This window comes from Theropithecus gelada, chromosome 7b, assembly GCF_003255815.1.
Source record: "Theropithecus gelada isolate Dixy chromosome 7b, Tgel_1.0, whole genome shotgun sequence".
Taxonomy (NCBI): Eukaryota; Metazoa; Chordata; class Mammalia; order Primates; family Cercopithecidae; genus Theropithecus; species Theropithecus gelada.
Window position 1 is genome coordinate 97664617 of NC_037675.1, and position 70205 is coordinate 97734821.

The window sequence follows — 70205 nt, forward strand, 5'->3', positions numbered from 1 at the left end:
CTTCCGGTGGCTCAGAGCCAAAATCCACTACTCAACCGTTCCAACCCAAGTTATTCTTAAGCCACCGCACCACGCCATGCCAGCCTGGAGGTAAAATCAGGATCACAAATATAAAACAGGATTCTTCTCCCTCTTTCCTTAACTGCAATTGTAGAAGTAGACTCAGCTGTCCTCAGTGGGTCTCTCCCACACACTCACACATATATGCACACTCACACATACACACACACTCACACATATATGCACACTCACACATACACACACACTCACACATATATGCACACTCACACATACACACACAGTCACACATACACACACACACACACATTCACGTCACATTTTTGTTTCAGGCAGGGTGTTTTGATTATAAGCAACAGAAACCAATTCTGGCATATCTAAGGAGGAGGGAGAGAGGAAGCAGAGAAGGACCATGAAGAAGAGAACAAGAAAGAGGAAGAGGAGAAATTGGAAAGTCTCCCAGAATCAAAGGAGCCTGAACGGCGAGGTCTTGGGAAGAACAAGGAGCAGCAGAGTCAGAGATCCAGGAACAGGATCAGCGGCCTCTTCAGAGCTGGACAAGCAGGATCACCAGCCACCGCAGCATCCTCGTTTTTGTTGTCAAATTATGTCATACATATAAGAGATTATATTGAGAACATATCAGTATCATTTCAAAAATATACAAATAAACTGGCCTCCATGGATCCAACAACCAGGTCAAGAAACAGAACATCACTAATAGGTCTGAAGCCCCCTGTTTAGCCTGCAATGCCTTGGCTCGTGTCCTCCACGCACTCAAGGGTCAAGCTGCTCTTCCAGGAACTTGATTGGCACAACTCAGTCATACGCCGACCACTTGATTTTAAGTCTCAATGAAACTTCGTGCATGGGGGAACCAGAAGTCTACCAAAAGGCAATTGGGGGGCTACTATCAGAAATGTGGACCTGAGTACTAGGCGGCACAGCAAGTGTCCCCGGTAGGCTACCCCTTGGAAGACTTGCCCCAAAAGATGCTTCCTTCACCTGTGTTTGAGGATTCTTTTTGGTTTTGACTTGCTTTTCCTGATACCTCCTCTTTGACTTAGATGTGGGTCTGTGGGACTGAGACAGAACAATGCTTAAGTGGCAGACAACAGGCTGTGCCCAGAACCTCTTCTCTCCTATTTTGGCCATTTTTGTCTTGAACTTCGCAAAAATGGATTTTTCCTTAGAAGGAGTTATTTCTCAAGAAATCCCTGGTTTCTTTATACAAAGATGCCACTGATGGTGCTGGCCTGTGGCTTGAATCCTAAGGCGTACCCAGCACCCCCATCTCAATAAAGAAAGTTGAGATAAGTTGAAGCCAAAGTGATGGTTTCTCCTGTTGCACTGTGTGATCAGGATTGCTAGCTGTCCGCCAAAACCCATTCCCCTGATTTCTTAGTAACAGGTGTGCAGCCAAGGATGGGCTGCCCAGTTAGATAACACTCCCCAGGCTGTCTTGGATGTGATATGTGCTATTTGGGGGCCTAGAATTTAAGCCTTCAGGGCACGCTTCCTTCTCACCCTCTTTTTCCTTTTCCCATAAGCTGAAACCTGGACATGGCAGTGACCCAACTCTAATCACAGAAATGACCAAGGTGACCTAGAAAATAATGGAATGCCACCACCCTGACAAGCTGAATGGCTCACTGCAGGACTGTTACGTGAGAGCCAGAGATTGCAAACCAGTCCTCACTTAAACGAATACACCTACAATCAAAAAGTCCTTTATCTCAGTACCTAGAGGAGGCATCCCATGATGTGGAACCAGGAAAAGCCTTCTGGTCAACAGATACCAACCCAGCTTCTAGCCATTTGCTGTAGGACCTTGGCCTTTTGGTAAAAACATTGTCACCCCAGGACACCAACCAAGAAAGTGCACATGAATCCTGAAGAGAGTAACACATTTCTCTATATTTCGTTAGCCAAGATTAGGGGATCTGAAAGAATGATACACAGTACCAACAGAATTTTGGAAGGGAGTACAATAAAAAAAAAGAACGCTGAGACTAAATTATAGTCTGATGAAGATTGACGAGATAGGGCACTGGGGACACCAGAGATTAATTTGTAAGAACTGCCAGGCACAGTGGCTCATGCCTGCAATCCCAGCACTTCGGGAGGCTGAGGCAGGCAGATCACCTGAGGTCAGGAGTTCGAGACCAGCCTGGCCAACATGGTGAAACCCCGTCTCTACTAAAAATACAAAATTTAGCCACGCGTGGTGGCGGGCGCCTGTAATCTCAGCTACTCAGGAGGCTGAGACAGGAGAATCATTTGAACCCAGGAGGCGGAGGTTGCAGTCAGCCAAGATTGTGCCACAGCACTCCAGCCTGGACAGCAAGAGTGAAACTCCATGTCAAAAAAGAAAAACAAAACAAAACAAAACAAAAAAAACTTTGTAGGAACCATGAGGGGAAAATGAGAAGCCAAAGAAAAGGACACAGAAGAAAACAATGAGAAGCACAGACAAAAAAACAGATGCGAAATCTGCTTGCAAAGTAAACCTTAGATTCAGAGGGAGAACTCTCACCAACAAGGACAGAGGGGATGGAGATGGAGACCGAAAGGGAAAGAGACAGAGCTAGAGACAGAGAGAGACAGAGAGAGAGAGAATAAGGAGGCTGGTGTTAACGATCGCATTTATCCACATCAAAGCCTAGGACTTCCATCTGCTTTCTGGTGCCCGAGTTCCAAGATGGAAACCATCTGGCTCTATGCACGTGGCCCTCCCACAACACTGGTGTTTTTCGAGCTTCCCAACCTTGTGGGGAATTTCATGCCTGAGTCAGAGGCACGATGTCAGCCAGGCCTCAATCCTCTCCCGCACTGGTCTCTCATTGCCAGCGGAAGCCATTGCCCAGTGTGTTGGCCCCGCGCACATTCACTGAGCCAGTCTCCCTCTGAGCCCCTCACTCGGCTGGTTTCTTACAGTGCCATCTGCCCAGAGCATAACCAGAGACCCAGGCGTTGTCCCAGGTCAGGGGAGGAGGTAATGTGAAGAGCCTGGTGGGTGCTGAGATAGGGGACCTGCCTGCAAGAGGTGACCCTTCTGTCTCTCAGTTGTGTAACCTGAGGCAAGTCACTGCTCCTCTCTGACCCTCAGTTTCCCCATATGTAAAATGGGACTGGTAATATCTATTTCACAGGTGTGTTTGAGGATTAAATAACTATTATAGGAAGCCTTAAGCCAAGTTCTATGGAATAGGAGAGGCTGAATCATAGCTGATAATCATGTATTATTATTGGTAGGCAGGTGAGGAGGTAAAATCTTCCTGACTGGCTCTATGGTTTTTTAGAACACGCCCCTAGACTATATCTTTGTGTGGGTCCCGGTCCAGGTAAAAGCCTCCCCAGTCAGTGGCCAAGCCCCAGGGCCAGGGGTGAACTCCCATGACCCGGAGTCACAGAGAACAAAACGCCTTGAGCTGCCCTGATGTTGTCGCACTCATGAGTAATGAGGATGTACTAAATGAGCATAAAATTAAGGAAGTGGGGACCCAGAGTGACCTTGGGGAGGCGGGGACAGGGAAGGCGGGGGCAGGGAAGGGAGCAACATCCCTGTAGTGCCAGGATCTGGACATTACACAGGGCAGATAGCTGCCTCCATTTGCAGCCTTTACTAACCTGACTCAAGTATGCCACATTCTCCTCCAAGGATGCAGGAAGGCGGTTCTGGAAGCTTCCCGCTACCCACGGTCGTGGATCAATTGCCTAGGACCCAGAATAATAGTTCCAGAGAGATGCATGCAGGCACTGTGCATGCATTAGCTTGTTGAATCCTGGCACAAGCCTAGTAGATAGGTTCTGTTGCAGCTGCATTGAACAGATGAAAAAGCAAACTAAGTGCCTTGAGATTTGCAGCAGAGGCAGAGGCAGAATTTGAACCAGGCAGTCCACCTCCCTGGCTGCTGCCCTGCCTGCCATTCGGGGGCCACAGGGGGCCTCTCTTCACTGTGCTTCAGAGGGCTTGGGTATCAGGACCCCATGTTCTGGGGGTTTGACTGACATGGACCCCAGAAAGCTTCCAGGACAGAGAGAGCCCATCCAAGTTCAGTCAGCCCCTCCTCAGGGTCGCACGGGCTATGCCCTGGGCTAGCAGCCTCTGGGCCAGATGAGATAGATACACAGCACATCTGAGACCCCACAACATCTGATCTTAGCACCACGGTGTCTGAGAGTGGATTTGAGAATGCCACAAGCACCCAAGAGGCTGTTTCTTAACCTCTCAGAAGCTTCATGTGCAATTTAAGGCTTTTATTTCTGTGCTGAGAATGGACTACTTTGTCTGTTGTAATAGAGCTTAGAGCAGCAGTGAGCATAGTGGTGATGCGTGGCAAGCCAGGGGCCACCGAAAGTCCATACTCATTCTAGGCGATAGCCCACTGTATCTACTATACACCAGGCACTGTTCGAAGGGCTCAGAGTCCACTGGTGAACAAGACAGGCAAGGTCCTTGATGTCTTGGCGTTTACATTCTAGTAAAGGAGCACCTCCAGTGAGCAAGTAAACCCACAGCACTCAAAAGCAGGACGGTGATCGGGCTACGAAGAAGATAAACAATGGTAATGAGATGGAGGTCAAAGGCTCTGTGCATGTGTGTGTCTGTGTGTGTAGCATCCATGGGGTGTGTGTGTGTGTGTGCGTGATGTGTGTGTTGGTGGAGTTTGCATTGGTGTGCACATTGTGTGTGGTTTATCTGTGTGTTGTGTATGTATGTGTGTTGTGTGTGGTCTGTGTTGGTGTGTGTGCACTGGCATGTGTGATGTGTGTTTCTGTGTGTGTGTGCATATGTGTATGTGTTGTGGGCTACCTCAGATTGGGCGGTCAGGCAGGCTTCTCTGGGAGAAGTGACACTTGAGCCAAAGTAGCCAGGGGACCTGGCTATGGAAGATGAGACAATCAGGGTGACTATTGGAACTGGCCGCCCCCAGGATTGGGAGGCTCCCAGCTGTGGCGTGTGGTGCCCCATCAGCCCTTCTGTTATGTGGGGTCGCTTCTGGTGAAAGAACATGAAAGGTGTCCTCCCTTCCAGGGTCCACAGAAGGGCAGAATGCAAACCCAGGCCTGAGCTTCCCAAATCTTTTGAACCACTGGCAAGATAACAGCTGTGCTGGCTGAGCTTCCCAAACACCCGGAGGAAGCCCACGCCCCAGTGGGGCCTTTCTCCAAACAAGTCATTGCTCTTAACTGCCTCTTGTAGGAACCCTGCCCAGCAGACACAGCCCTCAAGCATCCACTAGCTGTCTTAGAGAGCCCGGATTCCCTGGGGGACTTTCCAGGTTTCTGTGGCCTGCCCAAGGTCACTCATCTGCATGGAGCTCATTCATTTCTTCTCACTCTGGAGTGCAAGAGGCCAGACTTTTTTAGCACAGCGAAACTCCAAAGACAAAACCACCAAAGTCCTGTAACTGCTGATCTATGCGTTCCACTCCATCTATCAGAGTGAAAAACCAAGCAAGGTTTTCATATGCCTGATACTGGCTGACTGGGTAACCACACACACATAAAATCATTTTTTCACTCATCTGCCTTTCTCAAGTGGCCACAGCATTGGAGACAGTGATGTATAGATGAGGTAGCTGCCTCCAGGAGTCCATGGGAGGGAGCAAAGACATCCATCCAAATAATCACTGAGCACCTGCTCAGCTCCGGGTGCCCAGGGGAGGGGAGTAATCTCTTGGCAGACACAAAGTAAGACAGGGAGGCACAGGTACAGTGGATATGCTTGGCAGGGAAACAAGCCCCTGCAGGCTGGGCTTCCAGAGAAGGCTCTGCGGGGCACTGACAGTTAAGCTGGGGCCTGAATGACAAATGGGTGTTGCCGGATGCAGGGAAGAGTGATGAAGCGGGGGGATTACTTGAGGCCAGGAGTTCAAGACCAGCCTGGCCAACATGGTAAAACCCTGTCTCTACTAAAAATACAAAAATTAGCTGGGCATGGTGGTGGGTGCCTGTAATCCCAGCTACTTGGGAGGCTGAGGCAGGAGAATTGCTTGAACCCAGGAAGTGGAGGTTGCAGTGAGCCAAGATCACACCACTGCACTCCAGCCTGGGTGATAAAGCAAGACTCCATCTTAAAAAAGAAAAAAAAAAAGTGATGGGGAGAGTTCCAGGACTGGCAGAGGCAAGATTTAGCCAGTATGCACTGGATATTAAAATACTAACATACTTCTTTATGGATGAATAGACACCTTCCCACATCCCATCCCAACACTCGGCTCACCCCAACCCTTGCTCCTGGAACCCCCTTTTATGGGGTGAATTGTGTCCGCCAAAAAGGAGTTGAAGTCATAACCCCCAGTAGCTGTGGACATGACCTTATTTGGAAATAGAGTGTTTGCAGACAATCAGGTTAAAAGGAGGTCATTGAGGTGGCCCTAATCCAATGTGTTCTTATATAAAAGGGAGAAACTTGGACACGGATGCGCACACACAGGGAGAATGTGATGTGTAGATGGGAGCTCTGCTGCCACAGCTAAGGAGTTACCAGAAGCTACAGAGAGGCCTGGAACAGATTCCCCCGGAGTCTTCACAGGGTTCCCCACCTTGCCCGCACCTTAATGTCAGACTGCTAGTCTCCAACACTGTGAGACAATAAATTCCTGTCATTTAAGCTGCTCCATTTATGGTACTTTGTTATGGCAGCCATGGGTAACTGACACACTCCCTATGATCCAAACATTAAAGAGGAAACTGGTAGACCAAGAGGTCTCCAAGAGGCTGTTCCATCGTATCGCCATTGGTAAAGATTTTAAACATCACTCCTGGAGAAAGCAAATGTAAAAGTCCTGAGTCCAAGATCTCTCTGAAACTGAAAGAAAGCTCCAGGGGACAGGAGAGAGAGGGCGAAAGTGGGAAGGAGAGATAGCAGGAGCCAGGCACCACTGGAGACTTGGTCCTTACTCTAAGAGCAAGAGAAGTGCTGTAGGGTTTTAAGTGACAAAGGCTGACTTAGGCTTTCGGAAGGGCCCTGGGGCTGCCAGGAGGGGAAGGGGCAAATGTGGCCATGAAGACACTTCGTAGGAAGCAGAGCCTTATCCAGGCCAGAGAGGTGGGTGGCAGCTCTGGGCTGGGGTTGGGAACGGCTAGGGGAATCCTCACTTCTGTTTTGTCTGTAAAGTAGCAAGAAAGGTTATTTGCGTGGGGTGATGGGGAACTAGAAGGTGTCAGGCTGTGAAGCAAAGAAAGCAGGACAAGCAGATGGGAACCCTGGGAAGCTCTGGGCAGCCCGTGGGGCGCTGCCGAAGCTGGTGATTCTGAGTCGGCAGTGGCATCGGGGCACCGAGCCGGGGGAGGCCCATCCGCAGTGCCTAGTGGATGTGGAAGTGCTCAAGGGACAGGGAGGGGCCGACGGCCATCGTGCCGGTGAGGAGGAAGGCAGACACAGTGGGAGCAGTCGAGTAACTTATCTGGAAGGCAGGAGGGTTATAGGCAGAAAATAAAATGACAATATTGGCTAAAAGTGGCAGATTCATCACACGTCGGTGTGCTCCCTCTCCCAAAACCCCTTTAAGAAAATTAGTAAAGGTGTTGCGATTTTTCAAAAGGTGTTTCTGTACAAGAATGCAGCACACAGAAGACACTGCAGTAGCAGCTGAGAGTCAATAAACTGTTAGCTGACTGAAAGCAAGCCAGGGATCTAGCAGAGCGGAGATAGTGTCCACCTAAGGGCCTGAGGAGAGGGTGCCGTCAACAAGTCACTTGACCACAGAATCTAGGAGCTCAGTGTCTTGAAACACTGAGTGTCACAAAAGGAGGGTGTTAGATTTGAGACTCAAGAAAAAGGAGATTGGATAAAAATTTGTCTGCAAAATGGTTGGGTTCTCAGTCCCCTCCTTCTAGCCTCTGTTACGCTCCCTATGACCCAAACATTAAAGAGTAGACCAAGCGGTCTGACTCCAGCAATAGCTTCTTCTCCCTTCCCCTGCTACCTCCAGCCCCTACGCTAGCTTTACTCTCCGGGAAAATTGAATGGGAGAGATTAGAGGTGAGGCATGAGGCTGAACAGCTTAGGGTTCCATGGAAATCTGTGTGTGGAGCTCGGGCACCCCAGGCTCCTTCTGGGTCCTGTTCCCAGAAGGCCGATGCCAGGCATATGCTTGTCAGGCACGAACTTTGGGGCTCTAGAGGGAACACCTGCAGAGCTGACATTGGAATTCTCAACAAAAAGAGTCAAACTCTGTAAAATATTTGAAGAGATTTGTTCTGAGCCAAATATGAGCAACTATGGCCCGTGACATAGCCCTCAGAAGATCCTGAGAGCATGTGCCCAAGGTGGTCGGGCTACAGCTTGGTTTTATACATTTTAGGGAGGCATAAGACTTCAATCAAATACATTTAAGAAATACATTGATTTGGTCCAGAAAAGTGGGACAACGCAAAGTGTGTGTCGGGGAAGGGTGTTTCAGGCTATAGGTACGTTTAAACATTTTCTGGTTGACAATTGGTTGAGTTTCTCTTTATTTATTTATTTATTTTTTGGCGATCCTCCTTTTTTAATTTTTTAATTTTTATTTTTTTATTTTAGTTTAAGTTATGGGATACATGTGCAGAAGTTGCAGGTTTGTTACATAGATATACATGTGCCATGGTGGTTTGCTGTACCTAGCAAGGCATCATCTAGGTTTTAAGCCCCATATGCATTAGGTATTTTTCCTAATGCTCTCCCTCCTCTTGCCCCTGGTGTGTGTTGTTCCCTCTCCCTCTGCCTGTGTGTTCTTATTGTTCTACTCCCACTTATGAGTGAGAACATGTGGCATTTGGTTTTCTGTTCCTGTGTTAGTTTGCTGAGAATGATGACTTCCGGCTTCATCCATGTCCCTGCAAAGGACATGAACTCATTCCTTTTTAAGGCTGCCTACTATTCCATGGTGTATATGTGCCACATTTTCTTTATGCAGTCTATCATTGATGGGCATTTGGGTTGGTTCCATGTCTTTGCTATTGTAGATAGTGCTGCAGTAAACATACCTGTGCATGTGTCTTTACAGTAGAATGATTTATAATCCTTTGGGTATATATCCAGTAATGGGATTGCTGGGTCAAATGGTCTAAAGACCTGGGATCAATAGAAAGGAAATGTTCAGGTTAAGATGAAAGATTGTGGAGACCAAGGTTCTTTTGAAGTCTTATATTGGCTGCCCCTAGAGACAGTAGATGACAAATGTTTCCTATTCAGATCTTTAAAAGGTGCTAGACTCTTAGTTAATCTCTTTAGGATTGGGAGGGCCTGGAAGAAAAAGATCTGGCTATGTTAATAGAGATTCATTTCAGATGCAAATTTTCCCTCACAAAGGACAGTTTTGCAGGGCCATTTCAAGACACGGCAAAGAAAACTGTTTGGGGGTAAAATATTTTGATTTTCCTCCGTATCTCATAATACTATGCCAGAGTCAGGTTGGAAAGTAAGTCATGATATATAGGGTTAAATAAAACCCATCTGATGAGAATTTATGGTTTATAAGGCATGACTCCCAAGACCCCTTAGATAGGAATTTGGGCAAGATTAAAAAATTAGAGCTTAGTCCTCAGAAGGGCCCCCACCGGCCTTCCTAGCTTACTGCTGGATGTTTCCTCCATGAAGCACTCTTGGCACTGAGGCCAGACCAGCTCTGCAGACCCTGGCGCCAGCTCACTATGCAGTGTAAGCAGGTGGCCAGCGGCACTGGCCATTTGAAGAAACCCACTAAAGCAAGCAAAGAGGACAGACACCAAGAATAAGCAGTGAAGACTCTCAAAAAATTTAAATTATTATTAAAACCTCCCAAGGATAAAATATTGCATCCATTACCTAAGAACAGAGCACTTACAAAAATGAACAAAAATGAGCAGAGATCTCACATGTTAACAATATACTAAAGACTGGGAAGGAACTCTTTGCAAAGCATATACCTATCTGGCAAAGGACTTGTATCTTTATGTAAAGAACTCTCAGAAATCAACAATATGAAAATAAACAACTCAATTAAAATGTGCGCAAAGGACTTGAACAGACACTTCACCAAAAAAGATAGATGGGCGGCAAATGAGCAGATGGAAGGACGTTCAGCATTACTAGTCACCAGGGTGCCGACAAGAAAAGTCAAACTCTGTAAAACATTTGAAGAGATTTATTCTAAGCCAACTGTGAGGACCATGACCCATGACACAGCCCCAGGAGGGCCTGAGGACATGTGCCCAAGGTGTTCGGGGTACAGCTTGGTTTTATACATTTTAGGGAGGCATGAGACATCAATCAATACATGTGGGTTATACATTGGTTCAGTTTAAAAGGTGGGACAACTCAAAGAGTGGGGGGCTTCCAGGTCTTAGGTGGATTCGAAGATTTTCTGACTGGCAATTGGTTGAAAGAGTTATTTTCTAAAGACCTGGAATCAATAGAAAGGAATGTCTGGGTTAAGATAAGGAATTGTGAACACCAAGAACGTTTCTATTGTAAAGTTGAAGCTTCCAGGTGACAAGCTTCAGAGCTCTTGGTAGACCTCAAAAGGAGCCAGGCACAGTCAATCGCTCTTGGATCAGAGAGAAGACCTGGGAAGGGAAGGGCTCTGGAAAGTGCAGATTTCCCCACAAGAGACAGCTTTGCAGGACCATTTCAAACTATGTCAAAGAAATAAACTTCAGTTTCTCTCAGGGCTTGCTAGCTGCCATGTGATGCTCTACTAGAGTCAGTGTGGAATTTGGTATTTTGCTGCTACGAAGAGTCTGTTTTGTCACTCTTAAGATCTTTGTTTTACTGTGAATGCTGGTCAGTTGTAATTGAATTCCAAAGGGAGGAGAGTATAATGAGGCATGTCCCATCATAGCCTGAACTCAATTTTCAGGTTAAATTTGGAATCCCCTTGAATGAAAGGGGGGCCCATCAGTCAGTTGGGGGTCTTAGAGTTTTATTTTTGGTTTACAAGAGAAATGCAAATTAAAACCATAATGAGATACCTCCACACACCTGTCAAGTAGCTAAAATTAACAAGGATGGTCTGGCCAGGTGTAATGGCTGGTGCCTGCCTGTAATGCCAGCATTTGGGAGGCCAAGTCAGGGAGATCACTTGAGGCTAGGAGTTCGAGACCAGCCTGGGCAACATAAGGACACCCTTCCATCTTTACAAAAAATAAAAAAAAAAAAAATTAGCCAGGTGTGGTGGCACAAGCCTGTGGTCTTAGCTACTTGGGAGACTGAGGTGGGAGGAAGGCTTGAGCCGAGAGGTTAATGCTGTAGTGAACCATGATCACACCACTGCACTCCAGCCTGGGCAACACAGCAAGACTCTGACTCAAAACTAAAAATAAAAAATAAAAAGGATGGCTTTACCAAGCGCTGATAAAACTTTGAACCATCTGGAACTCTCATAACTGCTGGTAGGAATATAAAATGGCACAGGCAGCTTGAAAAACTTTGGCAGTTTCTTTAAAAGTTAAACATTCACTTACCATACGATCCAGCAATTCCACACCTAGATATTTATCCAAGAGAAAAGGAAATGTACGTTCATACAAAGACTTGTACATGAATGTTCAGGGCAGCCTTATTTTTAATAATCCCCTAAACCAGAGACAACTTAGATGCCCATGAAAAGATGAACAGATAAACAGATATATTCATTTACTCAGCAATAAAAAGTAATGAGCAATTCATACACTCAACTTGGATGAATTTTGAAATAATTGTGTTGAGGGAAAAAGAGGGCATACTATTGTTACACGTGTCCATGTGAAGAGACCACAAAACAGGCTTTGTATGAGCAATAAAGCTTTTTAATCACCTGGGTGCAGGCAGACTGAGTCTGAAAAAGGAGTCAGCAAAGGGAGATGGGGTGGGGCAGTTTTATAGGATTTGGGTAGGTAGTGGAAAATTACAGTTAAAGGGGTTTTTCTCTTGAGGGCGGGGGCAGGAATCAAAAGGTGCTCGTGGGGAGCTCCTGAGACTCATTGTCCAGGAGAAGGAATATCACAAGGTCAATTGATCACTTAGGGTGGGGTGGGAACAAATCACAATGGTGGAATGTCATCAGTTAAAGCAGGAACTGGCTATTTTCACTTCTTTTGTGGTTCTTCAGTTGCTTCAGGCCATCTGGATGTATACGTGCAGGTCACAAGGGTTATGATGTCTTAGCTTGGGCTCAGAGGCCTGACAACTGTAAGGATTCCATTGTTATAAAACTCTGAATAGTAAAAATTAATCTATAGTGACAGAAAGTGAAGAGAAGGGGAGGTGGGGAGAGGTTGTGGGGGGATGGATTCCCAAGAAGCACCAGAGGGTGATGGATGTGTCTGTTCTTTTGATTATGGTGATGGTTTCAAGAGTGTATATGCTGTATATGTATGTAGAAATGTATCAAAATGTGCCCTTTGAAGATGCATGGTTTAGCCTATGTCAATTATACATCAATAAAGCTGTTTCAAAATATGATGCCTGAAATTTAAATTTTCAAAAAAGCATCAGAAGCAAATATTGAGGAAAGTTCCAGGAAAAAGAAGAAAAAGGAGGAGGAGGAGGGGAGGAAGAAGCAGAGTTGTTTAAAAATTCTGAGTTAGGGAGTCAATCCAGTTGGTTCAACATCTGAGAAATAGAACTTCCAGAAAAAGGAAAAAGAAGGAAACTAAAGAGAAAAACTTGTCAAAGAAACAATAAATGGAACTTTTTTGGAAAAAAGAGTCTTTGCAGATGTGATTGAGGATTCTGAGATGAGGAGATGATTCTGGATTATCAAGTGAGCCATAAAGGCCATCACGAGTGTCCTTAGAAGAGGGGACAGGAGGAGGTGGGGCACACACAGGAGAGAGCCGTGTAAGGGATGCAGAGGGAGTGATGTGGCCACAAGCCAAGGAGCACTGAGGAACACTGGTGACCAACTGGGTGGAGATGGAAGAGGGAGCATGGCCCTGCCAACACCTTGATTTCAGACTTCTGACCTCCAGAACTGTGAGAGCACATTGGCGGTGTTTTAAGTCACCAGGGTTGTGGTCATTTGTTACAGCAGACCTAGGAAACCAACACAGAATCCTAATCACAGCACAGCATTTGGCTCCCCAGGGACAACACAGCCATGTTACATTCCATGTTACACAGTCATAATAACATAATAACATAAACATTGAGAACTGATACCACCAACTTTTTAGTATATTCATATTGGGAGAATGGGAGAGAGAAAAGAAGAACATATATATGCATTAAGAGGAATAAGTCCTTCCTCATAGGGGAAGTGGATGGAGGGTCTGAGGGTGATGAATGGGTGAGGAGCAGCAGTTGTTTCTGTAGAAGAAGGAGAAAGAGTTGCAGGAGATGTCCATGGACGCAGGGCTGGAGAGGGAGGACTCCAGCATGGGGTCCCTATGAAGAGTGGAGCAGAGGATGTTTCTGTTTTCATTTTAAACCTGTGATCCTCATTCAACTTTTCACTACATGAAGGTATGTATGATTTTGAGAAAAACATAATTCATTTAAGTAAAAGAACTAGGCAGTCTGGATTCAACGTCTTGTGATGGGTCTAGATCCAGGGGTGACAAATCCAAGGGTGTGTCGTGGGCCAGATGGCTGGAGTGAGATGGTGGGCAGGTTGCAGGAGATGAAGGGTGCAAAGCACCGTCCTTGGGGTCGTCAACGTTTTGCCAAGCAGGAAGAGCAGCAGGGACGTCAGAAGGGCTCTTACTGTCCTCATGGGGTCCAAAGGGCACAACAGAAAGGCAGCAAGGAAAGGGAGGGTGGCTCTAGGCTCAGAGCCTGGCGGGGCTGCCACTTTGGGCAGTGACCACGCAGTGGGGATGGGGCCTGCTGGATGGAACTGAGTCACAGGACCTCACCGGATGAAGCCTGTGAGGAGGAGCTCAGACAGGGAGGAGGGGGAGGAAGCGGTCCTCTTGCCTAAGGCCCCATGGCATTGGTATGGGTGAGCAGCTCTGGGGCAGGCACTGCAGCAAGCAGTGGCCGGAGTGTGAGCAGAAATTTGCTCATCTGACACCTGCTGGGCACAGCCCCTCCCAGGGGCAGCTCTGGGTACCCTGTGAAGAGACTGATGCAAGACGGGCAAGTACAGAGAATGAAAGATTCCTTCCAGCTGAGGGACTCCTGGAGGACGGGACATTGGCACTGAGACGTTCTAGGAGGTGGCACTTGTAACATGGAAAGATGGGGAAATACACAGAGTGGATCTTGCTAAATGCCAGGGGCTGTGCAGGCAAAGGCTCAGAGATAGAGAATGCCGGGGATGTGTGGCCCAAGTATGGGAGATCTGGGGTGGGGTCGCTGTGAGTGTGTTGGTTCTTGCGGGTCTTTCCTGCCTCTCTGAACACCCTTTCTGGGTGTGGGAGATTCTCCACCTCATGAGGGTGGCAAATGCTCTCCCACCCTTTTCTGCACCTGGGGTGCAGGCGGTAACCAGGATTCCCTCATAGGATGCTCCCACATGGACCTTTGAACCAGAAGCCAGTGATGGGGAGAGGTGAGCACACTAGGAACCCATACAAGGAGGGTGGCAGCAGCTGCAGCCAGCTCCCAGATGCATCGGGGCAGCGTGGGACTGTCCAGTGTGGCCTGGGCTCATCAGCAGTGGCAACTCCAGGTCTGTGCCCACAGACGCAGCGGCAGTGTCTACGCAGGAGCAGCTCTGAGGTGACTTTTGGGCACCATCATTCCTGGCTGCTTGCTCCCTAGAGTTCCCCCGACCCCCACCAGCCAGAGAACTGCTGAGTCCTTCTGGGGTGGAGGAGATGCACAGACCTCCTGGGTTTCTATTGTTTGTCTCAAAGCACTCCATATGCAGGGGAAGAAGGCATTTGTGATTCAATCAATAATGATTCATGACACGCTTCCCTTTGCCAGGCACCGTGCCAACCTCCATAACGATGTAATTCACTTTTGCTTCCATTAGATTGCTAAAAATGTCCCCAAACAAACCCTGGAATCAAAAAAGGGACCTTCAGGAAAGAAAAAGGTCACCTTCTCACTTTTTGAATCATCTGGTCTGGGAAGAGAGCCTAGCTCGGTGCCCGGAAGGGCGGCCAGCCTAACAGCCTCCACCCACACGGGCTCTGCTGCAGGGGGCCCCTGGCTATTCCTGGCAACAGGGGACTCTGGATCCTGCTCCCACCTCTACCTCTTGGGGTTTGTGCCAGGGCCATGTTTAGGAAGGTGGTGTCTATTTATGGGGCAGGAGCGACAGGATGTGTTGCTCAGAGCCACCCTGATGTCTCGGGGCTGGCTCCTCCCTCCATCCAGCACCCCTCCCCCAGGACTGCCCCATCTCCCAGGACTGCCACTCTCATGACTCTCCAGCAGACCAGGGGACCCTTTGCCACCTCCGAAGTGTAGCGAGTAGGGGGTTGGGGGTGTTCATCTTGACAAGGAGAAAGCAGGACCAGCTTCTCAGCTCAGGGAGTCCTAGGCTGGCACATGGCGAAGAGGTGGCCTCCATGGCCATTTGAAGGACAGGTGAGTGAGAATTCTGGGGGATCCACAAGATGGAATAGGAAAGGTGTAGACTGGGGAGTCAGACAGAAACTGGGTTCATGGCTGGCTGTAGCCTCTCTTTCTCTAGCCAAGGGGTGTTTATGGAGCACCTGGCATGTGCCTCCCTGCTGATCAGTGGATGGCACAGACACAGCCATTGCCCTCTGCATGTTCATGGTGACATGGGAGAACAGCAAACCAACAAGCTCATCACTCCACAGAGGAGGTGTGCTGCACGCAGAATGATAGGGAGGGCAGAGGGCACCGTCTTCGTCAGGATGGCAGGGGAGGCCCCTGAGGAGGAGCCACTGAGCCTGTGCCTTGGGGAGGAGAGGTGCTGGCCATGGGGGGGCAAGGGGAGAGCTTTCCTGACGCAACCAGTGTGCCAGTGGCCCACGGCAGCACGGGGCGGGTGAGGAGGCCTGCGGAGGGTGGTGATGGGGGCTGGGGGTTGCTGAGAGATGGTTGGAGGGGTGGGTCACTGGTGAGAGATGGTCGGAGGTGTGGGGTCCTGGGGCTCAGACCTGGCAAGGCAAGAGTGTGTTTGGGTTTTATTGTGGGTGCAGTGGAAACCAGAGGATGGCATACCTTAAAAATTCCTCTGGACAGTGGTTGCCAGGGGTGGGGACTGGGAGGACTTTGACCACAGATGGGACACACAAGGCCACGAGGGTGACGCACTGCTCCAGGGGGCTGGAACCACGGTTCTGCACCTGTCAAAACCCACGGAACTAAACACCACAAAAAGTGAGCTGTACTGTTGTGCAACATTTTCTAATTTCTTTAATTAAAAAAAGACCCTTCCAGCAGGTGTATGAAGGTGTGGCTGAAATGTGGGAGGCGAAGGAGGGGGAAGTGAGAAACCGGCCAGAGTCCCAGAGAAGACACCTGGTCAGAGTGTCTGAGGAGCCTCCGTTTCCTCATCAGGGACACAGTGCAGCAATTTCCACTCAGGAGCTGTCCATGTGGTCTGGGTATGGTGCCTCCAGCAGGGCCTGGCTGGAGCAGGTGCTCAGCCCTTAGGAGCTGGATGATTGACCTTTGCCAGAGGGTGGCTGTGGCTGGCTGCGGGGTGCCTGGAGGTGAGCCATCCGCCTAGGGAGCAGGGAGGGGGCCACCTTCAGAAAACAGACTTGAAGGGGAACTGAAGGGGAACTGTTCAACAGTGAAGGACACCTGGCTGGAGGCCCCTGGCCTACAGATCAAGTGACGTCACCCCAAGCCAAGGAATGTGACCCAGAATGTTGTGTACTTAGAGCGTTTCTCTCTCCCAGGGAGGTCTGAGCATTTCTGTGGGGGCTGAATCAGGATCTGGCTAAAGTACCAGCCTTGGGAGGGGGAAGGTGCAGGGCGGGCAACTCCCAGGGAAAGGTGCAGGCTCAGGACTGGAGTTCCAGGCTCCAGACCAGGGTACTGGGGCCAGAAGGACTGGATTCCTGCTCCAGCATGGCCATGTATTACCTGGGCAGCCCTGGGAGGGTCACTCGCCTCTGCCTCTTTATAAGGTCAGATGAGTAGAACATGGGGACACTCCTTGGTGCACTGTGAAATACTCTCCCAACACAGGGGTGGACAGGATGCTGATGCTCACGGTGACAAACAGTTGGCACCTCGAGTGGGTAGAAACTCCCGTGCCCCTGGGTCAGTGTCCTTCCAGAGTCAGTGAGCTGTGTTTGAACTTGAAAGTGGAGATCAAAAGACAAAAGAGATATTGCTGGTAGGAATGTGCAGCAGCCACTGGGTGAACAGTCTGGCCACTCCTCAAAAAGTTAAGCATAGAGCTAACCACGTGACCCAGTAATTCTCTGGGTCTTCCCAAAAGAATGGAAAACAGACTCAGGCAAACGCTTGTATGTGATTGTCCCTAGCAACGTTATCCACGTAGTCAAGAGACGGGAATAGCCTGAATGTCCATCAGCTAGTGAATCGATAAACAAAACATGGTATATTTACACAGCCTTAGAGAGGAATAAAGTACTGACACAAGGTGCAATATGGATTGTGTTAGTCTGTTTGCATATAAATACCTGGCCTGGCACGGTGGCTCACGTCTGTAATCCTAGGACTTTGGGAGGCCAAGGCCGGTGGATTGCCTGAGCTCAGGAGTTCAAGACCAGGCTAGCCAACACAAGGAAACCCCATCTCTACTAAAATACAAAAAAATTAGCTGAGTGTGGTGGCATGCACCTCTAGTCCCAGCTACTTAGGAGGCTGAGGCAGGAGAATTGCGTATACCTGGGAGGCAGAGGTTGCAGTGAGCTGAGGTCGCACCACTGCAATCCAAACTGGGAGACAGAGCAAGACTCTGTCTCAGAAAGAAAGAGAGAGAGAGAGATAGAGAGAGAGAGAGAGAGAGAGAGACAGAGAGAGACAGAGAAAGAAAGAAAGAAAGAAAGAAAGAAAGAAAGAAAGAAAGAAAGAAAGAAAGAAAGAAAGAGAAAGAAAGAAAGAAAGAAAGAAAGAAAGAAAGAAAGAAAGAAAGAAAGAAAGAAAGAAAGAAAGAAAGAAAGAAAGACAGACAGACCTGACACGGGGTAAGTTGTAAAGAAAAGAGGTTGTTCTGCAGACTGTACAGGAAGCACAGTGCTGGCATCTGCTTCTGGTGAGGGCTCAGGAAGCTTATGACCGTGGTGGAAGGCAACTGGAAGGTAGCTTGTCATGTGGCAAGAGAGGAAGCAAGAGAGAGGGAGGAGTTGCCAGGATCTTTTAAACCACCGACTCTTGAGGGAGCTCATTGAGTGGGAACTAATTACTGTGAGGATAGCACCAAGCCATTCCTGAGGGATCCGCCCCCATGACCCAGTCATCAACCCCTCAGCCCACCTCCAACACCGGAGGTCACATTTCAACATGAGATTGGAAGGGGTCAAATATCCAAACCATGTCACGAATGAGCCTCAAAAGCGTTTTGCTAAGAGAAAGAAGTCAGACACAAAAGTTCACATATTGTAAGGTTTCATTTATATGAAATGTCCAGAATAGGCAAATCCATAGAAATGGAAAGTCAGCTGGTGGTGGCCAGGGCCTGGGCAGGGAGGGGGTTATGGGAGCAACTGGTAGATGAGGAATGTGGTCTTCTTTGGGGGTGATGAAATGTTTTAGAACTGGATAGAAGTGAGAGTTGTACAATATTGCGAATGTACTAAACGCCATTGAATTACACACTTCAAAATGGGTAATTTTATGTTATGTGAATTTCACCTTGATTTTTTCAAAAGAGAGGAAAAGGAGTGCTTGTGGCCACTGCCAAGAAGCGAAGAGTAATCCAGTGAGGATTGGGCTTTACGCAGATTCCCACCTGGCCATCCCAGTAGCCCTGTGATGGACCTATTCATGTGAATACTTCCATTCTACTGGTGAGGAGCCTGGGGCTCCTGCCCAGGCTTGTGTGGGTTGTGAGTGGCGGTGCTGGGTTTGAAGGTGTCTGTGAAGGTCTGTGGCTGTCTTGTGCAGTCCTTGCCACAGGCCTGCCGCTCTGTTTCTTGCCTTGTAGCAATCATCTCATCTAATTTCCACAACCCGTACAGCAGATGCTATCTCTGTGTTATAAAGGGCATGGGTGGACAGGGGGGTTAGACCCAGCCTAGTGACAAGTGATCAGAGGACAGGAGGACCCTGGCCCAGGGCCTTGAAGGAGGACAAATCATGGGGCACTTGGGAAGGCACAGACAGACAGTAAGAGGCTGTGATGAAGCGACTCAGAGGGAACGCGGGCTTTGGGAGCAGGCACATCATGCGGGGCTGGAGAGCAACGGGACTGGGTCTGCAGCGCTGCAAGGAAGGAAGTCCAGGGGAGGAACAGCACACGCCAAGCATAGTGTGAGCCAAGAACAGGGCCCCAGGGGACTGGAGGCCTGGTCAGGTGAAGGAGCCAACTGGTAGACAGGCGGACCAGGTGGACATGGCTAGATCATGCAGGGCTCCTGCCAGGTGCCAACCCCCACTCCTGTGTCTCCCTGGAGGCAGGGGCCCCTTGTGCCACCTCTGGTGGCCATTAGGATGGAACCTGAACTTGGGATATGGAAGGCAGATAGGGGTGGGGAGAGCAATGCTATGGGCAGGCCGAGCGGGCACCCTGGGACTCTGGCTCAGCTGTCAGTCCCGGGAGAAGAGAGGCCTGAGGAATTCCAGGAGGCGAGGGGAGGAGCCGGCCCCCACTGCCCCTGCCTCAGAATCCTCCAGGCGGATGTCCCAGCACCAGGAAGTGAGTAACTGCCTCTCCAGACCTGCAGACGACAGCCCCACTGCCAAGGACAGAATTAGGAAGCACGGCCAGGCCGACTCCCAGGCTGAGGGCTACTTCCCGCCAAACCTGGGGATGATCGATTATCTGCCATCCTTATCAGCCCAGGACCCACCGTCACCTCCCAGGGCAGCAGAGGGATAGACGGACGGAGGAAGGACTGGCCTCTTTTCTTCACCTTGCCCTCCACCTCGGGCCCCTCTCCTTCTCACTTCTGAAGGTTTTTGCACCAGGAATAGCCAGGACTTTGTTTGCTTTAAGCACTTATTTCTTCCAAACGCATTTCATAAACCCTTCAGAGGTCTTTGCATATTTCCTTAACACTAAGGACCTCTATTTATAAGACAGCAGCTTTCAGGGGAAAGGATAATAGCAGATTAAATCTACCCACTTCAATTTCTTAAGTATTCAAATGGAGAAAAGTCCGTGAGTTGGGGAAGTCCCTGCCAAGCCCTGGGCGAGGAACTAGGCATTTCCTCTCTCCCTTGTTTGCCCGGCAACCTCTGGAGGTGGAGGGTAAGGTCGGGCTCATTTCCCCAGAGAACTTGCCCCAGGTCTCTGTGCTGGAAGCGGTACTGCCCGATTCAGAGACGCTCAAAGTGAGTCCAAGATGTTCCATCCAGCGGCCACGCTTTCCATTCAAACTGGGACTTGCTTCAAAGGCAGAAAGAAGACAGCGGCGTCCTAACAGACACCAAGGCAAGAGACCCCGTCACATCCTTCCTTGCTGGTGTTGTTTCCCTACATTGGCTAACCACACCCACTGAAAATGGTGCTTAGGAGGAAAGGGGAGGGCAGGGCCCCCGAGTTCCTGCTCCTTTCAGTCCCCCCACTCCCTGTAAGAGGAAGGTAGAGAGTGCTGATGAAACATGCACATACCAAGAAGTGAAAGGAAAACAGATGAGCTTGTTTTCTACAGTGTTTCTGCTGTCCTGGTAAAAACAAAATACACGTGCGCCTGCAAGCTGTGAAAAAGAAACTGCACAATCCTGGTAGTTTTAAATAAGAGCTAAATGCACTAGTTTTTGTGTTTGTAACTGGCCTTGAGTGATATCAAGGTGAATGGTAAATGCATGCTAATAATTTAACATTTTAATTTTTCTATACTTGAAACAACATTAAATAGCAAATTTCAAATACACCATGACAGGCCGGGAGCAGGTGGCTCACTCCTGTAATCCCAGCACTTTGGGAGGCTGAGGCAGGGAGATCACTTGAGGTCAGGAGTTTGAGACCAGCCTGGCCAACATGGTGAAACCTCATCTCTACCAAAAATACAAAAATTAGCCGGACATGGTGGCACACACTTGTAATCCCAGCTACTCGAGAGGCTGAGGCAAGAGAATCGCTTGAACCCAGGAGGCGGAGGTTACAGTGAGCCAAGATGACACCACACCACTGCACTCCAGCTTATGAGGCAACAGAGTGAGACTTGGTCTCAAAATAACAAACACACAACAGCAAAAAAGAACACTTGTCATGACAAGACAAAAGAGAGACCACAGAAGAAAGGAAAAAGCCTTATGACTTAATACCTTTACCAACACTTCTTTCCCACTTTTTGAGGAATGGGCCCCTTTTTCACTTTGTACGGAGTCCCGCAAATTCTGTAGTTGGCCTGGCTGTCATACGCTTTTGTGAATGCGCAGGAAAGGATGGTGGCTGGAGGTGGAGCAGTGCAAGAAGAAACAGAGCAATAGGAAAGGGGGAAATTCCGCTTACAACAACAGCATGTGTAATATGATCCTGTTCATGTAAAGTGGGGTATTTTGAAGTACAGACATATGTAACACTATATAATGAATTCATGTAAACACACAGAAACATGGCATCAAATTCTTTTTTTTTTTTTTAATTTGAGACACAGTTTCGCTCTGTCGCCCAGGCTGGAGTGTGGTGGCGCCATCTCGGCTCACTGCAACCTCCACCTCCTGGGTTCAAGCAATTCTTCTGCCTCAGCCTCCCGAGTAGCTGGGATTACAGGCTCCTGCCACCACACCTGGCTAATTTTTGTATTTTTCTATTAAGAGATGGGGTTTCACCATGTTGGCCAGGCTGGTCTCAAACCCCTGACCTCAAGTGATCCACCTGCCTCGGCTTCCCAAAGTGCTAGGATTACAGGCATGAGGCACCGCGCCCAGCTGGCATCAAATTCTTAATCGTCTCCAAGCTGTACACTTTTCAGTTGATTTTCACTTTTTATGGTACACATTAAGTTCAAACAGTAGAGAAACAACACATCCATATTATGTATGTGATCAGCCTTTTTTGTTGTTGTTGTTGTTTTTTGAGACAGAGTCTCACTCTGTTGCCCAGGCTGGAGTGTAGTGGTGTAATCTTGGCTCACTGCAACCTCCGTCTCCCAGGATCAAGTGATTCTCCTGCCTCAGCCTCCCGAGTAACTGGCATTACAGATGTGTGCCACCACAACTGGCTCATTTTTGTATTTTTTAGTAGAGACGGGGTTTTGCCATGTTGGCCAGGCTGGTCTTGAACTCCTGACCTCAGATGATCCGCCTGCCTTGGCCTCTCCCAAAGTGCTGGGATTACAGGCGGCACCAGGCCATGATCAGCTTTTTTAAAACGCTGCATTTTCATCTGGGGAAAGGGAAGACATGCAGATGGAGTCAGACTTGGGCTCAGCTCTTGGCTCTGCTGTTTCCAGCCTGCAGGATTTAGGCCAAGTTAAGTAACTTCTCTCAGCCTCTGATTCTCCATCTGTAAAATGGGGATACTGACTGGTAACCATATCATCGGGCTGTTGTGAAGGGTCGTGTGCTTATGGAGGGCCTGCTACGGAGATCACTTGGCAGCGAGTCGCCATGCGGGGCTAGGGCTGGGGGGCTGATGCCTGTGCCAGAGGACAGCGCCCCCACAGGCCTTGCAGGAGGCCTCTAGGAAGGGATGCCAGAGGCAGAGGCGGCATTCATGGGCACACGGGCTGGGAGGCGCTTTGGGGACGCAGAGGCTCTGTAGGGTTCTTAGGTGTGAGCGTTAGCGCCGAACTACAGGCTCTGCATGGGTTTGGCCATGAACCCAAATCAGCACTTATCCTCTGACCTTGCTTTCCCGTTTCCCTGCTGGTCTATCTGACGTGTGTGTAACTGGTCAGCCTTTTGCAGGGCAGCTGCTGATCCACAGAGGACCTGGGAGTGGCTTTCTAGTCAGCACTGGGGCGTTCTGGACAAAAGCACAGCCTGCTCCTGGAGGCCGACGAATAGAATAATGGCCTTCCCGGGAGCACCTGTGCCTCACACACAGACATGTGGAGAGAATGTTCGGGAACATCGGGGTGGAGGGTGGACATTCATAAACAAACATATACATACATGTCTACAGCCCGCTTTTATGCTATTCTGTTTGGCCCGGTCTTTCCTTCGTTCCAGTAAGGTTGGATCTGGGTACTTTTCCCCATAGACTGCTTGTGGTCCTTGCAGAGGGCGCCTCCTGTGTGCCGGGCGATAAATAGCAACAAGTAAGACGGAGTCCTTGCCTTGTGGTGTTCTCAGTCCACCAAGAAAAATTCCAGGGTGTGTTAGAAAACAGGCAGGCAAGAGGTGCGGACAGGACCAGGGGCTTCAGGAAAGGCCCCCACGCAGCCTCCCAAGAGAAGAGCAGGCATTCAAGCGAGGGCGAGAAAAGGCATTTCAGGCAGAGATGGTCACATCAAAGGCCCTGGGTCAAGTGCAATCCTGCCCCACTCAGGAGCATAAGGGGGATCTGTGGGACTGAAGTACAGAGGGCTGGCCATGGCTGGGGAGGCTGCAGTGGCCCGGGAGGAGGGAGCAGGAGGAACAGCTTCTTACCGTGCCAGGTAAAGGAGCCCTGCTAAGTGGTGCAGGGTTTTGCCAAAATAACTGGATCCCTCCTGTGGTCCTTGCTGAATGCAGTTTGGCTGACTCGAACGTGGAGCCTTTACAGGGCTGAGCCACCTCCTGCAGACCCCAGCCAAGCAGACTGAGTGGTGAGGAGTGTAATAAGGTTGCCGCTGCAGGGACTTTGCAGGAGAGTTGAGGCAAACCTTCTCATAGCAAAAATGCAGTACAAAAGTGTGCCATTCCAGACATAAACTGGGTGCTACTGAGTCCGCAAGGAGCACTTTGAAATCCTCATCCTGGCTCTGCCCATAGGCAGGGGACTGGCCTCAGGGCAAACTCCTCTGAGGCATGGGGATGTCTGATTCATTCACTTCTACTTGACAATGTACTGCCTGGTTATGTGGGTATCTGATAAATGAGTGTGTGGGTGGATAGAGGGAGGGAGGGAAGGAGGGATGGACCAATGGACGGATGGACAGATGGATGGATGGATGGATGGATGGATGGATGGATGGATGGATGGATGGATGTACGGATGGATGGATGAATGGATGGATCAATGGATAGATAGATGGATGGACAGACAGACAGGAGAATAAGTGAATGAATGGATGCATAGGTGGATAGGCAGGTGGGCGGATGTGTGGGTAGATACCAGTGTAGATGAATGGAAGAATGTGTAATTATTTTACAAGATTAAAAGATTATTTTGATGGCAGGACACAGCACAGTGATACTCAGAGAAATGAAAGGTAGGACTTTTGTTTCTTACAGCTCCAAATGAGATGCTGTCAGGCTGGGCCGCACAGGATGTGCAGCTGGGGACAGGGGGTCCCAGCAAGCTGGAGCTATAGGTGGCAGCTGTGTGTGACACATGGGGCGGTGTTAAGGATGTTTCTTTGGCTGCCTATGGATTGGCTGATTTGAATAATTTTGTGAGTTCCAGATGATAGGAGCTGTCCATTATTATTTGGTACTTGGCTCCAAGGCAATCAGGGCAGGTGCCTAGTGGCCCAGAGTGTGAGAACCTGGTAAGAGAAAGGGCCAGAATGTGAACTTAATCAGCTGCTCACTAACTGACTGGCCTCCAGCCAGGACCTCAAAATTGGGTTAAAGTAGACTTTTGAAAAAACTATATGACGGAGATGGACAGAGACGTGTGTAGATGGACAGATGTCTTTTGGAGATTTCTCTGTCAATGGTATTTACAGAAGTGTCAACACTGGATTCAGATCCTAGAGAATTTTCAACTCATAGATGCAGAGCCCTACAATATCTAAGTTGGAAGAGACTTCAGAGGGTCTCTAGATGCTCATGCAGGTCTCAATATGTTGTGGATCTCACAGCTCTTCAATATTTTAGTGAAAGCTGTAGATGAGGCTCCATAGGGGATAAAGCACAGACACACGTTTTCAGAGGGCTGGTGGACTCTGGGCAGCCTATCCACAGACCTCTGTCCCCAGCTGGGAAGTCAGGAAACTCCAGATTAAGGAGCCCCGATGTGGTTGAACAGGCATGTGCACAGAGGAGTCAACCACACAGCCAAGCCAGGGAGGCCCTTCACTCAAGGGCCTACAGCCAGTTCACAGCCAAGACAGGGCTAGTGCCCAGGCCATCCATAAACTTATCTGAGACTCTGTTTCCCTGTCTCCATGATGATGGGATCAGGCTGGATCCCTGGTTTATAGGCTTGATATGAATCAAGTCACAGGGAAGGGGAGCGGATGGGCTCGGGGGGCGTCCTCTGGCCCTCCTTTCTCTTCCCCAGATCCACTGGGCCCACTCTTTTTTTTTTTTTTTTTTTTTTCTTGAGACGGAGTCTCGCTCTGCCGCCCAGGCTGGAGTGCAGTGGCCGGATCTCAGCTCACTGCAAGCTCCGCCTCCCGGGTTCCCGCCATTCTCCTGCCTCAGCCTCCCGAGTAGCTGGGACCACAGGCGCCCACCACCTCGCCCGGCTAGTTTTTTGTATTTTTTAGTAGAGACGGGGTTTCACCGTGTTAGCCAGGATGGTCTCGATCTCCTGACCTCGTGATCCGCCCGTCTCGGCCTCCCAAAGTGCTGGGATTACAGGCTTGAGCCACCGCGCCCGGCCGGGCCCACTCTTATCTGTTCTCTTCTGAAGGAAAGGTTTTAAGGCTTCAAAAAAAAATGTTTTTGAAAGTCCCTGCCCTTTCCAGCTCCTACTGTCTCAGCCCTGGGAGTGTAAAGTGCTACAGATTGTTAGTAAGTCTTTGAGCAAAACCGAGAAAGCCAATCTGAGCATTGACATGGAAGAAACCACCACCATATATCTCCAAAGAAAGGGCCGCATGTCTCAGGGGAGCGCGAACACCCATTCCCAGGAAACAGGACAGCTTGTGCCACTGTCGCCCTTGGGAGCTGTACAAAGAAATCCCAGGACTCCCCCTGCCCTCCTGGCCACCCTCTGTTTACACCTTCCGCGTAAACGCCCACTGTTTACATCCAAAACTCAGACACAAAACAACCACCTTAGGAAAATAAATAGTGATAAGAAATAAACGTTACGTGAGGTGAATTTATTCACATGGGGCTCCACAGGCCACTTTGTGGTCAGCCGGGAGGGACGCTTTTGCCATACCACAACTCCAGTGGGGAGCCGGGCTACGCAAACGTGGAAATCTTCCAAGAGCCTTGCTGGCCCCAGGGCTCAGAGGGTGGCAGAGCGGAGAGCAAAGGTGACTGCAGCCACCCCGGCCCCACAGGCAGCCTGGCTCGGGCTGGGCAGGAGAGCAGAGCTCGGCTGGAGGCGGAGGGGGAAGTGCCCAGGAGGCTGATGACATCACCACCCAGCCCTTGAAAGATGAGCTGTTCCCGCTGCCACTACAGCTCTGGCCTCTGGGCTCCAAGGAGGGGCGGAGACGGTGGGGACATCAGGCTGCCTCGCAGTACCCAGGGAGTGACTGAAGTACCCATGCTGCTTGCTCCGGAGAAGGTGGGTGCCGGGCAGGGGCTGGTCCAGCCGCCTCACCTTTGCTGGGAGGACAAGCTGTCCCAGCCCAGGGGGAAGGAAGGCAGGCAGCGGGGAGAAGTTTCCCTCTGGTCGTGGGGAGTTGGGAAAAGCTCCCTTCCTTCCGGAGGGGAGGTCTGACAGGCAATGGGAAGAAGGGTTCCCAGCAGGAGGAATCGCCCTGTTTGTCTGTTGTAGGTTTCTCTTCTCTGAATCAAGGTGACAGACAGGCTTGTGTGTGTCCAGTGTGTGAGGGATTTCGTGATTGGATTTTCACATACTTTGGGTGGACACCTTGGAGTAAAGCAGCAAGGCGTGGTGCAGCAGGGACGGGTGCTGGGTGGAGGCGCCAGAACCTGGCTTTTCACTCACAGCCATGCCACTCGTTGGCCCTGTGTGACCCTGGACAAGCTACTCAACCTCTCTGAGCCTCAGTTTCTCTGTCTGCAAAGCAGCCTGCTCGCTGGCTCCCTGGGGATGGCAGGGTTAAATCAGAAGCAGGCGGGAGGGGTTAGTGAATACTGGCTGATGTGCATCCAGGAGGCAGGTGGTGGTGACTATCTCAGAAGGGCTTAGCGACCCTCTTCCCACGGTCCTCACTGACCGGGATGAGGGGGCAGGAAGGTGCAGGGGTTCCGAGCACTGGCTTTGCATCCAGCCCAGGCTGGAGTTCCAGTTCTGCTCTCACCCTGTGAGTGACGTTTTTGGGCGAGTTATTTTGTCGCCGTCTCCTGAGCTGTAAAGAAGACCTGGTAATTCCTCTTTATGGAAAGATAGAGGTAGGCTCTTGCCTGTGGAGCACCACGGGTGTCATAGGCGCTAAATAAATGACAGCCGTGATTGGAGTTGCTGAAGAGTAGGTCGCTTCCGCAGCCTGGGTGGAGGTGGACAGCAGGTGTTGCTGTTCCGGGCAGGTCAGAATGTGCCTCACTGAGTCACAGGCCGCCTGTGGCTCCCCAGCCTACAGGAAGTGGGAACTCTGGCACAGGTGTGGGGTGACGGGGGGTTCCCCAGCCAACCCCACCCCTAATTCCATTTCTGAGTGGGAGAAGGGCTTAGGTGGCAGGGGGACTGGTGAGTGACCCCAGAAGACATTGCTAACATCCCCTGCCCGAGTTTCTCTGGAGAAAAACCTCTGCTGTGTCCTTCGAGCCCTGGCAGCAGCAAGCGACATTCCACATTGTGAGCCCCATAAGCTTGGAGGAAGCATTTGCTCTTTCCCCTGCCTGGGGAAAGACAGCCAGGAGTAGGCGTCTTTGGATGAAAAAGAGGAAGCATGTGTGCTGTCCCCACAGGCAGGAGCCCAGGCCTCATCCCAGCTCTCCCTGCAACTCTGCACTCCAAGCCTCTCACTGCACAGAGGAAACTGAGTCTCAGAGCGGGGACATGACCTCAGCCAGCCCTCCACTCAGTGTCCAGGGAAATCCCTCAACCTCTTTGGGGTTCAGTCTCTTTGGGATTCCCTCCCTTGCAAACAGGAGGAGGTTCCCATGGCTGGGCCTGCACAGTGGGTCTGAGGACTTTGAATGTGGTCGTTGCCTGCCAGTGGGATCCAACATGGAAATATTAGGTTGGTGCAAAAGTCATTGCGGTTCTTGCCATTAGAAGTAACGCCAAAAATCGCAATGACTTTTGCACCAGCCCAATAACTGCGCCACGTGGTCTCTGCTAACACAGTGACTGACTCAGTAACAAGTTCGAGGTCTCCAGGGGTAACATTAGGGCAGCCCCCTCACCTGTGCTGCTTGTGGTCAGGGAGGGGCCCGCCTGGGCGGAGCGGGGGGAGCCCTGCAGACTTGCCCGATGTCGTAGCCTATTTGAGTTGCTATAAGAAATACTTTAGACTGGGTAATTTATTGAAAAACAGACATTTATTGCTCACAGTGCTGGAGGCTGGGGAGCCCGAAATCAAGGTACTGGCAGATTGGGTGTCTGGTGAGGACCTAGTCCTCATAGATGGCATCTTCTATGCATCCTCATACGGTGGAAGGGTGAACACGCTCTCCTAGGCCTCTTTTAAAGAGCACCAGTTCCATTCACGAGGAGGGGGACCTCATGATCTAATGACCCCCCAGAAGCCTCACCTCTTAATATCACCACCTTGGGGATTAAGTCTCAACAGGTGAATTTTGGAGGGACACAGGCATTCAGATCATAGCACCAGGAGACTCTGGTTTTCAGAATGAAAGCAGGGGCCTCGTCTATCCTCTCAAGCTGCCTCTTCTGCACTCAAAATGATGCCTAGCCCAACATGGATCAGTGTTTGCTGAAATGCTGAATGGTTAAATGAATACATAAATATTGCTCATATAGCAGGCCATAAAAAAGCACACAGAACCTATCACTAAGTGAACGAAGCCACTCTGAAAAGGCATATGCTGTATAATGTCAACTATATGTGACATTCTGGAAAAAGGCAAAACTATGAAGACAGTAAAAGATAAAAAAATCAATGGTTGCCAGGAATTAGAGGGAGGGAGGAGAGAACTGGAGGAGAAACCCAAAGGACTTTTAGGGCAGTGAAACTTCTGTATGATACTGTAATGGTAGATACATGTCATTATGCATTTGTCCAAACCCACAGAATGTCCATCACCAAGAGCGAACCCTGATGAAAACTATGGACTTTGGGTGATGATGATGTGTCAATGCAGGTTCATCAGTTACAACAAATTGACTGCTCTTGTAGGGGATGTGAGTAACGGGGGAGGCTATGCATGTGTGGGTGCAGGGGATATACGGTAAGTCTCCGTACTTTCTGCTCAATTTTGCTGTGAATCTAAAACTGCTCTTAAAAAAAGAAAAAGGCACACAGCAGGTCTGCATGTTGCTTTGAGGATTCAGAAGGCACTTAGGACGATTACAGTACCTCAGGGTCATGAGGCAAACAATCAGACCTGCCAAGACTTAAGGCCCCAAATGCATCACTTCTGACATCCACTCGGTCCCGGAATCCCCTGCCCCGTGAATATCCATCTTAGTGTGCATGCCTCCAAGAATGGGGAGCTCACTACTTTGCAAGGCAGCCCATTCTGTCTCAGGAGAGTTCTACTATTTAAAAGCTCTTCCTCCAACTGTCCCCCACTGAGCAATGGGCCCACTTTCATTTCCTTGGGGTTTGTACCATTCTAGTCCTATTGCTTCTCTCTGAGCTAAATATCCACAGCTACTGAATCTGCCCTCCATGAAAAGTGTTAAATCCTCAATTCCTCCTCTGAGTTCCTCTGGTTTTCCTGGGGACCCAAGGCTCTGCTTCCCCAAAACACCCACTCCAGGGTTCCTTTCTAGAACAAACCAAAGGCGTGAAGTATTTCTTTGACTCTTTCATCACTGACGGCTCTGGAGGATTCTGGAGGCTAGAAACGTGTACCCCCCCGCATACATTCCAAAAAAGTCATCACAGCATAAAGCAGGGTGGAACAAACACAACTCGGGATTTGAATTCCAACCCTGTCACTTACCTACCAGGAAAGTTTTCTGAGCTTCAGTTTCTTCTCCTGTACAATGGGGATCATCATTCCTGTTTTTGAGGACCACTGGGAGGCTTACCTCTGATTGTGCTGATGTAGTGAAAGCGGGTGTCAGGCACACTGCAGGAGCTCAGGTACCAGACGGACGGTCTACAGAGGCAGGAGTGAGGGTCTGGGACGGTCACAGAGATTGCATTTGCCTTGCAGTAAGGCCACAGCCGCTCGAGGGTGTCCAGAAAAAAGCCCTCTCTGACATGCACACGCTCCTGTGTCCAGGCAGTGAGCCTGCGGGCACTGATAGCAAGAGTCCTTCTCACGCTTCTCTTCAGGGCTCAAACTTTAGATTTACTGCGGCCTGTCCCATCCCATTCACTGCCAACCCCTCTGACTCTCTCTGATCTGTGCCACCGGTGAAGGGCATTGGGGGGGGCAGGAGGCACAGAGAAGTGGCCCAGCTGAGCGACATCTGGAAATGAGCAGTGCCTGCGGGGACGTCCGTGGGGTGTTGTGACCTGCACAGTGCGAGGCTCCAGCACAGCCCTGTCGCTTCTGTGGTTGCTATCATGGTCATGAGGTTGCTTCCCCTCTTCCCTGCGGGTTTCCTAAGGGGTCACACTCCAGTGGCGGGGTGGTCTGCTGGAGAAAGACTGAATTTTACTGTACATTAGAATCACCTGCAGGCTGGTCACCCATGCAGGTGCCAGGGCCCTGCTCTGGGGACTGTGATTTGAGGTCTGGGTACTATTCACTGAAATGACAGACTGTGGCAAGTCTCAGTCAATCGAGGTTTACTGAGTTGATAAGCTTCAATTGACGTTTATTGAGAGTTTGAGGGTGCACCTGGGAAAAACACAAACCACAGAAAATACGTGTGGCCTATGCTCCCCGAAGAGGTTTCCCTGAGGCTTAGTATTGTAAATCAAAGAGAAACTGACTGAGGCAGGTCTCAATTATTTTTGAAGTTTATTTTGCCAAGATTAAGGACACAACCAGGAAAGAGGGACACAGAATCACAGGAAACATCTCTGGCCCATGATTCTTGCAAAGAAGGGGCTTCACTATTTAAAGGGAAAAGAGCAGGCGGTAGGGGAAAGAGGGAGGAAAAAGGGGGGAAAGGTGGCATAAAGAAGCAAGTAGTAGCACCCCTTTGAGCCTTTTCATTCACTTCACTGAATGCACATTTTTCATGGGAAAGAAGCAGGTGGAGGGATCATCAATTCGACATTCACCTGGTGGTCAGTCAATCTGCATTTTTATATAATAATCGTAGGACTGGGCACCGTAGCTCATGCCTGTAATCCCAGCAGTTTAGGAGGCCAAGGTGAGTGGATCACCTGAGGTCAAGAATTCAAGACCAGCCTGTCCAACATGGTGAAACCCTGTCTCTACTAAAAATACAAAAATTAGCCAGGCAGGAGAATCATTTGAACCCAGGAGGCAGAGGTTGCAGGGAGCTGAGATCGCACTGCTGCACTCCAGCCTGGGCGACAGAGCAAGACTCTATCTCAAATAATCATAATCATAATCATAATCATAGCGTATAGGAAGCCGTCAGATATGCACTTGCCTCAGGTGAGCAGAGGGATGACTTTTGGTTCTATCCTTTGTCCCATACCTGTGAAACTAAGCTGTTAATTTACATCATGAGGGTGAAATACAACACAGCTGCTTGAAGGTAGAGATCTCGGGGCCCACAAGGAATTTCACTGTGAGTGAAATGAGAGGGAGGGAAGTCTTATCCACTTAGACACAAAACAGGAGGCAGGTTGCATGACCCAGCTCCCAGCTGGACTTTTCCCTTTGGCTTAGTGAGTTTGGGGTCCCGGGATTTTAATTTTATTTTTCTGTCACAGTATTTACACACGTCCTTGAAGTGGAGAAAGCATGTAGAAGAGGAGGTTAGGCAGAAGGAGGACTGATCTCATCTTGCCCTTGCCTTGTTTTCATGCTGTACCTGGGGAGATCAGCACCATCAGTGTGAATCTAACAGATTTGAGTGTGAGGAGCTAGGCTTGGATTGCGGACCTCAAGTTACAATTGATATGTCCTTGTTTTGTAGTAAGATGCACATCCTGAAAGGTTTCACCCAGCAAAGAACAATTTGTGGGGGTAGTCATGGGGAGATAGCAGAGGCCTTTTCTTTTCTGTGGGGGTCTGGCTAATGTCTAAGGTTGTGAGGTTACAGCTGTCATTAGGAAGAAGGATGACAATATTGCTTGACTCAGTCTCCAGGCTTAACTTTCCCTTTGGCATAAAGAGTTTGGGGGTCCCAAGATTTCTGTTACAGTACCCAAGGACTTGCTAATATCTCTGGGGATTTCAAAACAGATGGGCTACACTTTGAAACAAGCTACCTTACCGAATGATCTGTCCTGGACCCAAAAGCCACTCTCCTCGGGCCCTTCGTCCAAGTCCCACCAGCCAAGAGACTTGGGGTCCCCACACCTGTTCCTCACTCTCTGGCACCTGTGCTCGTGTGCCAGCTGCCTCAGGAAAGGACAGAAACCCTCCCCGCTCCAAGTTATTAGCAAATTGAACATCTCCGCAAAAACGTAAATGGACAGATTGTGAAATGCACACAGCTCACAGCTAGCTCCCTTCAAGGTAGATTTGGGTCCAAACATTTCTGGAAGCATCAGGCCGTGCCCTGCCTCCTCTACCAAACAGGAAGCCCCTTAAGGGAAAAGACTGGGCCTCTCCCTCAGCCCCTAGCATCCAGGCGCATGCTTGGCACCTGCTGTGCTCTGAGAGCGCAGGGGTCACTCCCTGACCACAGAGGGAGGCTCTCTGGGGTTCTCCCGGAGCCTTGGAGATTGTACCTTATGCATGCACAACTGCACCTGGGGAACATCCCCCCCACTCTGGAGCCCACTGGCCAGTTAGCAAAGTGAGAGGTGAGAGAAGGGACCTCTTGGGTCTTCTTTGAACAGAAAGATTCAGAGAGCAATGGCTAGAACACAAGAACAGGGCAGGAGAGGCAGAAGAGGGCCTGCACACCTGATACAGGTGTGCTCACACACGGGCTAGGGCCTGCAGATGAGGGGTCTGGTGCTGATCATTTGTGACAGCCAAAAATAGTGAACACTACGGGGGACTCCTCAAATGAACTGTAGCTTGAGCACATTAGGGAGATGGACTCTATGAAGATGATTCCTCTCTCCACCCACTTCCCTTCTCCCTCCTGCCCCTGCTCCTCCTCTTTCGGAAGCCAGGCACAGGGACTGAATCCCTCTCCGCTCCTCCCCTGCTGTGTGACCTAGGGCAAGGCATGTGGTCTCTGGGATCCTTCGTTCCTTCAGCTAAAAATAATAGTAGAATTGGTAACTACCTATGAAAACCAGGAACTCCCTGCGGAGGCTGGTGCATTACAGGGCAGTCCTACTCTGAAACACTCTGAGACCATTGAAAAGCGAGGTGGGTCAACAGATTATTAAATGCAAGGAAGTGAGGACATAGCTGGCGGTGCATTTGGGGTGCTTCTGCAGGCGTCCTTATACATGGATACATGCACATCTGCTCCTGAAAGCTCAGAAGATGTCTGGAAAGCAACAGGAGACACCAGTGAGCCTGGCTGTCTCTGGGGGCGACGGGCAGGGACGGGACCTGGAGGGAGACTTACCCCTCACTGTATTCTATTTTGCACTCTGAAATGTTACCATGAGGATGCATATCTCTTTGCAAAAGTTTATATATAAAAAGCAAAACAAACTTGAATAGAAATAAACAACTTGAAAAGTTTAGAAAACACTGTTACTCAAAAGGAAGACCATCAAAGAGACAGATCATCAAAACTGAAATTACAGATATTTGAGAAATGACTAACTATAAGAACACTGCTTACCAAACTTATGGGATGCAGCCAAAGCCATAGTCAGGGGAGGATTCATGCCTTTAAAATTTTAAATTATTAAGCCAAAAAGATTGCAAAAAAAAAAATGTTCAATTCAATAAACCAGATAATAATGACCCTAAAAAGTAGAAGAAAGAAAAGAATTACAAAAACAAAATGACAAGTTAGAAAGATAAAAAGCAATATCAGTAGGTCATCTAAGGATGGCTCTTTGTAGAGCAGACAGGAGAAGGGCAACCCCAGGAAGTGCTATGTGCTATGCAGAGAATTAGAATAAGTTGATGGACAGAGATTAATTGGTGGCTGCTCTCTTGGGTGGTAAACAGTAGCCTGCAGCCAAAGTAGGGCACAGCAATGCAGCCTTTACTGGGAGAATGCCTGGGAAGCAAGATTTGCCTGGATGGGGTTTTCCATCAGCACCCCCAGAAAGGCCTCCTTTCCACCCTGGCCCCCATTTCTTTAGTGGGTTTTGCTAGTGATCCTTTATCTCTGAACAGCAGGCACATCATCTATAAAAAGGTAGGAGAGCAGTTGCTAACCCCCCTCCCCCATTCCATGGCCCCTGCCTGCTTCATACCCTTTATAGGAGCTCAGTCTGAGCCCACAGCCCAAACAGGCTCACCGATGTGCTAGCTATTTCGCCACCAGTATTTTTTTAGCAGTTAATATTCCGAAATTGGCACCAACTGGCCCGATTGTTCAACAGCCCTCGGTTAGGTTACTAGGCCAATTACTTGCAGAGTAACCCAGGGCAGGTCACTGACCTCTCCAAACCTCTCCTTTCTCACCTGTATGATAAAGACTACTGCTGTGCCAGCGCAATAGGACTGTGTTTGAAAGTACCCAGACTGTGCCCAGACTCAAGAAGCTGGTTTATTCCTTCTTCCCTTAACCATTTACTGAGAGACTGCTCAGGGCTCCCCTCAGCTCAGATATCTTTCCCCACAGGGAGCTGAGAGCCTGGTGGGAGAGACAAACAGAGACCCAAGTGGTTCTAACACAGCTCTCTGAATTTGTAACCCTAAGTACTATCCCCAGAGGACCCTGGGACCGTCACACTAATGATTTGTCCCTAAACCTCCAGCATCAGGAGCCATGTGGCAAGATCTCCACTCTTCTTCTTCCTGGGCACACACACACACACACACACACACACGTACACACACAAGCTGCCTCTTTGCTGCCTGCATGTCCCAACACCAGCTTATGACACATCTACAATGTCTGATGTGTCATTGTGGGCAGGTTTCAAGTTGGAGGACCTAGACCCAGGTAAAGTAGAGGGTCTGCCTAAGTGAGGGAGGGCGTGCAGTGGAAAGAAAGGGCAGGGGAGACTGCCCAGTGCCACGGATGTATGCTCGAGCCCCAGGGCACCCTTGACCCCCCAAATGATCACAAGTATCCCCCCAGTAAACCTGCCAAGTGGGTATTGTGTCTCCACCTGACAGTTGAGGAAATGCTCCCTAGAGGTGAGACAGAGCTAGTTAGAGATTGGGCTGGCCCTGGAGCCTGACCTGGGTCTTCCCGTCACATCCTGCCTCCCTGCATAAGCAAAGGTCTAGAGGTGGGAACTCCCAAAGCTGCTCAGGCAGGGCCAAGGGAGACCAGTGGGGCAGGGAGGGGATAGGAGGGGAAGGAGGAACGGGGGCTGCAGAGGTGAGTAGGAGCCTGAGTCCCTGGCCTGGGCCTCCCCATGGTAGGCAGTGATCCAAAAGCCCCAGCCAGAGCCCTCTGCCCTGTGATGGGGGTGCCCTGCTTGTCCCCACACTCCCTGCCCTCCAGTCCTCCCCAGTCCTCATGTTTTCCATGAGGATGAGTAGCAGCCGCAGGGACTTTCCTTGCAAGTGGCCTGGGCCATGTCTTCCGGGAGTCTGTTTGGACTGTGGTGTCTGTGGCTGAGGGGGTGGAGGTGAGGGCACCCAGGGTCATCACTTGACAGAACAATCTGGGGATTTGGGGGAAAGCGGAGGCGACTGTCATGCCTGAGACAGGATGGGAACCAACAGGAAGGATTCCTGAGTGTCAGGGATGATCACACTGGATCCTCACAACAGCCCTCCTGTCAGGGGCAATGCTCCTTATCCCACAAGCGAGGACCTGGGCTCCGACAGGAGGCCACGCACTTGCAGTCCCACCCTCAGTGAACTGCAGAGCTGGGATTTGAACACCCTTGGTGAGATTCCTTTGTCCAGGCTCCTTCATTGCATAGCAGGTTTGCCTGACATGCCAGAGTCGGGGTGGCCTCAGGGCACATCCAGGGGATGTTCCCAAATCCCCAAATGTGGTTTGAGTCCCAGTGCCTCCTCTCTCCAGCCTCCAAACCCTCACCTATGCAATGGTGCCTTGCCTAGCTCACAGCCTATGAAAAGGGGTGAGAAGAGACAGTGTCCCCTAAATACATCTGACAGCACTTTTGAATGGAAACGAGAAAAAGAAAATACTATAAGCATTCAGATTGACTGGAGGTTGGGGAGTTGGTGGGGACAGGGATAGGCAATCCATAAAGCAAGAAAAATCAGGCTGGGTTCAGGTTTTTCTGCAGCAGCGAATGCATCAGAGCCGTCAGGGGGGCAGCTGTAGACTGAGAGAGCCGGTGTGATGCTGAATGGTTCTTCGCAAGAGAAGGCAACAGAAAGACAGGCTCAAATGTGAGAGGGTGCCCAGAAAATGCCATGCCTGCAGCTTCATGAAAAAAACACTCAAAGAGATAACCCAGTCAGCAGAGATGTGAATCAAAGTGAAGATTGGAGGCTGGAGAATGGTGTGTCTCTGTCCTTGTCCTTTGTTTCATGGGGACACCAAATTATGGAACCAGGCTGCATTTTGTGAGAACGAGTGGATTTTGCAGCCCAGGAGGAAATCTCATCTTCCCAGAGCTTCTCTCCACTGGCTCCTAGCTGGTTGCTGCTTTTCAGGTTATTAGAAGCCCTCTGATTCTACCTGCTCAGGAAGGGTGGCTGGGTGCTATGGGCCATCATTAAACAAACAGTTCATAAATCGTTTAAACATTTCATTTTAAATTCAAACATGATTGTGCGTTTCTTTACCAGCTTTTATGTAAGCAAAACCTTTCCTTTGAGCACGAATTGGCTGATTATCTTTCTTATCTAAATAAACCCATAATTCATTCCAAACACTTGGCTTATTTAAATATTTTTATTGCCAAAGCAATATATGTTCTTCATAGAAAACGTGGATATTGTGACAAACAATAAAGAAAACCCAAAAGCATCCTACGATCTCATGCTCAAAGACAACCACTGCCAGTAATCATCTGGTATTTCGCCTTCTCAACTTTTGAACCTTGTTGTATATACAATTTGGTTACCCAGATTTTTGTTCCCTTAACATGCTATCGGAAATATTCTCGCATTTTTGGTGAACTCTTAGAACCATCCTTTTGTCATGTCGGCTTGACATGTATTGAATGGATATAAGATCATGTATTTAACCAGTTCCCTGGTCCTAAACATCCAGGTTGTTTCCTGTGGCCCTCCTTCTACATGATGAGGAACATCTCTACGCATAAAGCTTTTCCTGTCCTTTTGATTATCTTCAAAAATGCCAAACAAAAAAAAAGGGAAGGGGTTGAAGGTTCTGGGTTTGCGTCACTGAATTATCCAAAAACTAAATGATCTAGAGACAGGTTTGGGAGCCACTAAACCCTCTCTTCCTGGCTGACCTATTCAGATAAAACATTGGAAGTTGCCATCTGTTTTCCTGTCTGTCTGTAACTGCCTCATTACATATTTGCAAACCAGATTATTTTTATGTTGTCTTGGTGACAGGAGTTTCTGCAGGAATCAGGAACAGGCAGCAAAGGTGGGTCCTTGGAGACAGAGGAGCTGGCATCTTATCAGACGCAATTTCTTATTAATAGTCGTCCCTAACATTGATTGGACATCTACTAATAATCAATCCCATCTTACAGATAAGGAAACTGAGACTCAGAAAGGTTAAGGGTGCTGCAGTAAGCACAGACACAGAGCTGTGACTCCCGTTCTCCCTGCGTCAGCTCCTGCGCAGTGCGAGTGGGAGGGTGAGCCACTGTGGTGTGCCCTCTGCCAGGCACCGGCCTGCAGGTCAGACTCACAGGGGCCAAGCAGAGCATCTGGGAGGATTTTGTTTCTGGCTCCAAAAGTGAAATACCAAGGAAAGCAGGCAAGCTCATGCATGTCAGAATCCTCAATCTCAGCTCAGGAAGTAGGAATTTTCCACCTTTGTTAGCAGCACAGATGACAAACCCCAGGGCCCTACATAGAGCCTGTGCCTAAGTCAGGGTCTGCAAAGGCCTCATGGCCCCAGGCAAGGTTGCAAGACCCCTCTTACCAACTGAGCTACAAATCACAGTTCCTGGAGGGTGGGCATTTACATAACAGGGAACAGAACTCTTTTGTACCTCCCACCTCCCTGCAAGAAGTAGGCCAGGCATGGTAGCTCATGCCAGTAAATCCAGCATTTTGGGAGACCAATATAGGAGGGTCGCTTGAAGCCAGGAGTTCGAGGCAAGCCTGGGCAAGATCCCATCTTTAAAAAAAATTTAAAAATTAGTGAGCTGTGGTGTCAGGAGCTGTGGTCCCAGCTACTTGGGAGGGTGAGGTGGGAGGATAGCTTGAACTCAGGAGGTCGAGGCTACAGTGAGTTGTAATTGTACCACTGCACTTCAGCCTGGGCAATAGAGCAAGACCCTATTTCAACAAAAGAAAAAGAGGAAAGAAGAGGAGGAAAGAAGAAGGAAGAGAAGAGGAAGAAAGAAGGAGAAAGAGAAGAAGGAGGAGGAGAAGGAGAAGAAGAAGGAGGAGGAGGAAGAGGAGGAGGAGGAGGAGGAGGAGGAGGAGACCCTACAGCACTGTTTGGAGGATTATGGGAAAATTAGGCCCACGCATCTGATATACAGTCAGCACCTCCAGTAGCCACACATCCTACAAATGTAAAATGTGTGTCTTGAACCAGAAAGCCCAAGGAGAGAGGGGCTGTGGCATTGAGTGGGGCAGCTCTACATAGTCCTAGGGCTTAAATCTATGGAATTTAAGTAATCCGGGTCCAAACTCACCAGAAACATTGCCTAGACTTTACTTGAATACCTTTAGTGACAGAGAACTAACTATTTCCAAAGGCAACTAACTCAGCTCAGCAAACACTCAGTGATCAGCTGCCCTTCCCCAGGACCAGAGATTCAGATAAGCAAACATCCTGTTCTGTGACTAAGGGGCTGATGGTGTGTGACAATCGAGATAGTGTGAGGAAAAAGGACAGCGTGTGTGTGTGTGTGGCACACACAAGACACGGACACTGCAATAAGTATTCATAGGAAGTCACTACAGTGGTGAGGCCCACATGGCACCAGAATGAACAGATTTAAGAAAGCTAGTCATCGCAGACTGTCACAGCTGGAAGGATTTTACAGAATAACCTATCTTATCACCCTCCTTTGCCCTAGAGATGGGGAAACTGAGGCTCAAAGAGCAAAAGCCACCTGCTCAAAGGCATATTGTTGAATCTAATAATAATAATAGCAACAGCAATAGCAACAGTGAGGGCAGCTGTCCTAGATGGACGCTGGCTCCATGCCAGTCCCCAGGCTAGGCATCTGGTGGCACTAGCTCATTTCACTTCTATAACAACTGGGTCCCCCGTCTTGCAGATGAGGAAGCCCAGGTTCAGAAAGGTGAAGCTGGGGGCTAGGGGTCTATCCCAGATCTTGCCATCACCTCCTCACTCTTCCAGTAGTGCCAGCCCCAGGCTGACCTTTGGCCAGCCAGGGCACCTGTCTTGGGAGCCTCGAGGCAGGGACAGACCATGCATCCAGGAAGCTCCCAGGCTCTAAGGAGGCAGCCCTATAACTTCTGGGTGACCAAAAATCAGGCAGGGATCCCTAAGTCCCTTCTGAGCCCCAGTCTCCAGGCTCCTCCAGCCAGGTCTGCCTTACACACTTGACCACAATCAACCCAGCTCTTTCTCGGTTCTTTTCATCTCTCTGGTGGTTTTGTATGTAGAGTCATCCAGGTTCCCACTTACGAGCCTGTGAGATGGGATAAATCACTTCCCTTTGCTGAGCCTTGGTTCCTTCATCTGTAAATGGGTATAACAAGTTCCTCCAGGACAATCGTGAGGCTCAGGGAAAGGACTGTCATGGCATGAGACAAACCCACCATGGCATGAGCTGTCGAGTGCAGTGCCCAGTGCCACTAAGGAATGCGTGCCACTCTGGGACTGTGGAAAGTGCAGAGGGGCAGGGTTGAGATGCTCGTGCATGACTTGGGGCAGGTCACCTCCCTCTCAGAGGTTTCGTTTCCTTATTTGTTAAGCTTGGACTAAAAATCTCTAAAAGGTGAGATTCTTCCAACTTCGTAGCATGTCTGTGGTCCTTGATAGGTAGTTGATGCTATTAAGGAATTATTGTCAGTTTCTTCGAGATGTGATAATGGTTGTCTGGTTATGCTTTCTGAAATAAGAGTCCTTAGCTTTTAGAGAAGCATAGTGAAATATTTACAGATGAAATGACAGACATGCAGGATTTACTTCAAATATTACAGGAGGGGTGGGGTAGGTTTGGGCATAGGGAAAAAGATTGGCTGCGAGTTGGTGATTACTGAAGCTGGGTGAAGTATGTGGAGTTTCACTATGCTAGTCTATCTACTTGTAGGTATATTCCAAATTTTCCATAATAAAAAGTTTAAAACAACAACAACCAAAAAAAAAAAACTAGCCACCATCCCCACCTGAGGTTCTGGCCCAGACTGCTTATTTCGAATCCCAACTCTAGTCTTGCTGGCTGTGCCTCTGTTCACTCATCTGCAAAATGAGAATGATAGTATTAGTCCCTACATCGCAGGGGTTTATCTGTAATGTGCTTAAAAATGTGGAAACGAGATAAATGAAATGAAGATACGTTGCAGGCCCTTTGCACACTGTCACGGTGCCCCCAATGCCCTGTTCCAGGGAGGTTATCCTTATTTACCAAAAGGTTAAGTCACCTGCCCTAGGTCATCCAGTCAGTGGAGGCAAAGCCAAGACACGTCCTGAGTTCGCCTGACTTCTGAGTTCAGGCATGACCTGAATGTTCTTGCCTCGGGCTCAGGGCTCAACGTTTCCTGTCTTCTCTGCGTCTCCAGTCTTGAGAGATTCTGGCCTGTTTCCCTGCAGATCACCTCTAAGGAACGTGCTTCTCTCCTGCTCCTTTCCAGAAAAGGCGTCACAGTGGCAGAACCAGGAACTCTAGAATTCTGAAGGTTGACTCCCTCAATCCCAAGGGGCTCTACCTCCCGAGCGGAATTGGATAGAGGACAAAGGTCACGTGGCTAGGGTGAGGCTTTGAGATGGGCAAGACTGAGAAGGACTGACAGGTCAGGGCCAGGACGCAGGATCTTCAGAAGCCACAGGGAGTGAGGCAGGGAGCAGTGCCACACCCAGTGAAGGGGAACTTGCTACGACAGATTTGTTCCTCCCATCTCCAGAAGAGCCTTTGGATGCCAGTGGGTGAGGAGCTGAACCTCTGCAAATTCAGTGTGCTGATCCCATTGTCCCTGCTTGCATGCCTCTCAGGGTGGGGAGTTCACTGCATCCCCCTCTTTAAGGACATTATGGTTGTACAAAGGTCTCCAGAATCATCTGTTACAACCCCTCATTCTCCCAATGAGGAAATTAAAGCCCAGAGATGACGAGGCATTTACACAAGGGCACACCTGGTCCTGGGCCTATGACCCCTAGACAATACTCCTTCCACCTCTTTCCTATAAAGTCTCAGACAAGGGAGGGATCTTGGCTGGCCGAGAAATCAGGGAAGGCTTCTTAGAGGAGGTGAGATTGGAGGTGGCCCTTGAAGGGTGGCACTAAGATGTCGCTTGATATCCTAATTTTTTTCGCCCTGCCCATGTCTGTGCCTGTGCTGCCATGTCACACTAAGCAGAGTAAAATGAAGGAAGGAAGGGATGAAAGGGGCAATAAAGCGACTCCCAGGAGCTGAAAGGGCAATAGTATAGGTCCCTTCAGTACCGAGGGTATGTTGTGGGAAGCCCTTAGACCCCAGGTATTACCCTGTGCAGACAGGGATAAAACTCCACCTGTCCCACTCAGTACTCTCCCCGGCTCCTCTGGCCTGTTTGCTGGGCAGGGCCCAAACCAGTTCAGGATTCCTTTTTCTCTGTGACCGACCAGTTAGGTTCTCTGTTTACTGTGTCTCCTCCTCCTTGTTTTGTATACCGAGCTGGGTGGGAAGAAGGTCACAGTCCAGGCTTGCACGTGGTGGAGGAGCGGGGCCAGTAGCTGGTTAGGCAGAGATCCCGCCCACCGCCCTCCGCTCCCACCCCAGCCGGGCCTGTGCCATCCCCAGGACACCAGAGACCACCAGGGGGCTGGAGAGGCTGCAGGAGAATCAGCCTTCCTGGACACACCCAGCTAGGGCTCACTTCCCAGCCTGAGCTGTTGCTTAGGAATTGCTTTTCTGGGAAACACACCCTCTTCCAGACCTGCAGCCTTCTTATGTGGTTTTTGGTTTTGCTTTCTGGTGAGGGTTTCTATTTTTTCCTGGTATACGTGAATGGCATGCAGGAAAGTGGAATGGGGACATCGTGACCACCACGCAAAGGCCATTGCATTTAAGGTTTGATGTAAGCTCCCCACTCTCCACCCCCAATACCCCTCTGCCTCGGCCTGGGGTATGAAGTCTTGGTTTTGACAATCAGACAATATTAGCACGCTCTCTGTCTTCCACCTGCGATGGAGCACTGTAGGACGATTTTAAAAAGCAAAGTGGCAGGTTGGGCGCGGTGGCTCATGCCTGTAATCCCAGCACTTTGGGAGGCTGAGGACATTGTATCACCTCTCGAGGGCCTCAGTTTTCCCCTCTGCAAAAGATAGGGTGGGGTAGGTTGGGCATTTTCTTCTTAACTACCAGGACTCTTTCCTCCAATAAAATTTTGGTGGAAACCGGATATCACACAAAGAGAAAGGAAACACTGGCATTTCTGGAGTGTTTGAAGCGTGTGAAGGATTGTTTAAGAAGCTTGCAATCATTAATGTACTTTGTGCTCACATCAGCCCCACAAAGTAGGTACTACTATTATCCCTATTTGACAGATGAAGAAACTGAGGCCCTGAGGAGTTAAGCCACTTGTCCAAGGTAAAGAGTGGGAGCTGGGCTTCTGATAGGGAGTGGACCTCAGTCATGAAACCACAAGACTCGTGTAGTTCCAACCCTCTGGGGACATCTCCAGGCACTTGACCCATGCTCTTCCAACATTCATGTATGCACGCACATACACACACGTGTGCACACACAAACACATGCACGCACAAACACACACACATATACACATACCAACACAAACACACATGTGCACAAACACATGTGTGCACACAAACACACACACGCACACACACACACACAAATGCACACACACAAGTGCACACTGTGGCTACTCCTCTGCAGCCTGCTGGGCAAACCTGGCTTAAGCCCCAAATCAAAGGTGACTGGCAAGATTGCGAGACAGATTTCTGGAGATGGGAAACTCTGTGCCATCAAATTGTCTCAGGGACGGAACACCCATCAGAGACCTGGGGGAGAGAAGAGACACGGGGGGCCTGCCAATTTTGCTGACCTATGCTGCTGACTCCCCAGTAGCCCCCCAGTCCTATGGGCAGCTAAGCCCATGTCCAAGCTGCCATCTGCACAGGGCTTGTTCCCTGGAGTGCTATAAGTCACAGCATCCCCTCCAGGATAGCCAGTCCTGTGAACCCGCTCAATCCCTCACTATTCCTTGGGGCCTGCCCTGGGAGAGGGGAGAGTTCCCTGGACCCCTTCTTGGGACTCGCAGTGACAGGGATGTGGCTCACTTGCTCAAATCCTTTGTGGGAGGGGAAGCACGCAGATGAGCAGGTGCTGGGGCTGGGGCAAGAGCTTTTGGGCTCTGGCCCTACAGTACCGTCTAGGGGTGTGTTACAATTAATGCTCTTTTAGCAGTTGCCATCCACCAACAGCTAAGTGTTACACCCTGCCCTCTTGGTACCCGAGTCCTTGTCTGGCATCCAGGAAGAATCAGGTCACATGGACTTGAGGGATGGTGAATGAAGAGGGTTTATTGAGTGATAGAGGTGGCTGTCAGTGGGATGAGGAGCTGGAAAGGGGATGGAGTGGGAAGGTAATCTTCCAGATGGCTGAACTCTTCTCCAACTGTCCAGCTGCCTCTTCCACATTCAAACACTTCTTCTCTTCTCTCCTTCTCTGCCATGCTGCTCTGCTCCTCTGCCAATGGAGTTTGGAGTTTTTATGGGTATAGGATGGGGGGCATGGCAGGCCAGGGTGGTTTTGGCAAAAGCAACACTCAGGTGGGAAAACAGGAATGTGAAATTCTTGTTTAGGGCCGTGGACCCAGGCTTGCTGGTGAGGCCTTTGCCAGAGAACTGTCCTCCTCTACCCAGTATTTCCCTGCCTCCTGTCCATATCACCTGCACCAAGAACCTCACTGGGTGGGAGCCAATCCAGAGCCAGAGAAAGGACTTGACACTTGGCCTCAGGCAGACCCAGGCTTGAATCCTGGCCCTGACTCTGATGAGCAGGGTGACCTCAACTATCTCAGTTGCCTCACTGCCTCTGCTTTCCCATCTGGAACATGGGAATAGCGATGCATCAGCCACTCAGTGCAGTGTTGAGGCTGGAACAGGCGGGGCACACTGTAAGCTCCATTTCCCTTGGCCTCCGCCCAGCAACTATGTCTGCTGGGTAGAAGAGGAGAAATAAGGATCACACCCTGCCCTCTACCAGTCAATCAACAACCATTTATTAAATACCTATTATGTGTCAGGCACTTGACAGAGAAATGAAATAACAACACAAGCAACTCTTATAGCTGTGCCCTATAATAAATGTTATAGAAGCAGGAGGCGGGTAGTGGTGGAAGAGAACCTCCTGCTTGCAGGAGGATATCAGTCAGAGAAACAGAACCAATAGGAGACACAGATTAAGAGATGTATTGCAAGGAATTGGCTTATGTGATTGTAGGGATGACTAGGCAAGTCAGAAGTCCCTTGGGAAAGCTGCCCAGAAGGGCATGCCAGAACACTCAGCCTTGGACCGAAGCTCCTGCCCGCAAGCTGAATTTCTTCTTCTTCCAGGAAACCTCAGATCTGCTCTGAAGTCCTTTCAACTGACTGAATCAGGCCCATGCAGGGAGTCGAAGACAAGCTTCCTTAGTGAAAGCCAGCTGGCTGTGGGCTGTCACCACACAGACAAACTGCTTCACAGCAATACCGAGATTAGCGTGAAACGGAATAACTGGGGCCTGTTGTCCAGCCAGGCGGACCCACAGACTCACCGCAGCAGAGCACCTACAGGAGGCCACGGAGGGTTAGTGACAGAGCAGAATCAGGCAGGACACCCGGGCAGGGGGCAGCCCCAGCAAAGGCTCCTAGAGGGCATTGTAGAAGAGGTTCTTGGAGATCAGGGAGTATAGCAACATGGCTGCAGCACTATGAAATAAAATAAAATAAAATAAAAAAGATTTGGAATAAAAGAATGGTTTCATAAACAAAAATAAACAAATGCAATGCCTTATTTGAAGGTGTCATTACTACAGCCATGATGGAGCAACACGGAAACATTCCCGTGATAGGAGGTTTCATGTAAAACCACAGCGACAGAATACGGCTGCATGTGGCATACATAAGCAGCTGTGTCCAGGGATGGAACTCCAGCAGATTTTCCTATTAGTTTTAAATGCTCTTATTTTTATTTTATTTATTTATTTATTTTGACACGGAGTCTCGCTCTGTGGCCCAGGCTGGAGTGCAGTGGCCAGATCTCAACTCACTGCAAGCTCCGCCTCCCGGGTTTACACCATTCTCCTGCCTCAGCCTCCCGAGTAGCTGGGACTACAGGCGCCCGCCACCTCGCCCGGCTAGTTTTTTGTATTTTTTAGTAGAGATGGGGATTCACCGTGTTAGCCAGGATGGTCTCGATCTCCTGACCTTGTGATCCGCCCGTCTCGGCCTCCCAAAGTGCTGGGATTACAGGCTTGAGCCACCGCGCCCGGCCTTAAATGCTCTTTTATGTAGGGTTGTTTTGTTTTGTTTTTTTTTTTTTTTTTGAGATGGAGTCTTGCTCTGTCACCCAGGCTGGAGTGCAGCAGTGCAATCTCAGCTCACTGAAAGCTCTGCCTCCTGGGTTCAAGCAATTCTCCCCCTTGAGCCCCCCGAGTAGCTGGGATTATAGGCACCTGCCACCACGCCCAGATAATTTTTGTGTTTTTAGTAGAGAAGGGGCTTAATATTAGTTTTAAATGCTCTGTGCTGTAGTTTTGGTGTTTTTGTTTTTGTTTTTGTTTTTGTTTTGAGATGGAATCTCGCTCTGTCACCTAGGTTGGAGTGCAATGGTGGGATCTCAGCTCACTGCAACCTCTGCCTCCTGGTTCAAGTGATTCTCCTGCCTCAGCCCCCCAAGTAGCTGGGATTATAGGCACCCGCCATCATGCTCAGCTAATTTTTGTATTTTTGTAGAGGTGGGATTTCACTATATTGGCCAGGCTGGTCTTGAACTCCTGACCTCAAGTGATCCACCCACCTCGGCCTCCCAAAGTGCTGGGATTACAGGTGTGAGCCACTGCACTCAGCCTAGTTATCTTTTCTCTTTTTTTTTTGTTATGTTTTTTAAGGGGAATGAGTGGTGTTAGGATGTCAGATGAAATTGCTTGTTTATTAAAACTGAAAACCCCAATGTGGGGAAAGAAACAAAACACACTGAGCAAAATAATCTAACCACGGCGAACAGGGAAAATAGACCGAGAATGACATAAGCTCCAAGGTCTCCAAGGGCGAGCAAAGCCAGGCTGGCAGGCCTCCTCCTCCCCTGCGGAAAGCAGGATGGATGAGGGGCTCTGCTTCTCCAGGCTCCTCCATGTCCCCCCAAAAATGTTTCCAGAACATTCCAGGCCCATAAAGTGTCCAAATGCTGGAAGGACCCACATGTATATGTCTGGGATTGAATCAAATCTTCTGACTCAGTTCTCTTTGGGAGTTTTGAGAATGGAAGTCACTTCCCAGAACCACGTCCTCCCCCTACAGACAGCATTGGCCTTCTTTTCAGGGAAGAAAAGAAAAGGGACTCTTGGAAGCCCTCCTGAGGGCCACACAGCTCCTGCTGTTGAGACTGATACGGTTTATGAGGCGCCATCGCCCCCTTCTGCCACCCCCTGCCTGCTGTAGCCTGAGGCTTACCTTCGTGACTGTCTATAAACAGCATCCAGACTCAGTAACCACGTCAATCAGCTTTTAGAGGAAAACATTTATTCTGGGGAGGTGTCAGGGAAAGAATTCAGGAGATCTTATTTCTTTCTAGCTCTGGCCTTGACATCGACTTGCTGGGTGGTCTGAAGGATTTCACTTATTTACACAGCAAATGTTGTTCAAGAGTTTAGGATTGTGCAAATCTCAGCCGCAGGCACCGTGCGGGGTGGGAAGATGAGCAAGGCAGGATCCTCCTCTCTGAGTACAGCAAATGTGGTGGGACAGACACACACACACTTTACGCCCGCATGCACGCACACCATGCGCTCAGCTGCCACTGAGAGCAGATAGGAGATGCAGAGGCAGAGGGAGAACAGCCACCCTCTGACTAAGGACAGAGCCCAGCTATCTCAAGAGCTCTCCTGGGTGGACAGACTGGTGGTGTCCCAGCAACACCCCCCATCTCTCCATCCAGCTGTGTAATGAATGACTGAAAACCTCAGCTGGCCTGTAAGCAGGAGAGCTGGCCAGGTGGAAGGGAATCCCTGACACCCTACAGCCCCTGGTGTAGCTAAAGCAGACGGGCCTCCTGGGCTGGTGCAGGAAGAGCAGCTTACATTCTCGAATACATTGACCATGTGCTCCATGTGTCTGACACACACGGACTCGTCTACTCCCCACAGCAGCCCTAGGAGATGGGGCTGTTTGAAATACCAATCCCCATTGTATAGTTGAAAAAAATGAGGTGCGATGAGGTTAAATAACGAGCCCTAGAGAGGAGGACTCAATTCACAGTCAGCTTCCAGAGCCCATCGGCCTAAGCGCCAGGCTGGCTGCCCGTCCGTAATGCACGTTTCCAGCTAGAGACTTCCCACACTTAGCCATTTACATTCACGTTCAGAGTTTTTGCCATATCCATGTCACCTGTACAACTATGTCTTTAGTAGTGACTTACTTTTGAACTGTAACTTCATATCACCAATTTAAATGGAAAATGAGTATCAACGTATCATAAAAGAAAGACGATAACTGTAAAAAAGAAAAGCAATAGAATGTAAACATTGCTATTAAAGCCTGGGTGGATTCGGGGGCCAGCCAAGGCTCTGAGCCTGTGCAGCGTGTCAAAAGGGGAGACTGCGCATACAGAAAGGTGTTGAAGATGCACGGACACCACGCTGAGACTGTCCTGTTGGCCTCATCAGGAGGAATGACTAAATGATTCAAGGCTATTTGCCAGCCAAACTACTTCCCTTGCTGGGAAATGCTTCCCAGCTCTAACATGCAGTCACAAAATACGGGACACAAGTTGACATCAGGAGGAAAACTATCTTTTCCTTCTCCACTCCTGAGTTCTTGGTTGGGGGCCCTGAAACCAAAAACAGATTAACAAGAGAAAAGTGAACAAATTAATTTAATGTAAGTTTAATGTGACATGGGAACCTTCATAAGGAAACGAAGTGATTAAGCCTGAGAGCCTTTTTATTTTTTTGAGACAGAGTCTCACTCTACCGCCCAGGCTGGAGTGCAGTGGTGCCATACGGCTCACTGCAGCCTCGATCACCCCGGGCTCAGGTGATCTTCCCTCCTCAGCCTCCCGGGTAGTTAGGACTAGGACTACGGGTGTGCGCCACCACACTCACCTAACTTTTTTGTACTTTTTGTAGACTCAGTCTTGCTGTGTTGGCTAGGCTGGTCTCCTACTCCTGGGCTCAAGCGATCCGCCTGCCTCAGCCTCCCGAAGTGCTGGGGTCACAGGCGTGAACCCCTGTGCCTGGCCTGAGTGTTTCCATTAGATGTGATGAAGAGTGGAGAATCGTGGGATGTGGTGGGACCAGGGGGCACGAGCGAAGTGTAGAGAAGTGAGGAAAGAGCAAGGCCTGTCGGGGCTCCTCTCTGTCCCCAGTGCTCGGAGGGGAGGGTGCCCCTTTCCTCTGGGTGTGGAGTCTGGTGACCTGCTTCAGGGAACAATCACAGACAGAGTCCTTCCTGCACCTACTGTTTCTTGGATTCTTTCCACATAAAATATTCAACATGCGAAGCTGCCACATTTTGGGGTAGCGTGCCCTGAATCCCATCATTGGCTACAAGGTCGGGGGCCCACATGAGGCACACTTGGCCCCTGAGACAGTGACAGTATGTATTTTGCGGAGGCCACTGCTTCAAAGGCCCTAAGGTGTGGATTCCTGGGAAACCCAAACAGGCCGTCTCGAAGGCTCGAGTGGAATGGATTCCTGACAGCGCCAAGCCCACAGTGTCTGTAGGAGTAAATGAAGAAAGTGTTTTTACAGTAAGTCTTCTTGGACAGAATTCTGAGGCAGAGAGAGAATGAGTGAATCAGATGTTGGATGTTCCCTCTAAGGTGTCTGTTTAAAAAATCAGGGGAAAAACCCAGCAGCACAGTCATCGCCTGTCCCCAGCTCTGAGGATCAGCGCCTGTGAGGGCCACGAGTCCACCCTCCTAGCTCTGTAGACAAGGAGACTGTCGTCCAGAGAGATGGAGATCCCACAGACAGCGGCCCACCTGGAGCACCCCCTCCCTGCCTGACTTTATATTCCCAGGATGCGTCCATCAGGGTCTCAGTAAAAAAAGAGAGGGCACATTCCAACTGGGTAATAGGAAGAGGATGTTAATGAAGCATTTCTTTATAGTGGTGTAGGCAGCATATTGGGGTTCTGCGAGGAGCAGGCGGCACCCCGGGTGCCTCGGTGCTGGTGCGACAAAGCCTTAGCACCCTCCCTACCTCCCTCCCTCCCTCGCGATCAGGCCCCTGATAAAAGCAGTGAACTCTGCTCCAGGCCAGGCCAGCATAAAGGCCCCAAGAGAGGAGCCAACAACACCCCATCCTCTCTCTCACCCTCCCTCAGGCTCCCGCTGGGGCTCCCACTGGCTAAACCCAAAGAGAAGCCAGAAGGCAAAGAGCCCCAGGGTACCCGTAGGGGCTCCCGAGGCAGGAGTCCCAGAGGAGAAGCCAGGAGGTGACCTGGAGCAGGACACAGCAGCTCCCTGACAGGGATCCTCACCCAGGGCACGCCTCTAGAGCAGATGGAGAAAACAACTCGGTCGACTTCAGACTCCCAAATTCTCCCAGTTCCTGAACCCGCCTGCCCTCTGGACTTCAGGAGAAAGTTGAGATGGAAAGCTCTCAACTTTGTTTTGAAAATGAAAGCAATGTTTACAGCCACTAGCAAGCAATTAGGATCCAGCTGGGCTGATGTGGCCAGATCTGGGGACACCCAGCCAGGTAGATGCACAACAGACCCATTAACGGAGGTCAGCGAGGAAACGCTGGACGCGTTCCCCATGACCAGGCTGTGAGGACCTGAGTTATCTGTGCGGCAGTCACCGTCATGTAGAAATGGAAGCCGTACATGCAGGCTGAGGCCTCTCAGCTGGACATTTCAGCCTGAGTGAGCCCCAGGAGGACAGGGGAGTTTAGTCTTCATTCTTCTCTTCTGAATCACCAGCACGTGATAGACCGTCAATAATTTGTTAAATGCTTTTAAAAATGAATGCTTTAGGCCGGGCGCAGTGGCTCAAGCCTGTAATCCCAGCACTTTGGGAGGCCGAGATGGGAGGATCACAAGGTCAGGAGATCAAGACCATCCTGGCTAACATGGTGAAACCCCGTCTCTACTAAAAAATACAAAAAAAAAAAAAAAAACTAGCCGGGCGAGCACCTGTAGTCCCAGCTACATGGGAGGCTGAGGCAGGAGAATGGCGTGAACCCGGGAGGCGGAGCTGTAGTCCCAGCTACATGGGAGGCACCTGTAGTCCCAGCTACATGGGAGGCTGAGGCAGGAGAATGGCGTGAACCCGGGAGGCGGAGCTTGCAGTGAGCTGAGATCTGGCCACTGCACTCTAGCCTGGGCGACAGAGCCAGACTCCGTCTCAAAAAAAAAAAAAGAATGCTTTAGGCCAGGTACAGTGGCTCACGTCTGTAATCCCAGCACTTTAGGAGGCCGAGGCAGGTGGATCGTTTGAGGTCAGGAGTTCGAGACCAACCTGGTCAACATGGCAAAACCTCATCTCTACTAAAAATACAAAAATTAGCCGGGCGTGGTTGCAGGAACCTATGATCTCAGCTACTCAAGAGGCTGAGACAGGAGAATCACTTGAACCCGGGAGGCAGAGGTTGCAGTGAGCCGAGATTACGCCATTGCACTCCAGCCTGGGTGACAAAAAAAAAAAAAAAATTAATGCTTCAAACACATGACCTCTCACGACCGTTGAATTTTGTCTCCATGAGCCCAGGAGGGCCTCTCAGAGAGGAAAACTCCTAGGTCTTCCTTTCCCCCTGCAAACTCCCTGCCTTGAAGAATCAGAAGGACAGTGCTGCTCATTGCATCCTTTGCAAGTTCCAAACCCTGATCCCAGCTCTGCTTAGCGGTTCATGCAAATCTTTTCCGGGTGTTAATTACCTCCCACTTCATTTCCTGTTTACCAACTCAGCTTTTTGTTTTAATGTGTTTGAATTCCCTGAACTGAACATTCTCTGATCTCTACCGCCCAACTGAATTAAGGGAGCTGGGCTTCTGGAAACCGAGGTGCCGGGTGTTGCAGAGTGGCTGAAAGCCGAGATGTGGTAGATCTGTGGCTACATTCATGCACACACACACACCCACACATACCCACACAAGCACATATGCACACACACACACATGCACTCACACACTTGCACATGCGTAGACCACAGCTTTCCACAGCCTTCCTAGACAGGGGTCACTTAGTATCCTGGAGAGGGTGTGAAGTCTGGAATGGAAAGAGAGGGGGTTAAGCCCCACCTCTAGCCATGGGACTGAGACAAGTCACCCCCACCCGTGTATGCCTCGTTTCCTCCTCTCTGAGGCAAGCACAGAGCCCATGCCTCGCTCCCTGGATGGGAGTGATGTGAAACTTGAAGAGGGATAGAGACAGGGGTCATCAATGGAAGCCCCTTGGGCAAAAAGGCCCTTTCAACCAGGGCACAGAGGAGGCCCTGGGCTGAGAACTTGACAGCACCTTGTATCGGTAACCAGCCCAAGGGACTGGAAATACTCAGCTGTGTCTGTCTCCCTCATTAGGCTCAAAGTCCCTCAAGACCCTGTCTCCATCACAGTGCTCCAGTCCAGACCCCTCCTCTGAGCTCCAGACCCTGCTGTACCCAACAGCCATTCCCATCCCCATCCGCCTAGAATTCTCCAAAAAACCTCCCCTCTAACAGCTTCCAGTCTAAACACATGATCTTTCTCCTCTAAATCAGCCCCCATCTCCGCCTTTGCAGGAGATAGAAGCCACGAAACCTGCCTCGCTCCTGTCCTCACCCCATCCATGTCCAATTGAGCACTAGCCATGTCAGGCGTACCCTCTAAACACCCCTGGAATCCAGCCTCTCAGCCTCCATCATCCCAGGCCTAAGTTAATGGGTTAACTGGGCCCTGCTTCCACTCTACCCCCACTGCAATCCCAACTCCCTGAGCAGCGGCCAGGGCCTAATCCACATTCACACCAAGTGCCTTTCTGACTGAGATATCCTCCTGCACCCTCATCCCTCCACCCTGCTTAGTTCTGCTCACCCTCAGTGTTATCATCAATATCCACTCGCCCTCGCAGGCGATTTTGGGATCCCGTGTTCTATGCAGTCACAGAAACTTTTGCTTGATTTCACTGTACTTAGGTCAGTTGCAGTTATTAAGTGAGCAATGTCTGGCTTCTCCAGTAGACTGTCAGCTCCTCGCCATTGTGTCCCTAGCACCACTGTGTGGGAGCACTTCACAAATGTGCATTGAGTCAGGGACTCAGCAGTCTCCACTTCTCTTCCCTGCTGGAGAATGCGTGTATTTTGCAGTCCCCAGCCCCTGTGCCATCTAACCATCTTTTCTTCTCTGTTCAGCCCAGGTGTGGCCTCGCTCACATCCCACTCTGAGTCCGAATGTTCTCTCCCTGGAAGACACCAATGTTTTTGTCTGTTCGTGAGGACTCCATGCCCACCACGGCCTCTTTCAGGTGAGTCAAAGGGATTCCTCAGTTCACTAGTTAGGGGTAGGGGGAAGACACCCTGGAGAACTCCCTGGAAAGCTCAGCCCTCATGCCCTGGACAACAGTTGAAGGAACCAGTGATGTTAAAGCCCAAAGACAAAACCTCTCAAGTGTCCAAGTCCCTGTAGGCCTGTCGGGAGCAGAGGGAATGTTCTGTGGAACTAGAGGAAGAGGGGCTCAGGGAGGAGAAGGACACATTCCTGATTGTCATATGTGATCTATCCCAGATGAACTTGGAAGTGAAGGTAAGAGAGTTAAACATTGAAGTCAATACCCAGCAGGTCAGACAGCAATGTGCCAGGTTGCCTTGGAGACAAACTATCTCCAATATATGGCTGACATCTGGTGGAAGATCAGAACACTTTAAGAGAGAATTTAACGGGAGGGGGAGGGAGACCTGAGCCAGAGTAGAAACAGAGGATAGGGAGATCTGTTCTGGGAGGCAGCATTTGCAAGAAACAAGGCTGAGGGGTCCACTCCAACCTCTCCGTCTTGTGGCAGGTGCGGCCTATGATGAAGGTGAGCAGATGGCCATCTCAGCTGAGGCCACAGTGCACTGGACCTATAGTTTCCAATTCCGCACTCACCAGGCGTCTTTTTGATGATCCTATGGCTTCTCAGAGCCAGGGATGGGCCAGGATCCATCCCCTTGGCTATCAGTTGTCTTGCTGAGAAATTAATAAGCAGCATCTAGCGCTATACTTTGGTCTCTAGTGAGTTAGCCTATGAGAGATGATTGATTCCCCAAGCCAGGGGTATGGAGGAAATGGGTTTTCTGTAGTTACAGAAATGGGGTTGAGGCTTGGACCAAGGGGACTACCCAGGGGAAATCTTACCTTCAGAGGACTCTGGAAAGGAGGATGCAAGTTTTCATGGCTCAAGAATTCAGAGCCCAGTAGAGACAGTTTATCTCTGTTCCAAGATGTCTGGGGCCTTGGTTGGAAAACTCAAAGGCTGGGAAACCAGGATCCACTGAAAGCTTAACTGGGGCCAGAGGATCCACTTTCAAGGTGGCAACTTGGTTCCCCACTCTGTGGCTGCTTGAGTATCCTCACATGGCGGCTCACATCCTTCCAAGTAAGCAATGCAAGAGGCCAAGGAAGAAGCTGCAAAGCGTGTTGTGACCTAGCCTCAGAAATCACACACCATCCCCGCCACCATTGGTAAGAAGTCCAGCCCACATCCAGGAGAAGAGGAAGCAGATTCCTCCTTTTGAAAGGAAGAATATCAAGTAATTTGGGGGCATATGAAAGTCACCAGGCACCACAGGGATCTTTTCAGAGTATACTTCTTATACCAACACTGTAGTCCCTGAAGATTCAGGGGCAAAGCCTCACTTCCTTAGCACCCAGTGAAGACCACACTTACTTCCTCACTCAGCCCCTTGCTACTTCTCACCTCTCCTGTCCAACATCTAGTGTCACTTTCCAGAACATACCAACAGCTTCTCCAGTTCTGTGCCTCTGCTCAGGCTGTTCCCCCTGCCTGGTCTGCTTGTCCTCCTTCTTGTGCCTTGTCGAGATGCTTCTTATCCTTCAAGACCCAGCTCTAGAGTCACCTCCAACCTTACCCACCTGCCCCTACTCCAAGTCTGTGTCCCACATCCCTCCTGCTCCCTCCAGGGCACCCTCCACACTCTGGGCCCCAGTTGTCAGGAGTCAGGCAGGGCAGGGGCCAGGTGGTATCCTCTCTGTGTTTTTGCACTCAACGCAGAGCTCAGCACAGAGCAGATGCTCAAAAAACATTGAAAGGTTAAAAGCATTGCTTTGCGGGTCCCCCAGTCTGGCTCCAGGATGCCAGCCAGCTGCTCCTAGAAGCAAAGGGAATTTTCCTGGGAAACCCCAGAGGTGATGATCAGTATCTCCTCATGACTTGTAGCTCAGCTCTTCCTCCATGAGCCTGTCTAGCAATGCACCTCCCAGAAAGAGCACCTTTTCCTTCTCTCACCCACACCACAGGGCGCTGGGAAAATGCCCAGTGAGTCCTGTCCTCTGGGTTGTGCTTTGGACTTTTAAGTGTGTCTTCACATCCACTCTTTGACTTGAATCTTGCAACAACCATGTAAAAAGAAATGCAAAGCGAGTCAGGATGAGAGCAATACCCCACTCCCAAGAAGGCAAAATAGAAGCCCAGAGAGGTCAAGCAATTTGCCCAAGATCACACAGCTAGGATTGGAACCCAGGTCTGTCCAAGCCCCATGCCTCTGCTGAAGGTAGAGATGATTTACAGCAACAAGTCTAGAAAGGTACCTGCCCTGTGGTCTCTGAGTCTCGCCTAAGAATGAAAGAGGAGCCAGTAGATTAAAGATGGGGTCACCAACAAACGGTGGTGTTGGAGTTTACCACTGGTTATTTTAATAGGTTTGTAAGAATAGTTAATTACTAATGTTTACTGAGCCAAGGGCAGTGCTTGGGGCATTTTGTACATTGTCTCAGATCCCCATCCCAACCCTGAGAGGGAGATTTTTAAATTCCCATTTTACAGGTGAGGTCATTGTGGTTCAAGGACGTTAAGTAACTTCCCCAATATCACACAGCTTATAAGTAAGGCAGCCAGGATGTGAACCCAGTAGGACTATCTGGCTCCAAAGTCCCCACCCTCCCTCGCTATCTGCATCCTCCTATTCTCTTCAGTGCTTTGCTGATAGAAGGTACAGAAATATGATGCCACCCCACACCATCCAGGAAGACAGGAACTAAGCAGATAGGCTGGCCTTGGTCTCTAAGCCAGACTGGAATCTCCAGGTCTGGCATGATATCATTTTTCTCTTTTAATGAATTAACTCACCCACCACAGGACTTTGAGAGGCTGAAAGGTGACCAACTCCCTTGAGAGGGGCCCAGATGATAAGGAAGGAATGTGAATCCTCCCATCATGGAAGCTTCAAGGAGGTCAAGGGTCCAAGACTTGAGATTGTTAGTGCTGTTGATGGATGCTGGCCAAGGAAATACGTCAGTGGAGCCTTGAGATGAAGAACATGAGGCCCCATTTAGATCCAAGGATCAGAGGGGGCTCTGTAAGACCCAGGGGAGTCAGGTGCACCGAAGTGCTGGCCACAGAAAGCAGCCTGAGCTCCACCTTGACTTCTCCACATCCTGGCTGGTTGTCTTTAACCCCTGCCTCCTTCTGCACCAGTTTTTGTCCTTCCCTTGTGACCCTGAGGGGTAACAGCCTCTTTTCTACTTTTCTTTCAGCGCCGACATGCTCAATGTCACCTTGCAATTGCCAGCTCTTAACGGGACCTTTGCCCAGAGCAAATGCCCCCAAGTGGACTGGCTGAGCTGGCTCAACACCATCCAGGCCCCCTTCCTCTGGGTGCTGTTCGTGCTGGCCACCCTAGAGAACATCTTTGTCCTCAGCGTCTTCTGCCTGCACAGGAGCAGCTGCACGGTGGCAGAGATCTACCTGGGGAACCTGGCCGCAGCAGACCTGATCCTGGCCTGCGGGTTGCCCTTCTGGGCCATCACCATCTCCAACAACTTCGACTGGCTCTTTGGGGAGACGCTCTGCCGCGTGGTGAATGCCATTATCTCCATGAACCTGTACAGCAGCATCTGTTTCCTGATGCTGGTGAGCATCGACCGCTACTTGGCCCTGGTGAAAACCATGTCCATGGGCCGGATGCGCGGTGTGCGCTGGGCCAAGCTCTACAGCTTGGTGATCTGGGCATGCACGCTGCTCCTGAGCTCACCCATGCTGGTGTTCCGGACCATGAAGGAGTACAGTGACGAGGGCCACAACGTCACTGCTTGCGTCATCAGCTACCCATCCCTCGTCTGGGAAGTGTTCACCAACATGCTCCTGAATATCGTGGGCTTCCTGCTGCCCCTGAGCGTCATCACCTTCTGCACGATGCAGATCATGCAGGTGCTGCGGAACAATGAGATGCAGAAGTTCAAGGAGATCCAGACGGAGAGGAGGGCCACGGTGCTGGTCCTGGTTGTGCTGCTGCTATTCGTCATCTGCTGGCTGCCCTTCCAGGTCAGCACCTTCCTGGACACGCTGCATCGCCTCGGCATCCTCGCCAGCTGCCGGGACGAGCACATCATTGATGTAATCACACAGATCGCCTCCTTCATGGCCTACAGCAACAGCTGCCTCAACCCACTGGTGTATGTGATTGTGGGCAAGCGCTTCCGAAAGAAGTCTTGGGAGGTGTACCAGGGAGTGTGCCAGAAAGGGGGCTGTAGGTCAGAATCCATTCAGATGGAGAACTCTATGGGCACACTGCGGACCTCCATCTCGGTGGAACGCCAGATTCACAAACTGCAGGACTGGGCAGGGAGCAGACAGTGAGCAAACGCCAGCAGGGCTGCTGTGAATTTGTGTTAAGGATTGAGGGACAGTTGCTTTTCAGCATGGGCCCAGGAATGCCATGGGGACATCCATGCATGACCTTGGGAAATGAGTTGGTGTCTCCAGTAAAACACAGGAGAATAATTCCTGCCCTGCCCAATTTTGCAGGGAGCATGGCTATGAGGATGGGGTGAACTCATGCACAGCCGAGGACTCCATAAACACGACAGCATTACTGTTCTTATTTGCTGCCACACCTGAGCCAGCCTGCTCCTTCCCAGGAGTGGAGGGGGCCTGGGGACAGGGACAGGAGTGACTGAGCTTCCCTCCCACATGGTGTCCCTCCCTGCCCCAGCAAGACAACTTGGATCTCCAGGAGAACCACCATCCAGCTTTGGTGCAATGGCTGAGTGCACAAGTGAATTGTTGCCCTGGGTTTCTTTAATCCATTCAGCTAGAACTTTGGAGGACAATTTCTTGCATTAATGAAGGTTAAGCCCTGAGGGGTCCCTGATAAGAACCTGGAGACCAGGATTCTGTGGCACCCCTCACTGATGGACAAGGTGGTCTGTGCCAAAGAAGAATCCAATAAGCACATATTGAGCACTTGCTGTATAAGCAATATTGAGCACTGGAGGCAAGAGGGAAGAAAGAGAAGGAGCCATCTCCATCTTGAAGGAACTCAAAGACTCGACTGGGAATGACTGGGCACTGCCACCGCCAGAAAGCTGTTAGATGAGATGGTTGAGCAGGGTGCTGTGGGTGATATGGACAGCAGCAAGGGAGAGCCCAAGGTTCCAGCTCAACCAATAACTATTGCACAACCACCTGTCCATGCCTCAGTTCCCTCTTCTGTAACGTGAAGTCGTTGTGAGGATTAAAGGCAGTAACAGGTATAAAAGTACTTTGAAAAGCAAAGGGTGCTATGTACATGTGAGGCATTATTATGCACATGTAACTGGGATATGTTTACTATAAGGAAAAGACACTGAGGTTTAGAAATAGCTCCGTGGAGCAGAATCAGTATTGGGAGCCGGTGGCAGTGTGAAGTACCAGTGTCTGGCACACAGTAAGTGCTCATTGGCTCCCTTCCACCTGTCCTCCCCACCACCCTGAGCCCCCGACTGCCACGCACACATGAGCATTTGGGGAGAAGGCCATGTCTTCAAAGTTTGATTTGTGATGAGGCAGAGGAAGAAATTTCTAATTGGTCTTGCCCAGAGGATCACAGTGCTGAGACTCCCACCACCAACGGGTACCTGGGGAAGGGGAGAGTGCAGGCCTGCTCAGGGACTGTTCCTCTCTCAGCAACCAAGGGATTGTTCCTGTCAATCAATGGTTTATTGGAAGGTATCCCAGTACAAGCCCTAGAAGAGTGTGAGTAGGAATGGCAATGGCATTCACCATCAGCAGTGCCAGGGCAGCACTCATTCACTTGATACATGAATATTTATTAGCTGGTTGGAGAGCTAGAACCTGGAGAACTAGAACCTGGAGGGCTAGAACCTGGAGAGGCTAGAACCTAGAGGGGCTAGAACCTAAAGAAGCTAAAATCTGGAAAGGCTATAACCTGGAGAGCTAGAAGCTGGAGGGCTAGAACCTGGAGGGAAAGAACCTGGAAGGCTAGAACCTAGAGAGGCTAGAACCTAGAGAAGCTAAAACCCGGAGAGCTAGAAACTGGAGGGCTAAAACCTGGAGATCTAGAGCCTGAAGGGCTGGAATCTGGAGAGCTAGAACCTGGAGGGCTAGAACCTGAAGGGCTAGAATCTGGAGAGCTAGGATCTGGAGGGTTAGAATCTGATGCGCTAGAACCTGGAGAGCTGGAACCTGAAAGGCTAGAACTTAGTCTAGAACCTAGAGAGCTAGAACCTGGAGGGCTAGCACCTAGAAGGGCTAGAACCTGGTGGGCTAGAATGTAGAAGGGCTAGAATCTGGAAAGCTAGAACCTGGAGGGCTAGAATCTGGAAAGCTAGAATCTGGAGGGCTAGAACCTGGAGAGTTAGAACTTGGCAGACTAGAACCTAGCAGGCTAGAACCTGGCGGGCTAGAACTTAGACGGGCTAGAACCTGGAGGGAAAGAACCTGGAGGGTTAGAACCTGGAGAATGAGAAAAATTTACATGGCAAAGAGCCCATAAATCCTGACCAATTCAACACTGAATTTTAAAGCAAAAGTGTCAAAAAAAGATTCCCTCCTTACCCCCAACCCACTCTTTCTTCCCACCACCCACACCCCTCTGCCCCAATAAATACCTGGAGAAAGAAAACAGGTGAAAGAAGAAGTAAAAACCATTTAGTATTAGAATGAAGTCAAACTGTGCCATACATGATGAATGAAGAAAAAAAAAAAGAGGCTGTGTTTTGTCACACAGGGCAGTCATTCATCAGCAGAGCACATGATGGTCTGAGACTGTCTTAGAAGCAGAGCTCTATCCCAAAGGCCATGTGGGGATCCACACCTGGTCTGAGGGGCAACTGAGTCTGCGGGAGAAGAGCTGCCCTGTGCATGGTGTAGATGCCCTGATAAAGAACATCTCCCCTGTGACAGACTCAAAGAACTCTTATGTTGTAAACGGGAAGCATTTCACATCCGAATGAGAAAATGGATGAATCATGTAAACATGTGTCTTTTCTGTACTGCATAATAAATGGATGAGGTTTTTGCATAGCTCTAGCATTTGTTACAACTCCCAAAACCTCCGAGTTTGGTCCCTGGGACACTGCCTTGCACACTCAGAAGCCTTTGGGAAGGGGTGCTATTTATTTCTGCTCAACCTGTTAACAGGCTTCTGGCATGTAGATCAGTGGTCTCCAAGCTTCTGGGATTGTATATTCCTATAGGAAAAAAAGGATTGATTATGCATACCCAATATGTATACTTATTAATATGTATGAAGATGTGCATTCTAAAATATAATCAATCAGTAGAAATTTAAGAAAGAAGATGTAAAAAAATATTAACAGTGCTTGAATATTTCCTTCCATCTTCATTTCTGCAGGAGTAACTCATTACCAAGTTCCCACCAGGTGCATGTGAGCTCCTCATGAAGCCCTAGAATCATAGGCGCAGAAGCGATTCCATCATTTATTCCTGCAGTATAGACTTACTGAGTACCTACCACTTGACTTTCCCTTCAAATCAGGAGTATCCTCTACAACATCCTGATGAAAGCCACTTGTTTCATACTCCCAACGATGGGGAACTCATTATCCATTCCACTTTGGGATCCCTTCATTATTCATGTATTCATTCCTTCACTCATTTATTAAACAAAAGTTGTCTAGTCTGTCTCCATAAATGCCCCTCGTCCATCCACGCATCCATCCATCCATGCCAGAAACCTGGGGCTCATCATTCAATGTACTCTCTCCTTCATACCTTCCATCTAGTGGGTCAGCACCTCTTTTATTTTTTTTAACTTTTATTTTGAGTTCAGGGATACAAGTGCAGGTTTGTTACATAGGTAAACTTAGGTCATGGGGGTTTGTTGTACAGATTATTTCATCACCCAAGCATTAAGCCTAATACCCATTAGTTATTTTTCCTGCTCCTCTCTCTCTTCCCAACCTCCACCCTCCACTAGGCCCCAGTGTCTGTTGTTCCCTTCTTTGTGTTCATGTGTTCCCATCATTTAGCTCCCACTTATAAGTGAGAACATGTGGCATTTGGTTTTCTGTTCCTGGGTTAGTTCGCTAAGGATAATGGGCTCCAGCTCCATCGATGTTCCCGCAGAGGACATGATCTCATTCCTTTTTATGGCTGCATAGTATTCCATGGTTGTACATGTACCGCATTTTCTTTATCCAGTCTACAATTGATGGACATTTAAGTTGATTCCATGCCTTTGCCATTGTGAATAGTGCTGCAATGAACATTCATATGCATGTGTATTTATGATAGAATGATTTATATTCCTTCAGGTATATACCCAGTAAAGGGATCAGCACCTTTTTCAGATTCTACTCACTAAGTGTTTCCTAAATCTATGTTTCTTTCTATGTCCAACCATCATCTGTCATGGGTGCCTCCAATCCTAACTTCTACCATCTCCCAATTCTTATTCTCCACTCTGTAGCCAATGTGGTCTTTTAAGAATGCAAATACATTCATGGGGAGGCTATAAACATAGAGAACTGTGTTCAGGAGCCAAGACTTTGGGATTAGATAGACCTGGATTCCACTTGTGGTTCAGCCTTGGGCTCTTATTTGATCTGTAGTCTTGGGTACCTCAGTTATCCTTTCTGAGTCAACATTTCCTCATCTGTAAAATGGGGATAATAATGGTATCTACCTTATAAAATTGTTAAAAGGATTAATGTATGAAAGCATCTAGCACAGTGCCTGGTACATAGTTGGCACTGAACATGTACTAGCTTTGATGATGATGATGATGACGATGATGATGATGACGTTGGCAGTGAGTGTGATGGGAGCATCCTCCAAGGGAAACCCTTCTGCAGTGTCCCACCCCTCTTGCAATAAGGTTCTACAGCTGTAACATGGCTTGCAAGACCTTACATGATCTGGCCCCTGTCTTGTCTCTATGTCTCCCTCTCTCTGCTCCAGGCTCATTCTCTACTGGCCCATCCATTTGGACGCAAGAACCTAGAGATATCCCAGAAGATATTTCATTCTGCCTTCAGTGCCCATTCTTCCCACCCAGGCTGCACCCCCTCACTAAGTGCCCTGAGGTTGGAGGATGTTGTCCACAAGTGCCTAAGGGAGCTCACTCATCCAGGGAATTTTGTTCACAGATGCCTGAATTACTCAAGGGAGTCTGCAATCCAGGGGAAACCACATGCCTGGAAACCTGAGCAGGGCTCTTAGCAGGCAAAAAAAAAAAAAAAAAAGGGGCTGGGAGAGCCTCACCAGCCAGGCAACAGAAGCAGCCCCTCAACTCCTGACCCTCCCTGGCTCCAGCAAGCTGGCGCAATGGGAAGAAGCCCAAGTGGGCTTATGGGACCAAGCAAGGGGCCTAGCTCCTGAGTCTTCCCTGGCCAGAGAGGGTGAGAACAGGATGCAGAGATGCAAACTGGACACCAGATGACCTCACGGAATTCATGCTAGTGCTGGAGCCTCTTGAGTACAGCCTTTATGACTCAGAGTGGGGCATCTCCATTTTGTAGACCCCAGCCATGTGCTGCATTATCTCCTTGTTACCCAATTCCTGACCCTTACATAGCTCTGATCCTTCACCAAGGATGCGGGTGGGGAGCAGGGATGAGCAACAGAGGTCATGGTTTGGTAATAACAATGGCTGAAAGTTTAATCGTTTGTTCGTGAGAGTTTTATTCTGGTTTTAGTTTTTTATTTTATTTTATTTTGTTGGCTGAGGCAAAACAGTCCTAGGTCAAAGGGACCCTATCAAAATATTTCATGCTCACAACCACTCTGAGAGTTTGCATGATCACTGGTTCATGGTATGGAAACTGAGGCCCAGAGAGGGAAGTAACTTGCCAAGGCCATGCAGTTCTTAAAGGGGGTGCTCTGGAAGCTCTCTCTGTTTTTGGGGTGTTCATGCCTTGACAAACGGAGGGTGCAAATTCTGTCACAGGAAAAGTCCTTGAAGTGCCTTCTTGCATGATGAGCTTATGAGCCAGGGCTTGGGCTATTCCTGCTGCAATAAAAGCTTTGAATCTCATAAGCCTTGTGCATACTTGCTTTCTGCAGATCTCCTTCCCAGAGGCTGGTGGATGTAACTCACATGCCATGCAGTTCACCCACTTCAGCTTTTACTTAACAACTGATTCATGCAACCATCACTACTATCTAATTCCAGAACACTTTCATCATCCCCCAAAGAAATCGCATATTCATTAGCAGTCACATCCCATTCTTCCTTCCTCATGGCTTTGGGCAACCACTAATCTTTCTGTCTCTAGATTTACCTGTTGTGAAAGAAGCCAGGCACATGTTGTAGGATGCTGTCTCTGTAAAGCCTACAACATGTGCCTTTTGTGTCTGGCTCCTTTTACCTGCTTACACTGAGCTAGAATGTTTAATTATTGGGAGAGAACTTTGGGGACCAGGTCATGGGTTCCCTACCATGCCACTTGTGTCATCTCAGCAAATCACTTTACTCATCTTCCCTCCCACCACCTTTGGTCTTAGTTTGCTCATCTGTCAAATGGAGAGATAGTAAGTCATGACTCTAACAGGCTTCTGGCATGTAGACCAGTGGTCTCCAAGGACTGCCTTACGTGATGTTGATGCTGTCCTCTATAGTTTATGAAGGCCCCAGCACCAATGGTAGGGGCTTGGAGGCAGGTTCCTGGTTCACATCTCACCTCTGCCGCTTCCCAGCTGTGGGAATTTGAATAAGGTCAGTGAATTTCTCTGAGTGTCTTTTTTCTCGTCTATTAAATGAAGATCCAAGTATTGTGAAGATTCAGTCTGATAAAGATGTTGTGATGAGTTGAGGAATATCCCTCTACCCCAACTCATGTCCACATGGAACTTCAGAATATGACCTTATTTGGCAATAGGGTCTTTGCAGAAGTAGTTAAATTAAGATGAGGTTACATAGGTTGAGCATTCCTAATCCAAAAATCTGAAATCACAAATGCCCCCAAATCCATAACTTTTGAGCACTGACATGATGCTCAAAGGACATGTGATTGGAACATTTTAGATTTTGGATATCTGGATTAAGGATGGTCAGCTGGTATGTATTCTACAAATATTCCAAAATTCAAAAACATTGAAAATCCAAAACACAAAAACTTCTGGTCCCAAGCATTTCTGGATAAGGGATACCCAACCTGTACTGGACTAAGGTGACCCCTAAATCCAATAACTGGTGTCCTTATAAGAAGAGGAGAAAAACACACAGAGACACAGAGAGAAGGCCGTAAGAAGATAGAGGCAGAGACCGGAGCAATGCTTCCACAAGCCAAGAAATGCGAAGGATTGCCCAGAATCACCAGAAGTGAGGAAGAAGCAAGGAGCAGCTTCTCCTTCAGAGCCTTCCAGGAGGAACCAACACTGCTAGCACCTTGATTTTGAACTTCTTGGCCTCCAGAACTGTGAGAGGACAAACATTCGTTGTTTAGGCCACTTAGATGTTGATACTTTGTATGACAGCCTGAGCAAATGGATTCAGGTGTTTTAGTCTTTTTGAGCACATGCTCACCATCAAGTTTCCCATTAAGGTACCTGCAGGCGCCTTCTCTCAACAGTGAGAGAGCACACTGGATGTTTTTCTCGGATCTTTTTAGGGTTAGAGATACTTGTTAGCACAGATTTCCTAAGCAATGATAGGAAATGCAGTCTTACTGAACTGTAGAGAATTTTTTTCAAATGGAAGATACTGAGGCCTTTCCCATGTTGCGGGCCAGCCCGAGCCCCCAGAGCGTGAATCATGGGTCCGAGGTGCTGAGTGTAAACGCCCATCCCTGCGAACCTGGGACCTAGGATCCGCTGATTCTTTCTTGCTTCCCCAGAACCAAAAGGCAGACCAATTCAAGGAGTCTCAGACCAGGATTTAAATAAATAAATAAATAAATAAATAGCCTCACGGCCCAGCTCCCAGCTGCCAGACAGCCCAGCCACCCACCCCACCCAGGTGGGAGGCTATTTGTAGACAACCCTGAAAGATGGCCAAAGACAGGGTTCTGAGACTCTCTGGATGCCTCCCTTTATGCTGAGTCACTCTCTGTGGTCCACTCAGCCGGCGAGCAATGAGCGTCTGTTTCATCTCCTCAGTTCTGGCCAAGACAGAGCACAGCGTGTGTGGGCCCTCCTCGTAATGACACTACCATTGTCTTGTGCAACAGTAAAATGATAAAATCAGGAACAGTTACTGTGGGGTGCCTACCAAAGGCCAGTTGCATCACCACATTATCCCATGCGATTCCCAGACTCTGCAATGTGCTCCATTTCACAGACCGAGGCTCCGGAAGGTGGAATTGAAAATGGTCCAGATTCACCCTCTTGGCAGTGATGGGGCTAGGGTGTCAACCCTGCTGAGGCAGCTCCACACCGTACACCTGCCCGCCCAGACTTCCAAATCAGACCTTAAGGACCAGGAACTTGCTTTTGCAATGAGATTTGCTCAGTGTCTCCCTGACCTCCCTAAGTACAGTAGTCCCCTCCCTTATCCATGGTTTCAACTACCTGTGGCCAATACAGGTCTGAAAATATTAGATGGAAAATTCCAGAAATAAACAATTAATACATTTTAAATTATGCACCATTCTGAGCAGTGTGATGAAACCTCGCCCCATCCTACTTTGTTCCACCTGGGACATGAGTCATCCCTTTGTCCAATGTACCCATGCTGCATAAGTTACCCACAATTCCTGTATAGCAAAAAGCATAGTGTTATAAGGTTTGATACCATCTGCAGTTTCAGGCATCCACTGGGGATCTTGGAATGTTTTCCCATGCCTAAGGGGAAACTGCTGTACAGAGCCTCGTGCCTTTCTGTTTTGAAGACCACTGGATCCTGTTCTGTTTCTTCATAGAACTCACAATCACAATCCTGTACAGGTTTCTCTGTTAGTCTGTCTCTATCCCAAGTCTGTAGCCCCATGAGGGCTGGGACAGTCAAGAATGACCCCAAGTCTTCAAGAAAAGTTATAGTTATCTTCAGCATTTCGATTCCCCTATACTCAGAGTTCTGCAGCTTACAGAAGAAATTTCAGTTTCCCCGGACCCAGAGTTTTGCATCTCCATCATGGGGACCAACATGATTTATAGGAAAGATAAATGTTCACAGCATCAACTCAATTCCATCTCTTTAAAACATCATAAAGGAAATACTGGTTTCTAAGGAAAACATCTTATTCCATGCCCCCATTCTTTGCTGTACACGTGGGTTAATTAGGCATCTAGGCTGACTGAAAAATGATGTAAGAGATTTTCCACATGGCACTTGCTGCCAGATTAAGAGAGAAAGGTCATAAAACTGAGAAAAGATGGATCAACATGTACATATTCATCTTATCCTGGGAACATCTATACAGCACGATAGTGACATTTCCCACACAGTTATTTGACCCTAACAACAACTCTCAGAAGCAGGTAGGACCAGAGCATTCCAGGACTGCCACCCCGGCTCTCTTCTGGAAGCCCTGCAGGTGGGCTCCACCTGCTGTGAGCATTTATCTTTAGAATAGATCGTGTAGTTAGAGCTATAAAACTCCAAGTACAGGGAAATGGAAATGGCTTCTGTGAGCTACAAAACTTTCCGCACCTGCTCTCTCAAAGCACCCTTACTCTGGGCTGAAACTATCACTCAGTTCTCTTCCCTGAACCAAACCAAGAGCTGCACAGGGCCTGCTGGAGGGTAGGGGATAGGGGATATTCATGGATAGAATGAGTAATTGGGGTGTGGAGCTTGAACCCAGGCTTTCTGACTCCAAGTTCCAAGTGAGCCTTCCACAAAGGCTTATGAACATGTGTGTGTTACAATACACATGCTGGTCCCCCCACCTGCGATGGTTTTCTCAGCTTGCTTGCCTTCCAAACTCCTATTCAGCCCTGAAAACCCAGTTTCAATAATCCTCTGCCACGAATTCTTCCCCAACTCTGCATAATAGTCAAGGTTCTCTAGAGAAACACAACCAACAGAAAATAGATAAATATAGATAGATTTGTTATAAGGAATTGGTTTATGCGATTATGGAGGCTGAGAAATCCCCCCATCTGCTATCTGCAAGTTGGAGACCCAGAAGGACCAGTGATGTGGTTCCAGTGGGAGTGTGAAGGCCAGAGACCCAGGACGGCCAGTGAGAAGGTGGGAGAAGACAGATGTCTGAGCTTGAAAACAGCCAGGCAGAGAGAACCAATTCTCCCTTGCTGCTCCTTTTGGTTGTATTCAGGCCTCCGACAGGTTCGATGCCACCCACCACGTTGGGGAAGACAATCTGCCTTACTCAGTCTACCAGTTCAAACATTAATCATTCGAATTAACCTGTGAAGGTTAAACTCACTCACGGACACCCCCAGAAACCATGTTTAACCAAATGTCTGGGCACCCCATGGCCCAGTCAGCACGACACATAAATTACCCATCCCACTCCCCCTTGAGCAGAACTCATTTTTTTCAAACCTCACACTCGGACACAGCCTCAGAACTTCATTGCCACTCTGCTTTCTACAACAAGTTGTCACTGGACGTCAGCTTGTCCTTGTCCTCAGCCATCCCAAGAGTTCCTTAAGTGGGCAGGCAGTGGGCTGTGTGCATCTCTGCACCCCCCATGTCCACACAGGGCCTGGCCCCTACAAGGGGTTTGGGACATGTTTGTTGACATAAGACAAGTTATTGCTATTACATATTTATTTATAATACATAGGGTTATGAATATACTCAGCAAATATTTAAGCACTTCTTACATATCAGCTCTGTTGTAGGAGCTGGGAAGATAAACCTAATCAAAAGAGACAAATCCCTTGCCTGGTGGGGCAGGTGGCAATAGGGCTGTAAAGAGCAGTGTAGCACGCCAAGAGGAGGAGAGGTTATTTCAGGAAATGGCTCTCTGATAAGGGGGGATTGGTGAGGACAAGAAGGACCTGGGGGAGCAAGCGTGGGGCTCTCAATGGCAAGGTGCTCCATGCAGGGAACGGACCGTGCAAAGGCCCTGAGGTGGAAGAGAAGGTGGCACATCCAAAACAGAGAGAGGAAATGTTGGGCGTAGTGGGGAGTGCCTGTAATCCCAACATTTTGGAAGGCCGAGGAGGGAGGATGGATTGGGCCCCCAGGAATTTGAGACCAGCCTAGGCGACATAGTGAGACCTTGTGTCAAAAAACAAAAACAAAAACAAACCACAGCTTTAGAAAGCCAGGGCAGCCAGGCACCATGAGACAGGTGGTCTGGGAAGCTGGGTCTGCGCATGTGCTCTGGGAGGCAGCTGGGTCTGCGAATGTGCAGCCTTCCCGATGTCAGGTCTGTGTGTTTTCCTGGGCCTGAGACAGCAACAGAGGAGTCTGAGAAGAGACGTGACATGGCCTGGCTTCGGCTTTAGGAGACAGAGAAATGCAGTTGATTGCCCTGGTACAAGCCCCTTCTGAGTGCGTGTGCACTCCTGGGATTCTCGAGGCTCCCTAAGGAGTAAGGTCTGGTGATCCCCTGCTCTGCCCGGGCGAGAAGGCCTTCATCTGCCAATGCAGGGCCACACAAGGGCAGGGAGTTTCATATGGATTTTTTTTTAACTTTCCTGGCCCGTGGAACCCCTGACCCAGTGGAGCTTTATCTGCTAAATGGGCACCTTCCCACCCCAGAACCAGCACCCAGGACCCTTCACTTCAGGGCTGGCTGCCAGGCCAAGGCAGCACCTGGAGCTGCCTGAATGCTCATGTCCGCACTGTCATCCTGTAGATCTCCAAGTGTTTGTGCTTTGCTGAATGTACATTTGTGATTTTCTGCTTACCGCCCCCCTTACACTTTGACCCCCTCTGTTCACCCCTCTGTTCACCCCATCCATTCCCTGCTTCCTGTGTGCCAGACACATATGCTTTTGTGGCATTTGCCTGGTGGTATTTGCCTGGCACCTGGTGAGTGCTCCATACGTGTTTGTAGAATAAAGGGGAAAGCACTCAGACACTGTGCTTACAGAAGAGCAGAGGATTACACCAGGACTTAAGTGATGGATGAGCACTGAACAGAGCAAGGAGGGGGAGGTCATTTTCAGCAAATGCTCACAAGCAGGATGCATTCGGAGCCCATGAGTCACTCACTCATCGTGGAGGGTGGCTCTGGATGTTACAGCAAGACTATGGGGGAACTCATGAATTCCAAGGGGTTGGGTCATTGTCCCGTGACATGACAAAATGCAGGTGTTTCCAGAATATTAATCCAGCAGAAGGATAGACTGAAGGAAAGGAATCGGAAAGCCAGGAGATTGATTTACAGCCCTTTGTTGCAGACTTGTACGTACGTTGCATGAGTTTCTAAACACTGCGATGGGAAGAAAGGTGTGATGGCCAACAGCCTTGGGGTCAGGGGTGAAAGGACACGAGCCGGACCACAGTGAGGGTGCTGCATTTCATCCTGGCAAGAATTCTGCCCAGCTGTGGCTTTCTGTCCTACATCTACAATTGGGAGAACACTGGAGACATCAGATGTCATAAGGACTAAGAACGAACCCTGGAGAGGCTTAGCATCTGGGTGCTACTTGTAGAGGTGTGCTGGGTGACATGTACTAGAATCTTTCATTTTGAAGAACCTGCTGGATATGACTAGAAAAGTAAAGGAGAAAAAAACTCCAGGACTGATCGACTAGAGAACTGCAAAGTTTCCCTTGACGTCACAGTGGGCACTGGGACTGCATGTCCCCAGGGGCCTCAAACTCCAGAGCTCACTTTCCTTTAAATACACATCCAGTATGGTCCAAGCCAATGCATACTACAGGGAGTCCAGCCTGCCTGAAGTGCCTCCTCACTGGTATTAAGGACACCCCAGGGAAGGTGGGCCTGTCCTCTATTTCCAGAGGCAGCCCTTTATCCTCTGTGGCCACCTCTTCACCCAAGTACCCAGGGGACTTCATCAAGCACAGTGTACATCAGACTGTAAGGTTTAACCAAACCTTATGGAGGCTGTGGGAATTACAAACAACTGAATTCAGAAAAGGCAAGTTTCAGCCGGGCACGGTGGCTCACACCTGTAAGCCCAGCACTTTGGGAGGCCGAGGTGGGAAGTTCAAGACCAGCCTGACCAACATGGAGAAACCCTGTCTCTACTAAAAATACAAAATTAGCTGGGTGTGGTGGTGGGAGCCTGTAATCCCAGCTACTCAGGAGGCTGAGACGGGAGAATCCCTTGAACCCAGGAGGCAGAGGTTGCAGTGAGCTGAGATCGCCCCATTGCACTCCAGCCTGGCCAACAAGAGCGAAACTCCGTCTCAAAAAAAAAAAA

The 70205-nt window shown here is 49.4% G+C and overlaps 1 protein-coding gene across 4 annotated transcripts; it reads left to right on the plus strand.

The window, feature by feature from the left end:
• Positions 1–26210: 26210 nt before the first annotated feature.
• Positions 26211–60015, plus strand: BDKRB2 (bradykinin receptor B2). 4 transcript variants are annotated; one of them, XM_025392985.1, is made up of 4 exons: positions 26371–26483; positions 52912–53019; positions 55537–55702; positions 56247–60015. In XM_025392985.1, the coding sequence occupies exon 4, from the start codon at positions 56254–56256 to the stop codon at positions 57346–57348; it is 1095 nt and encodes a 364-aa protein (XP_025248770.1). In that variant the 5' UTR covers positions 26371–26483; positions 52912–53019; positions 55537–55702; positions 56247–56253; the 3' UTR covers positions 57349–60015. The 4 variants fall into 4 exon arrangements, with proteins under 4 accessions (XP_025248769.1, XP_025248767.1, XP_025248768.1 ...); XM_025392984.1 differs by having other exon boundaries at positions 26211–26483; positions 52907–53019; positions 53554–60015; XM_025392982.1 differs by lacking the exon at positions 55537–55702 and having other exon boundaries at positions 26327–26483; positions 52907–53019.
• Positions 60016–70205: the final 10190 nt, after the last annotated feature.

What these genes read in the sequence shown, in the direction of transcription:
- BDKRB2 (XM_025392982.1), top strand. Translation starts at nt 52,946, where the DNA reads ATGTTCTCTCCCTGGAAGACACCAATGTTTTTGTCTGTTCGTGAGGAC. An exon ending in CCCACCACGGCCTCTTTCAG is followed by an intron (nt 53,020 to 56,246) that starts GTGAGTCAAAGG and finishes CTTTTCTTTCAG; the next exon opens with CGCCGACATGCTCAATGTCA.